This window comes from Euprymna scolopes, chromosome 1 (genome assembly GCF_053919585.1).
Source record: "Euprymna scolopes isolate OS-2025 chromosome 1, ASM5391958v1, whole genome shotgun sequence".
NCBI lineage: Eukaryota > Metazoa > Mollusca > Cephalopoda > Sepiida > Sepiolidae > Euprymna > Euprymna scolopes.
In genome coordinates this window covers 16,881,468-16,953,556 of record NC_136482.1, presented here as the reverse complement: position 1 = coordinate 16,953,556, position 72,089 = coordinate 16,881,468, and positions in this window count along the sequence as shown.

Here is a 72,089-nt window from a genome sequence, read left to right as displayed (position 1 = left end):
AATTTAACTTAAAATAACCACCCACTTTCTAGCCAGCTGAGAGAGGGTGGGACTTTTCCCATGTTTATTGGCTAAACAGCTTTCGCTTATGCTCGCGCGTAGCATAAACGAAGGCTACAGCTGTGAAATGGAAAATAGTCCCAGAGTTCAGGGGTTATTACCATGCAAAAGAAATCAAACAAAAACCTTTTTAGCCAAGAAACACACAGAAAAATGCCCCTCTCTCAGGTGGTCAGAATGTGCGTGCTCATTCTAAATTAAATTTACATTGAAAAGTGATCACCCACTCTTCGAAAAAGTAATTTCTTCATATCATGAAAACTTTCTTTTTGCGACGGAAACGGTTTGCAGATTCGTTTTTAGTACCCCGAAATCTACAATAAAATATTTCGTTATATATGAACATGAATAGTAATGTAAAGTAATACCCGATTTTTGTAGCAGATTTGTCATTTAGTTGTACAAATATCCTCAAACCAGGTAATCACTAAAAGGGACTCTTAAAAGTCGTCACCTGTATCGAGCAAAAGTTTAAAACTACTGATTATATGTCAGCCTTCGTCACAGTAACATATATTGAGTGAGTTCCTAACAGTATTTTGTGTTGTTTTTAGTTTAAACTCATTTTCCCAAAATATCCCCAAACTTAATGTGGCTGATACAGTCTGCCGCCATTTGTATTTTTCAAATACACCGATAAACATTGCATGTTTTGGTACCGATTAAACATTATACATTACATAAAAGTAATCTTATTTAGTTAGGTAGAACATTTACTTTTCTTGCCTTTGATAACATTTATTTGTTATATATTTATTTTTTGACAACTTCTTTGTATCTGTGTTTAGCAATACAAACCCTTTTCATTCAATGTAACGTTTAGTCGGCTCGAAAAACTGTTTATCGGTGTATTTGAAAGATACAAATGGTGGCAGACACTGTGGGTTACGTTAAGTTTGAGAAAGTGAGTTAAAACTAAAATATATACAAAATACTGTTACAAACCCACCGATTATGTCAGCCTATGTCATGGTAACATATATGCGGTGGGTTTTTGACACTGTATTGTATAGTTTTAAGTTTTCAACTTACTTTCCCAAACTTAACTTAATCAACAGAGTCTGCAACTATTTCTGTTTTTCGAGCCGATTAAACATTTTACATTACATTAAAACACTAAACAATTATCCAGTTAAGTAGAAATATAAATTACCTTACCTTTGCTTTCATTCATTTGTTTTTGGACAACTTTTTCGAATCAGTGTATAGTAAACCCCTCCCCCCAATCACTCAAATATCAATTACTAACTCACATTTTTGTATACAGAAAAAAAAAAACATTTAGCGTTTCAACATTTTTGCTACGTTCAGTTTTATCCACTGATTGTTGGTCGAGCCCAAGCCATTATTGACGGTAATCCCGAGGATCAGGATCCATTTCTGCAAGAGTAACATTTTTTTTTTTCATTTTCGCCTTTTTTTTTTTTAAACTTTTTGGAGTGGATTGCTGTACTAAGAATATAAGAAACATGCATTTTCTCTTTTTATTAGAATTTATCATTACATCAAATTGAGCCACAGCCACGCGTGGCAGGGTACAGCTAGTATATATATATATATATATATATATATATATATATATATATATATATATATATATATATATATGTATATATATACGAGAGTCGTTCTAAAAATAAAGCATCAAATGAAACATTTATTTGCAAATTAGTGCAAAGAATTATAGAAATATTAGCGGCACTCTTCAGAGTATGATTTTTCAAATTAGAAATTGTAAAACTGCCTTAGATATGTATTTTCAACGAAGTATACATTTTTATTAAGAAAGAAAAGGCCAATAATAATATTTCTCAACACATACTCTTAAGAAACTTTTTAGTATTAACAGATTAACTCACACCATACATTGGCTACAAGTAGACAGACCCTATGAAAGACATCCAATTAAGGGATTTGCTATCTTTATTGTGCCAATTGTATGCAGGATAATTACAATCTAACGCTGTATAATTTAGTACCGAGCATTTAATACTGAAATATAATTCTTACGAAATCTGTATACAAATAAATCGCGTATAGGATAAGGTTTTATTTAGAATTTAATCTTTCTGCCAAAATTCGCCTGAGAACCGCATCAACTCATGTCACAACGATGGTTTTCATCTTTTCTCCCTAATAATTCAGCATTTTTCTATCATCATAAAATATCACTTATATATTGTGAGGACTAAAGGTAGAAAATAAAGCGACAACCTCACAAGTTTCACCCCATTTCCTTATTTATTTAAAGTAAGAATTATATTGAAGCATTAAATTTTAGCTATAAGAAAATTCATTTTGAATCACCTTATATATGTGTTTATGCAGAAACATCTTATCCGCTGTACGTGGCTCCTTGCTGAGCGTTCACACTGTTGATTAAATAACACATTCGAATGCCGACTGATGATAGATAAGCTAACGACTGTACCAATTAATCATATACTCATACAGTCATAGAAATGAAAAAATAAAATTATTATTTGGATTATTCGAATTTCTACATTCATACTCTATTGTTACATGAAAAGGGCTGTCCCCTTTCTATGTAAATAAGAACATTAGATAAGTGAAAATGGGATAAGGATAAGCCGAGACTCGAACCTTGTAAGCAAACTTAATAAATAGAATGTTAGAAATCGGAATGTTAAAAAAGTTTATTGTAAAATTCTATTGGAAATAGTTAGATATTGTTTATATTGTAAAAAGAATTGATTGTTCATTCTTTTACAAAACTGAATGTTAAAAATGCTAGCTAAAAAGAATGAACAATACAAATTAAAAATATATTGTTAAAAAATAGGTTAGGTTAAAATAGGTTAGGAGAGGAGTCTTTGTTTGGAGTAGCGTGTTTGGACAAAACGTGTGCATAGCCACGTGAATTGCTCACGTTTGGGAAACACACCTGACGTCATAGGTAAAGGACGATTCCCCATATAGTTCTTTGGGTTCAAATTTCAGAGTTCGTCTGCTAGTCAGCCAGGGAGAGTTGAGAGTCAGTCAGTTGGCAGGGAGTGGTCAGCTGACCCTTTGGTAGCGAAAGGAAGAACAGTAAACTATGTAGATCCCGAATTTTAATTCCTGACATCATTATTTGACCAGTTTAATGAATAAATAACCATCTTGTGTTTTTGTAAAACTGTCGTCATCTATCATCTTTCAACACCCACAAGGTAAAGTGTTAAACATCTTATTATGAACATTGCGTAACCCTTCCAAGAATATGTTTCTCTCCTCCGCTCTATATGTGTTATAAGAAATATAAGAACTGTATATGTATATAAATTTCCCTGTCTCCCTCATCATCACTATAGTTATATCCGTTATATGTATTTTCTCAATATGAATATCCCGTCATATTTCCTTAAAAATGTGCCCCGCTATTCAAAACTATTATATGCAAACTTTTCAGGCCAATATAACCCTCGACTATTTATGTATATCTTGTCGAACTCTGGAATCTCTCAAGGTTCTTTCTGTTGAATTCTGAAACTTTCACAAAATTCGAACGGACCAGCGAAGAGTATAACGTACTTGGTAAGAATCATTTGTAAATTATTTTTTGGAAAAATTACGATGTATAATTCAAGGCGTGCAATACTAAAAATGTAAATTAATTAGAAGTTCTACCCGACGGAAGAAAGGTATGCTACTCCATGGATTAAATAAAGGATTCCATTAGAGATTTCCGTGCTAATTTCCGATTTCTACAAAAAGATTACCGAAGTCTAGAATATTACATGCAGAAGGTCAGTGGTCACATTAAACGAAGCGTTGTCCGAATCACACTTACGGTGAAAAGCGTATTCTAAGCGAACCGAATTATCTATCGTTAACTCAAAAATTAGAAAAATAAACAAAATTGTTTATTTTTAAAGCCATTTATTCACGTCTTCCTCTTGCTATGCGTCACTTAAGCTGCTACTAATAGTACCTATTTATGTACTTTCATTTTTATGCCAGTCGTAATACACGTTCTCTAGCACAGCTGCTACTACTATTTTATTTTTTTTCTTATTTTTATTTGTTATTTTAGATATTCACGCCATATCCAGATCCTCCTATAATGCTACTATTGCGCATGGCATCCGTCTTATCTTCAGAGATGTAAAGGTGCCAGTGTGTGCGATTGTGAAACAAGCGTTGCGCAATCCTTAAGTACACCCCTCCTGAGTCGGCACTGATTTATTGCAATCGCAAGGAGTCCAGAAGGACTGCAAGCAATGTTGAGATAAGAACATACAGCATCCATTTAGTAATTGCAAGATTAAACGTTTCTTAACGTCTGTGATTTAATGAGTATTAGTGTATCAGCGTGGCGATGCCTTGGCTACTACAATCTTAATTCAGAGTTTGCATTCCGCCATGTTATATATATATCTACTCTCAGCATTTTCGGTCTCATTTAGCCGAATTTCCAATAAAACATCCCAAATGCAAACAAGCTAGCAATAAAAATCTATTACATATAAATGACTATTTATCGGTCTGTCTTTCGACCTGTCTGTTTCTATAATTTCAAACTCTATCTCCTCCAAAACTAAAAGTCGCAAGGACCTACAATAATTTGATTTTTACGGGACGTTCTTTTATGGGACTTTAGCAGGTTAAAATGTTTTTTAAAGAGGTCCAAAATGGGTCAAAATTAACAAAAATGTTATATATTTTGTACATTCATGTTAGTTTTATTTAATCGGTGTATATGCGCATCATGTTGTTACATTCGCAACATCACAAACATTCGATTCTAGCTGATGGCACCTGAATCTTTAACAATATATATGAAATCTGGACGAATTAAAATGTTATGTTTAAGCGTAGTTTACGCCCGGGCAAAATATAACGCCTCACACCCCGCTAGTATAATATAGAATTAAACACTAGCAAAAATTGCATTCTGTGTAAAAAAATGAAAACCTTTGATATACTTATGTATTCTTGAAAAACGTATCTTCATTAACAAAAAGGAAAAATGATCAAGTATAATCCCGACCTGCATATAAAACAACAATTTGTCTGTGCGTAAATACAGTCCATATAGACTACAAAACGAAAGCATGACGATCTTTTGTAATTTCATATACATGTACTTCATGTGCCGGTGAGCGCTCTTAGATAAATACTTCTGATGAGTATCAAACGTCGATAATCGAAAAAAATCGATTAAGGAAGAAACAGTCTAATTTCAACCAAAGTTATGACCTTTTAAAGGCTTACATTATAAGTACATTCAAGCAGTGATAAAACTCGCTGTACAAAATCGACAGTACGTTCTTTTATATTGCAACGGCGCTTTTTAAATAAATGTGTCTGTTTAGAGCATAATTGAACTTGACTTTTGCATTTTTTATTTCAAGACATTATATAAGCATTTTATAAAATCAACAGTAGGTTCTCCACATTGTAATGTAGATTCCAATGGATAGCTCACTGCAGGATGTGAACAATCTCTTCGGTATCCTGCGGTGGATTCCCGTATAGAGTAGGTAATCAATAGATTTGATTGAAAAATGGCCGAAAAATAACAATTAAAAATGGCGAATATCTGTTGATCTTCATTCAATAACGAACAGCGTTAACTAATTACAAATAAAATTAGTTTTCACATTCCTCCTTATTCGACATTCATTATTGCTTACTTAAATCGTAGATTGACTTCTCTCTCCATAATTGACTAGAATTCCACTATCGACAAAATAAGATTAGACTGATTTTTAGTTTTAATTAAAATGTTACGAAATGTCTTTTTTTTGTTGTTGCAGTTTTTCGTGTAGCTGTCACCTTTTGCCTAGTACGTCACCTGTGTAATAACTACAAGTTTTATTCATGCCAAATACTACATAAGCACTATATATATTTACAAATACATTTTGGCAATTGTTAAAGGCCAGAGCAGCATAAATGAAATAATTCTGTAAATGCATTGAAATAATTTTACCATGTTGCTTTTCTTACATATGATTAAACAGGAAAAAATTCTGGTTTAAAATCCGTTTAGAATTTACGCAAGTAAACTTGAGAAAAACACCATTGAAAAGTGCCAACATTATTGGAATAAGAGGAATTACAAGATATCTAAATGTCAAACGGATCATTTGCCTGAATGATTTTCACAAAGAGCTTAACTGTATTGCATAGTTGTGTTCTAATTCTGTTTCCGCTGCTAAATGAATTCAGATTTTCGTTTCTTTGCCATGGTGAGCGAATTAAGATTTTATTCGGAAGCTGACTGCTAGTTCAGCTGTTAAAGTTCTTACTCTATGTTACCTAAATACACCAACTTCACGTGTAATATACTTACATCTTTTTATTTAGGTTCCTAATTACTTGCTTGCCCACGAGCTCAGAGTTATACACAAGGTCGGTTTTAAATATGAGGAAAATCCAGCTCTTTAAAAAGAGGCACTGGATCGGAAGCAAAATTAAAATTGTCTCGGTCCAGAAGGATTTCTTCTCCACTCATCGCGGAAAGAAAAGGTGAGGTGTAGCATCAGCACAGATACTACACTTTGTTCCTAGCCAAAAGGCAAATAAATGAATTTTCATTACTCTCTTCTCATCTATAACTGTTTTACAATACTAATACATCCGTATTTTCACATTTTTTTCTTGACGACTTTTATTTACGGCATATTCTTACTTTTATTTACGATATATTCTTACTTTTATTTACGGCATATTTTTACTTTTATTTACGGCATATTCTTACTTTTTTCTGACACTATTTTCTTGCATCACAACCTAACTCGTATTCTTCTCCTTTAACCATTCTCCTCACATACGTCCTTCCTTTTACTAAAACATTCAATCTGCTAATAAAAAGACGGGTTAAACATTACATACATATAATACAAAGCATTAAACATTTTAACCCATTAAAAACAGACAAAATCCGTTTATTTCGAATGAATGATTAATGCAAAATACATTAATTCAATATGTTTAACGTCTTGCTCTGTTTTGCATTAACTAATACTCTTTATTAATCTCTATTAGCTGTTATTAAAAACAGATATCATAAAACTTTGTTCGCTTCACCATACCATAACAAAATCAATACAAATTTTCAGTTAGATCGGCACAGTAGTTTATGAGAAAAAAGTGGAACTTGAATGCTTACTTTTATTCCCCTCTAACTGTTTGTTACACGGATACTATAATGCTGCGGCCGTACACAAAGCAACGTTTGTGTAATATTTCAGACAGATCCAACCAGTACTTTCCAAATAAAATTCTAGAGTGAATGTATTATTTAGGTGACTAATACTGAATAGTTACTATGTGTGCATTGAACGTATACCATAATACATAAAAAGTCAATGCAAAATTACAGCTAGATCAGACTGATAGTTCTAACAGAAATTGGAACGAACAGACAGTCTATCGTAATAATTCTAAAACCATGAAAACATGTGTGTTTTAAAATGTTATCAGATGTAGGTCTAATTGCGTAGTTATTAGAATATCAGATCCTGTCGGATGTTTTAGCAACGCTGTTCTATTGTCTAACTTTCATTTATCGACATTAACTGGTCATAATTAGAAACAACGCTAATCAACAATAATAGCGATTCCGCCTACAGAATTTAGACGACATTAGATTGAATAGACTACGGTGATCATTTTAGATAGTAAGCCAAATCTTATGTGGAGTCTACTATTGAAATCGGTTCAAATTGTTTTTCTCCCGCGTTTTGTAGCGATAAAAAAATAAATGAGGTTTACTTCTACGCCTATTCATCATGAAGTAATCAAGCTACTGAAACTGTTAAAAAGAAAATAAGTGATGTCGCTGGAATTAAGTCAAAATAAACACTCATCAAGATTTTAAACATTTACTTCATAGATTTTATTTATATACAGGGTAAGACTTTTAAAAAGCCAGCTTAAAAAAAACAATACTGCAGCTTGATTTTAAAATTTTTATTGAGAAAACCATTTTAAATAACTTGATTATGTAGTAGAGCTGACGTCTATTCAATCTAGACGGATTCAGCTTTAATCTCCCGCTGGATACGAGTCAGGAAGTGGGAACATGCCTGGTCAACAAGCGCCGGTGGTAGGTCGATGGATGGCGGTGATCAAGCAAGCATTAATGTTGTGGGAGGTCCTGTTGGTGATGGGCTCAACGTATGAGCAAAAGAAGTAGTTCAACGGGTTCAAGCTGGGGGAGGAAGGGGTCAGTGAGAGACAGGTACAAGGTTATAGCAATCCTTCTGAAGCCAAGCTTGAGACTGTGGAATTGCTGGCCGGCGCCGAGTCATGCTTCCATACCACGGCTCTGTAAGTGACCACGAGGGGATAACCACACTGTTATTGACTTTCACGCCGACTGCAAATATGTGAGGTTTCATTATGTTGCTATCACTTGAAACCACACCAAAGACCATAGCCGAAGCCGGGAATTCGTTCAGCTGTATCCCCCAGTGCTCAACCGTCGAGATTTGCATTTTCAGAGTGTAAGCAATGGTTCTGTGGTCATAACTTCAATCAGTCGAGGGCATGAGTTGTACAGCGACGCATATCCAATCCAGCTAGTTGAATATTATGTCACTTTCAGACATGATAGAAGGATTCTCTTGTTCCTGAGATTTGCATAAAACTAGCCATGGTCTGCAATAAAAAAAGAAAAAAATAACTTTTATAAAAAGGAAATGGTATAATGTCGTCTTTTCTATTGCGACAATTTTCTCGTTCGACACTGTACTAGATTATGGTTAGATTCCAACTGTAAACCTTTAATACCACATATTATAAACTGAGACATGGCGATGAGAAAAAACATATCTTTCTCTTCCAATATTTTTGGTCTACGGTGAGTGTATGCCCCAATATATTTGGGCGCTTCTATTTATAACCATGTGCAATAAAATAAACTACTCAAATTTCAGAATTTCCAACAATGAACGAATCCAATAAATAAAGGAACTTTAATATTTGAAACATATCGTATATATATAAATATATATATATATGAGTATATATATATATATATATATATATATATATATATATATATATATACAAACGTTTTGTGTGTGTATTCATATTAAAAATTAAATACCTCTTTTTCTTTTATATAAAAACAAAAAAACTTTGTTATACATGGGTCGTGGAATTGCATTCATCTGCAAAAGATCTAGGAACCTTGCATATTTTTTTAAACATTCATTTTAATTAATTTCCTATTAATTTGTTTTATTTTGGTTTGTTTATGGAATGATCATTTTTGGTTAAAATCGTGCAGAAGTGTGAAAGAAAAATATATGAAATTTGCCAGGTGAAAGTCGGAAGACGGCATTACGAATATGCACGCGTTATGTAATAGATATTGGTTCATGTTTTAACATTTTCCTTGCAGCAAACATGTCTTCATAGCTCCGGCATAATCGCCTAAAAAAAGTAACGCGTAAGCTAAACGTTTTGGTTGCGATTCTCGTGATGGCGAACGAGTCATTTTTTTAAACTTTAAAATCATTATTATATATTTTGTCTAACATGATCTATATATCTATAAAAGTGAAAATGTCTTTATGGGTGTTTCTGTGTGTGTGTGTGTGTGTGTGTGTGTGTGTGTGTGTGTGTGTGTGTGTGCATTTCCCTACACAATAACTCTATCAATTTTCCGTTTAGGGACTCAAGATTTGACATAAGGGGTATTGAGATTTGGGAAAAGCTTTTGATTGGATCTTGGCCGAAAATTTGTTTGTTAACGGGCAACCATTCAACACTTTTACCTTTGAAAACTCTACAAAACTCCTTCGCCAATTTGGAGTCTAGACACTTGAAATTTTAAATATCGGTTCCTCTAATATGGATCAAACTTTATATTTTAATTTGAGTCCAAAACAATAAATGCTAATGGGGTCAAAATTGGGGTCAAATTAAAAGAAATTGGCCTCTGCGGTCTCTACCAAATTATTCAGCCAATTTTTGGTCTAAATATTTAATCTTTTACATAAAGTTTATTCAGATAGAGGACAAATTTTTAAATCGGTTTTTGGCCAAGAATTTGGCTGCTATGTGGTCAAAATTTAAATGAGTTTAAATTTATCGTCTCCAGCAAACTATTAAGCTAATTTTGTCAGTTTTTCCGCGAATGTTTCGCTGCCAAGATGTCAAGGTTGAAACAGTTGCTCTTTAGATTCTACCACACACCCCGCCAATTTTGGGTCGAAACACTTTAATTTATTTATGTAGGCTACTTGGACATGGGTCAAACATTTAAACCTGATTTAAGCCCTAAACAATAAATGGTAAAGGGGTCAAAACTTGGGTCAAAGTTAACAAAATTGACGTCTGCGATCCTTACCAACTTTTCTCTATGGTAGTAAAAGAAACCTATTACATAGAAATGTTACAAATTAGGAGAAAGCCATTTCATGAAAGTTAAAAATAAAAAAGAATTAGTTAAATGAAAATGATATCAGATAAAGCAAGGATTGAACCCTGTAGATAAGTTTTAAAGAACAATAGGTTTAAAAGGAATGTCCAGTTAAATTGCTGATTCTGTTAAAATATTTAATAAATACAATTTGGATGGAAAAACTATTCACAATTCTTAGAAAGAATGCAAAATAAAATATAGGTTAAAGAATTAGACAAGTAGGTTAAATTCCTTTGTAAATCAACGAAGAAAATGCGGAATTTCCTGGTCGTCAGAAATGGTTTCAAAATGTGCAAATTGCGCATGTTGGAAACACGTGAGTTGTGGTCACGTTGATCAGACATACGTGTGACGTCAGGGCAGAAATGATTTCTAAATATAGGGGGGTTCGAAGTTAGTTAGGGGAGAAGAGAGAAGAGAGAAGAGAATCAGATCAGTCAGTCAGTCGGGGAGAAAAGAGAGAGAGAGAGAGAGAGAGCTGACATTGAACCTTAGAAGCGAGGTTAGAAGAAGAATCATGTAAGACTGTAATTCCTGGATGCAAAGCCATTGGCCGGTCATATGGAATAATAAACGAACATCTTCATCTTTTTGTATCTGCGTCTTCGTATTGTTATTCAACAGAAAAGGTATTTATGTTATAAGAACTTCGTGGAAATCATCATCACAAAACAAAGGTAAAGTGAAATTGTATTAATATGAAATTGGTGTTTATAAAAATGTGCAACTGTCAACTTAAATTTCAAACGTACTATCTCTCAGTCTATCAAGATATTCAAAAATCTCTTCTAGTTGAATTACAGGCTGTATGCTCCAGTAGAAATCTGTACCCTGTCTGTCTCGTTATATATAAGAAATGTCAATCTCATGTCTCCATCTCTCAACAATATGCACACTCAAAATGAATATATAAACTATCTAACATCCAACAACATGATCACACACATGAACACACTAAGACTCTTCCTAATACGAACAGTCAACACCAAAGAATGATACATACGTCATCTTTATACCACCCATTACGTAACAGAAAGGCATTACCGTACATAAACTTATGAACAGTACATAGGTCTCAAGCAAAGCCGGTCGAACTGCTAGTATAATAATACATACGAAAGCTGCATTAATCAAATTCTATTCAAGCGTATTTTAGGACCAGGTAATACCGGGCGGCCTACTAGTACACACACACACACACACACACACACACACATATATATATATATATATATATATATATATATATATATATATATATATATATATAGTCATCCACATACAGTACTGTTTCGCAGTTTCACAGGTCATCAGTGCGGCTAGACAAGCAACTACTTCAAGCCAGGATAGGTAAAACAATGGAAATAGTATTCCGACAAAATAAAGAAATAAAAAGGAACAAACCGAGTTATGTGTCCATCTATGTTTCGTCTTTATTTCCAGAGGAATTCTCAAAATAAAGACGAGACGTTGCTGAACACATAACTCGGTTTGTTCCTTTTTATTTCTCTCTCTCTCTCTTTCTCTCTCTCTCTCTCTCTATATATATATATATATATATAATATGTATATATGTGTGTGTGTGTTAGTGTGTGGGTAGGAGTTTGTGTGTGGGTAGGGGTTTGTGTGTTAGTGTGTGGGTAGGGGTTTGTGTGACAGGTTACGAATCTTAAACTTTAATGCGTTCAGGAAATCATGTCAAATAACACCAAAGCAGCACACAATATTCATACTAGAAAATACGTGCATACGTCTTGTTGCATCCACAACCAACAATTTCCCCATCCCTTTATCAGTTGCGAAAAATAAACGCATATTCAATAAACCAAGTTTCTTCTCTAAAATTACCTGCCTTTGAAACTTCATACTCAGCTTACAACAACAATGTTGTTTTACAGTTCACTCTTACCAATTTCTTGTTGAGCCGCTCTCTTAAATGATAAAATTCCATCAAATAATCTCTAATACTGATACTTTCGATGTTGTCTAACCGGTTTCTTGACATTAATTAACCGTAATCTTTCAGTGTACTTCGGGCCTTGATAAGCAGTGCCTTCTTCGTAAAGATAAAAAATGTAACGCTTACACGAGTGAAGCTAGGTGATTAGAACATATTTAATTTTTTACATATTACATTCAATTTTTGACGATTAATTCTGCAATTTTTATATAATTAACTAATTTGCTATAAAAGAATGTATTTAAAACTTTGTTTGTGCGCTTTTTATTATGTTTCCACGACATTTAATAGTTTTTTATTATGTTTCCACATTTAATAGCTTTTTATTATGTTTCCACATTTAATAGCTTTTTATTATGTTTCCACATTTAATAGCTTTTTATTATGTTTCCACATTTAATAGCTTTTTATTATGTTTCCACATTTAATAGCTTTTTATTATGTTTCCACATTTAATAGCTTTTTATTATGTTTCCACATTTAATAGCTTTTTATTATGTTTCCACATTTAATAGCTTTTTATTATGTTTCCACATTTAATAGCTTTTTATTATGTTTCCACATTTAATAGCTTTTTATTATGTTTCCACATTTAATAGCTTTTTATTATGTTTCCACATTTAATAGCTTTTTATTATGTTTCCACATTTAATAGCTTTTTATTATGTTTCCACATTTAATAGCTTTTTATTATGTTTCCACATTTAATAGCTTTTTATTATGTTTCCACATTTAATAGCTTTTTATTATGTTTCCACATTTAATAGCTTTTTATTATGTTTCCACATTTAATAGCTTTTTATTATGTTTCCACATTTAATAGCTTTTTATTATGTTTCCACATTTAATAGCTTTTTATTATGTTTCCACATTTAATAGCTTTTTATTATGTTTCCACATTTAATAGCTTTTTATTATGTTTCCACATTTAATAGCTTTTTATTATGTTTCCACATTTAATAGCTTTTTATTATGTTTCCACATTTAATAGCTTTTTATTATGTTTCCACATTTAATAGCTTTTTATTATGTTTCCACATTTAATAGCTTTTTATTATGTTTCCACATTTAATAGCTTTTTATTATGTTTCCACATTTAATAGATTTTTATTATGTTTCCACATTTAATAGCTTTTTATTATGTTTCCACATTTAATAGCTTTTTATTATGTTTCCACATTTAATAGATTTTTATTATGTTTCCACATTTAATAGCTTTTTATTATGTTTCCACATTTAATAGCTTTTTATTATGTTTCCACATTTAATAGCTTTTTACATTGTTCCCGTTTTCGAGTATGCTATTCAAGCAAAGCATCTTTGTCTAAAATATCTACAAATACGTATCAGACTGTTGAAGTGTGATTAACGGTCGACATTCTCGATGTTGACGAGTATCGTCACGAAGAGCGGCTCTAAATTTAAATTTGAACAACAGATGATTCGGAGAAACTTAATTATTAAGCATAACATTGAAACATTTCGAATCGCTTTTCTTTCAGCTTAGCGCCAAGTCTCAGTGTTCAGTGTTTACTCCAAACATGTACAACAGTCGATTTCAGCTCAACAAAAGAAAAGGAGCACACTATATCTGGGTTTTTGCTTAGTAGAAAAAGATTGCATACGAGGTTGGCCAAGATCAAAGTGTAGCATCTGTTCTTCAGATGCGGAACTTCCATTTCTCGTTCATTTTCAGTGGAGGAGAAATCCTTCACAACTGAGACAATTTTTATTTTTGTACCTTTTCTCCACGTTAAAAAAACGACCCTGGTGTATATCTCTGTCCCGTGGGGAGGCATTGTAAATAGGTACAATGACTACTATATTCTGGTTTAAAGCAGCTTTGGATTTTTTTATTTACATGTGTTATGAGTAAGTGTGGTGTAGATATTTACTCTCTTGAGTAGCACACAGTGATCCAGATTTGTACTTGAAAGAACGCAGACTAATTGGAACTCTTGGTGAATTAAAGTAAACGAATGGTGACGATGCCTTATCATATTACCTTGTAAAATACTGCTATCGTGAATTAAAAAAAATGCCGATAATCTGTTGAAATAGATCCCAGACCTGGCCACTTCCTTCTGTCGTTGATGGGGCATACAGTAATCAAATTAAAGTTGCAATTTTTGAACAGCGACGCGCGACTATTTGCCAAATAACCTAAGGCGTCAGGATTAGTACAACGCCGGGGGAAACCATAATTCATGACTATATGCATATGCATAAAGGGCCTGTCATATTGATTCCCAGGTTTCTGCCTTTCAAAGCTAAAAGACATCGTTCTTGCAGATGAATTTGGAGAGATGCCAAGAAGATGAGTTAGTATTTTTATAAAAAGTGATTACTAGGGCTATGACAACAGAATATTCTTTTCATTGTTTTTACTCTCGAGTGTATATCAGACATAGGTAGACTCAGTTAATCAACTATATAACTCTATCGAAAAGCATAAAAGGTGTCAACGGACACACTCGAAAGTCAAAGCAATGAAAAGAATATGCTGTTGGCCTAGCTCTACTGATTACACAGAAGGAAATCAAAATTATCAAGAAAATGAGGTTAAGTTTTCATAGTGGAAGCACTTGAATTTACGACCTCAACAGAAGCCAAGGGGGCAGCTTTCCCTGGCAGTACTGATATTTTATTACAGATTTCTTGCCAAAGGGTATTGTGATTGCACTTACAGGAGTCTATCATGCTTTAGCTTTAAGGAAATTAGAAAATATCAAATAAAGAGGCGTTGTAAGATTAGGGAAGTTAGCCTCTTCCTGGATGACAACACACCTATCTAGAACGCACATGTCGAAAACTCGTGTACCTATGAAATTTACTCCCATTCCCCTTTTTTTCTCCTTCCGTCATTTCCCCATTTTTGTTTCTCAGGCATAACGATGAGTTTGAAAGGAAAGCGTTTCCCAAATGATGAAGCCTTAATTCTCGAGTTAACAGTATGATTGAAGGAGTACCCATCGTTGTTCAATCAAATACGGCTTTCAGAACTACCTTGAAGTATGCGAGAAACGCACAATTTTACGTAGTGCATATGTAGCAAAATACTATTAACTACACTAATTGTCATTGCTTTAGTATTATGAATAGTTAGTCAAGGACATTACTTAGTAAATACACCTCATAAAGTTCTCTGTTTCATCCTCAGGTTTTCAGGACAACAATAAAACTCACCTTTCATTAGCATATTGCTATTTTTTCTAAATGTTGTGATTTATAGCATAGTATACACTGCATTAATAATGCATTAATACTAAATGCTTTGATTTAGTGTATCAATATGATAAAAAACCGACAACGATTAGCATTAACTGAGCAACAGGCGAAAGTATAAAACCAGCTGTGTGTTTTTACTTTCTTTTTAATGAGTCTAAAAATTATTACATTTAAAGCACGTCCCAAAGAAATACAAACATTTCTAAGGACCTGAATACATATAGTACATATGTGTCCTTAATAAAATTATATAAATGAATATATACTAGTTATTATTTCCTTTTCATATTGGCGGCTTCGATATACTTCCTATGTTCTTGCCTTCCTCGAGGGAAGGGATACTAAAGTGCAGCTTTACATGTGAGAGTAATTCAATCTAGCTACAAAGCGGAACTTTGAATTGTAACAGAAATAAAACGTTTCTTAGTCTAGAGTGATTTTTTCTTCCCCATAGCGAGATTACATAGTATTACCAAGACTGGTACTACAGTTGTTCCTAGGCAAAGAGATAAGGAAGCTTTAATGCTATTTCATGACAATTATGTCAGGAACTATATAAAATCAAGTTCGATGGTAAATTAATAAATTAATATCTACATTTCATTTTATATTTCACTAAAGGCCGCTCGGCGTTGCCCGTTCGCAAAATACGCTTAAATAGTTTATTGAAATACATTCAGATTGTGTGTTTACTACTATAGAGCTAATTATTTTATCGATTATTATATAGTACCTAAGATAGATTTGTCATCTCAAATGTTATACACATATGCCAAATTAAAAAAAATAACGTTGTTTAACATAAAATTGTATATTTTTTTCAGTACCTCCATTTATTCTCGAAAGGCAATAGATACTCCGAGAAAGAGTGGCTGAGCGTGTAATTATGAAGTAAGGGTTGCGTAATACCCAAATCCACTTTTTCTGAGTCGGGGTTGCCTGATATCATGGCTGGAAGTAGTTTATTGTTATAAACTATAATAAAATGGTTAAATGTATATTTGCACATGCGTAAAAGAACAGTTAAGTTTAATTGCGCCTGACGACTTTAAATAATTTTAAATATTATTCCCTTAACATTTATTTATCCTGACGAAAAATCAAATCGAATTAGATCCACATGTCCAAATCTCCTATATATTACATTTCTAGTTCCTAGATAAAAAAAAAATGAACAGGAATTTAGTTGAGACTGTTTTTTCACCGTTCCTCAACCAAACATTATAAAGATAGATATAATAATTTAAAACAATGTATTGATTGGGCATATATATATATATATATATATATATATATATATATATATATATATATATATATATATATATATATATATACACATGTGTGTGTATGTATTATTTCCGCAATGTTGTATCAAGTTGTTCATGGCCGGATGAAGGAAGGAAGGCAAACATATTGAAGATGCTTATTAACTCTGAGATTATTGCATTAAATTGGGAGAAGTCAAAAAAGGAAGTCGAAATCGATGGTCGTTTCTGTCATTAGATTGGAACTAATCATCCGAATCCAATCATCAAACTACCGTCATTACAGGAACAAAAATCTGAAGAGAAATCATCGCGTTTCCGGCACGTTTCAACGGAGGCCAACTCCTGATGACTCCGTAATTGACTGCCCGATCACATGATCGCACACCTCGCACAGAATGCCGCCAATTACGCAACGCTGTAAGCAGCAACGTCGGCCGCCACCGCTACCGTTGAGCTAGAGCGTCTTCTTTTGCGTCTCAACATGTTTAGATTCTCTACTGCTTTCACCATTGTTTCTTGTGCTATTGAATAAACCTTTTCCTTGCAAACACATTGTTTATTGTTCCTCTGCAAGGGATGCATTCATTTCGCGACGAGATTTAGGTGATTGTATTCTTTTATTTATTTATTTACTTACAAGTCCCAAGGCTTATTCCTCGTCAATCGATAAGAAACGATTCATTTTGTTGTTTCGGAAATTTCCCGCGCAACAAAGAAAGGAAATGGATAATCGCAAACATATTTGAAAGTATTCGAAAAATATACACATTGACTTTACACGAATAATGCTGTAAGAATGTGTTTACATTTACAAACATGTCTCTGCGATGAATACTGTAAAGTTTATACGTTTGTATTATTTATCATTTCTCCAGAGGTTAAAGAAAATGTCTAGTGGAACGAACTGGATTTCAGCTTGGTATATCAGATATTTAGTTCCTGTCATTAACGATTTAGACACCGTTTTTATATTTGAGGGAGATAGTATATGTATTCTGTATATAGACTTTGACAAAGCGTTGGATAATGCAGAGTATGTTTTGTTAATTGTAGAAGTATAGTATTGTATGGAAATCGCAACAGACAATCCGTGAATCCATTTGATGTAATGAGCTAATAGGAGCAAAAATGATTATCTCAAAGATATTAGATGCATATTGACTTTAGGCTTCAAAGCACATGTCTAAGAGAAAAACAGTCAGCGGCATGAGAGTTCCACAAGGTTACGGGATTGAAAAGAAACTACTGGAACAACGCATCAAGCCAACGAATTGTTGAAGATCACTAGACTAGCGAGTCAAACTAGTTTGAACAAAGAAAGCAGGAGTTAATATCAGACAATTCTGAAGAACTCATGCTATAATCGTGTCTACAAAATGACGGAGACTAACAATACTACGTCTGTGAGAAAAAGGTTGTGGAGAATATAAAAGTGCGAGGGGCAATCACATTGCAGATACGTTTCTACTCTTCATCAAGAACGGTGTAATTAGGCAGAGTTTTACCATCCCAAATATGTGTACTGTACTCCATATATGATCTAATAATAGATTTGTAGAAATACGGAATGTCATCAAGCGTCAGAGAGTATATACTACATATTGGTAAATATTTTCTTCACGTGCTGGAATAATTTGATATAAAAGTTTCTTGTTGCGTTTTCACATACCACGCGTGTATAAAACATTATGTCGCCACCAGAAAGCAAACTCCTTAATTGTCTGTAGATACAAAATCTTTCGATAATCGATTTGATTTATAAACAATTATATGGTAAATATTAGATACAGCCTAGAACGAAAATGGTCGCTAACTCTGTAGAATATGCCACCCAAGTCTTGCAAATGATGATTATGACAATGATTTCATGTAAATTCAAACAATAACAATATTTGAACTTGTAAGAAAATTGGCTGAAGATTTTAAAATAATTCAATTAATAGCTTAACGTCGGTTAAAGGCCAATCCTTGGGCGTAAATCTGTAATTTACAATGCGTATTGAACCAGGATGTGCAGGCAGTTGATGACTTGAGATGGAAATCTTTAAAAGAAGGATTTTGTCGTTCACTATGAAAAATAACTCATTTGAAGCAAAGCAAACTTTTCTTTCAAACAATTATCTTTTAAAACTATCTTTAAAATGTACTTTTAAAATGTATCTTTAAAATGTATCTTCGAAATGTATCTTTAAAAATGTATCTTCAAAATGTATCTTCAAAGTGTATCTTTAAAATGTATCCGTAGAGTATGGATTTTATTCAGTTTCAGTTTTTACATAAAACTCAAACTCAACGGCCATTTACTTTTTAAGCCATTGTGTCTACATATTGTTCGATTTATTTAAAACTAAACAGCAGAAGAATCTCATAAAAAATAATCAGCCAATGGATTACATTTGTACGCGCGCCTGAGAGTTAAAGACAATGAGGAAAGAAAGAAAGATACATAAATAGACAAATTGTGCATCTCGAACTCCAAGGCACATTGTGAGCGTATGTAAAACAGCGTCATAGACACGTCTTGGCCGTTAGCGACGTTGCCAGAAAAGAGATAATATTATAACAGGGACGTTTCGCACTTACCGGGAATGGTTATAGCAGCGTATGTAAAAGAACTATCCTCTCTCTGATCCTTTCTGTTTTTTTTTTGTTTTTTGTTTTTTTTACATGGAAGTCACCGCTTATGAAGGCACAGAGGCCACTCGGGGATAAGGGTTATTGCGTATACAGTAATCAATGGGATAATATCGTAGTAATCGTTAGTAATAGAGATTTGATTAAGTGCCTTATTTAAGGGGACGGTTTATCAGGAATTTGTTTATGTTGGACTTGAAGTTCCACAGGCGTGCACTTCTAAGAAAGAAGCTTTGTTCATGGAATCTACCTTTTGATTTAGGCACAGATTATTGACACTTGTTTCAGCTAGACGGGTGTTTTTCGTGAAAGATTGGCGATGGGGGACCAGTGATTGGAGCTCAGACGAGCACTTGCCATGAAAATAACGATAAGACAACCGAAAGATTTGAAGCGTTATATAAACATTCTAGTTGTGTTCAATGCCGCTGAATTTAAAGTTTGGTATAAGATACGCGCAGTCGGTCTCTTCACAAGTAGTTTTTACACAAATTACACGTGTGTAAAAATCATTTACCTTGCCAGCTTGGTAACTTTACAAGGAACGATTGCTTTTAAACAACGGCCCCATTGCTTTGCAAGCCTTACACATCTTCCGCACTTTCTCGTCGATACGATTTCGGATAATAGTTAATCTCCATTAGATATCACGTGATTTCATCGACTTTTGTTTGGCGGTCACTACAAATCGAATAATCTATCCAATATATATTATCAATCCTCATCTAAAAATACCGAAGTATAATCAAATCTACCACACAATGCATTGGGGGAAATATGCTAAACATGCTTGAAATAGATATAAGATTAAGCATTAGTATGAACTGGATTGATTAAAAAAACACAGTGAAAAATAAATAACAGCGATATTGTTTATAAATGATTATTTGGGAAAATGCCATCAATATGAAATCTATATTCTGTTTCACTTAGCCAGTATGTCGGCCCGCACTATATTTTCTTGGAAAATACTGAGCCGATCTGATTGAAAGTGTGTATGGGTCTTAGTCATAATCTCTAGGGAAGAAAGTATTATTGTATCAGCGATGCACAGGTATAGATTAATAGGGACTGTTATTGTTATTGGTAATAGTCACAACAATACTATCTTTACACTATAAATTCTCATGGGAAAACCCATGAAAAGTAATAGTCAGTTCGGCCAAGTAGGCTCAGAGAAAAAGTGAGAGCAAATATTGTAATGCATGAGATTAATAATTCCTATTAATCCCATACTGTGCATCGAATCGTTAATCTAATACGTTTCGCTGACTAATCAAACAAATGCTTATACAAAATTTCAGTCAGATTGGACAAGTAATTTCCGAGGAAAATAGTGAGTGTAGATATGGTATTATTGCGAATATTCCATATTAATCGGTATAAATTCATATACTGTAATAATCCATAGAAATACAGGAATTTGCATTAAACGGATATAAAAATGTTTAGTTCAATGCAACAGCTTAATAACATTGCGAAAATCCATATAAAATAATCAGCTCCGTAGCTTTCAAGAGAAAGGTCAATAGATGGACGCTTGTATATATATATATATATATATATATATATATATATATATATATATATATATATATATATATGTACGTTTTATTTTTTATTACCGTATCTTTCTGTAAAGTTACATTATTGTTTCAGCTACACGGCCGTTTTTTTTTTTTGGCCGTCTTTAGCTTCCTCAGGTTTCTGTAAAAGTCTGAGGAAGCTACAGACGGCCAAAAAACACGGCCGGGTAGCTGAAACAATAATGTAACTTAACAGAAAGATACGGTAATAAAAAATAAAACGCATATTTGCTCTACAACAGTATTGAGCACTTTCTTCAGTTTTTATTAATTACCATTTTTACTATATATATATATATATATGTATATATATATACATATGTATATATATATATAATTCATGTCTGTCTCTGCTTTAGTGTTATTTTCATAGCAAGTGCTCGTTTGAGCTCCAATCTTTGGTTGCCATTTGACCCGACTTTTACGAAACCACTATCAATCATTTTCCCCACTGTTTACCTGTGTCTAAACCAAAACTAAAATTCACCGAACAAAGCTTCTTTTTACGAATTGAACGCCTGTGAAATTCTATTCCGTTTTCCTGCTTTCCAACTGATTAAAATATGGTCGTTTTCAAGTTCAAAGTAAACAAGTTGTTGTATTGACCATTCCATTAAAAGAACAATTTACCAAATTTCAACTACTACGACGTTTTCTCATTGGCTACTATACACAAACTAACCCTTATCCTGGAGTAGACTTCAGGTCTTGATCAGTAGTTATTCATTTGTAAAAAAAAAAACAAAAAAAAACATGTCGCTAAGGTTTTGTAGACGCCTTTTGATTTTTTTTCATTTGAATAAATGTTAAAACAGTGTATCTCCTTAGAATAAGCTGTGTGTTCCAGAACGCACTTTTATAAATCTAAAGCATCCGTTTAGCATAGAGCAGATTAATAAAGTATTGCATTACTAAGGCATAGAAGTCTAGTCTTCTCTTGTGTTTTATTACGTAGATTCAGCTTTAATCAATACATTACTCACAGGAAAATGTGCTCAAGGATTCAGCGGAACTTCTATTCTCGCTTGAATTATTAATTCATATGAATGTACAACTACGTATTTGCCGGTGCTTTCACAAACGGTTGGTTTATTTATGCAATCGGAATTGTACTTGCCGCCGACGTACGTTATTCTTTTAGTGTTGTCTTGAGGAAGGGATGCTATCGATTACTGCTATCTTGAATAACGGAAATCCGACTGATTTTCATCTTCCTGACTATCACATCTATGGATTATTGAAATGCTTTCTTCGGTTACCTAACAATACTCGATTCTTTACTCGTCCTCAAGGTACATTGTAAAATCCGATATTTTTGTATACACACGAAAAACAAATACACACCCACCGACCAACCCACACACACACACACACACACGCACACACATATATATATATATGTGTATGTGTGTGTGGGTGTGTACTACTTTTTAACAACGAAGTTTCAGTAACATTAATTTGAATGCACACACATATGTATGCATATATATATATATATATATATATAAAGAGAGAGAAAGAAAGAAAGAGGGGAAATAGGATGCAATGCATACACACACACGCATACACACACACACACACACACATATATATATATATATATATATATATATATATATATATATATATATATATATATATATATATATATATATATCCATACTTGGAATGACAATAGAAGTATAAATTTTATATATCCTTTTATCAATGAAATAAAATTTCTATGTAAAATAGTTCATTGCATTTCATTTCCAGTGCAGGGATCTCTCTGTTCGTATATATATATATATATATATATATATATATGATTAGTTTTTTTTGGAAAAAGAATTCCAGCAGAGTGCTCAATTAAAAGGAAAATCCAAATTTTAAGAGCGTACTTATATTTTGTGTACAGAAAGTTGTTAGTTGAGACAGGTCATTGGTACCGTCGGTTTCAAGCCCGATAATAAGGCCCGTTTAAGGTATCCTTATCAAGCTCTCTTCATATATATCATCTTATATATATATATATATATATATATATATACATATATATATATATACGTCTATCTATCTATCTATCTATTTATCTGTCTAGAGAGTAAGAGAGATATTGAAAGAAAGAGAGAAAGATAGATAGATATATAGATCGATAGATAGATATAAATACATATTTCTGTCTGTTTCTTTGTTTCCTTGTTCACGATTTGATTAATATACTAAAAGTCTATTACTCCCTATTCCGTTTATTTCTATATGTAATAAGATTCTTATAAAATATACGAATAAGAAATAACCTCCTTTGCATATTACATTAAGAAAAAAATTGACTAAATAGCTTTATGTTAGTTACTGTTTATAGTGAGAGAATTCTTTTAAGTGCCCTTTTAAGATTGCTATTTTAATTTGATTTATATTGATTATAAATTTAATTAAATTTTCGAATTATTACTACCGACATCGAGTTTTTAGAGACCGGAAATCTCAAAAGTCGCTTTGTATGTTTATTATTACCGACGTCGAGTTTGTTTAGAAACTGGAGATCTCATATGTTGTTTTCGTGTTTGTGTGTGTTCGTATATCCGAAAAAAAAAAAAAAACTTTAGTCAGCTGCATCGAACCTGATCGAAAGTGATACCATCTAAAAGAGAAATTTCTTCTGTTGTTTTTAACTCGACAATTTATTGCAAGGGAGGACACTTTCTGCAACGCCAATTATTGCAAGTCACGTACGCGTTTATGTTTATAAATATTTTTTTCATGGCCACGCTACTTATATTGTTTTCGATCGCACGGGCACTCACTGCTATTTTTATTTAAATAAAAATTGGTTTGATTCATTTTTTTCGGAGGTGGGTTCATGGTTGCCACCAATTTCTTCCGTTTTTTTTCGGCTCAATATTTTTTATAAAGCCGTTCTGTCCAACCCGGATTACGTCGGGTATCCATACTAGTTTATATATACATACATACACACACACATACACCCCCCCACACACACACATATATATATATATATATATATATATATATATATATATATATATATATATATATTGATAGATAGATAGGTATGTGTGTGTTTACCAATGTCGTTCTTAAAGCAAAACCTCTTATTTTGTAAACTCCAAAAGTTTAAGAGCTACGGCGAAGAGTATGATAACATTGCAACGAGCGCCCCTTTGCGTTCCAGAAGTTTTTTATACATGGTCACCACGGTATTCCGTCACTTCAGTCATCGATGAATGGCTGCTATACATAGGCGTCCGGAACGCACTTTCTCATATGAACGTCTTTTCTAAACTAAAACTTCCTATTATATTTAACTCAGAAATTTAAAGAGCTACGAGAATGTGAGTAGTAACATTAAGACCAACTTTCGTGCCTCAGAATTTATTTTCCTACGTAGTCACTTCTATTCTCAATGCACTTTTGCCTAGAATCCAATGACACATATCTGTTTCTGACACACGCCAATGACAGGGGTTGTGTTAATATCTGCAATATATATATATATATATATATATATATATATATATATATATATATATATATATATATATATATATATATATATATATATATACTAGCGGGGGGGTACCCGGCGTTGCCCGGGTGTTTTTAGGTGTGTGTATGCGAGAGATAATAATAACCCTGAAACGATGATAAAAAAATCGGAACCCCCCCAAAAAAAACAACAGCGAAAAAAATAACTGTGTATTTAGGGGGGAAGTAAACTAAAGAATAAGCGAAGTAAAAAAAATAAAGAAACGTTGGCCGCGTGTCTAAAGATGTAAAAGAAAAAAAAACGTTTTGATCATGAGGCTGGATTGAACCCGAAACGCGGAGGTACAACTAACTCCAACCACTTAACTGTCTAGGCCAAGAGTAAGAGGACGTGATTATAGTGTTAAAATAAGGGTTATAAAGCGAGTGAAAGATGTTTGATTGACAGATAGCCACTAAATGTGGTCATCGCGGGAGCGTTACGAGATGACGTAGCGGTATTTTATTTTTTATTAAATTACTTATTTCGTTTCCTGTCTAGACATATCTCTCTATCTGTCTGTCTGTCTGTCTGTCTGTCTCTCTCTCTCTCTCTGTTTGCGTTTGTGTATGTCTCTCTCTCTCACTTCGTCTTCCTTACTCTAAAGACTGTTACTAAAAAAGAAAAAAGCGTCTGGCTGTTTTTTGTAAAACATTTTTGGCTTGTTATTTTTCGTTTAACAATCGTATCTAACTATTTTGAGTGTGCTAATAACTTTGGTAACGTTGGCATAGCGAAGAAGTTCATAGTTTAGCCTTTTTGTAGGTTTTTTACCGAAAACAACATGTTAATTCAGACTGCCATTAGAGCGTGCTGACGTCAAGATCACGTAACATGACTCAGCGGGTTTTAAATACAAGTTGAGCAAAAATAAACGGCCCCGTGTATAGTTTATGTAGAAGAGTTTGCGCCCGTATTTTTGGGGGCAGTTATGAATCGATTTAAAAATATGTAATGTTTAACATAAAAATGTCACTTTTTTGTCCCCCTCCCTGCAGAAAATCGATCAGTTGACGCACTCTGATGGTCTTTTTGGGCTAATTTTTCGATATTTGTCGTCCGGAAGGTGGGGCTTTAATATGATACCAAGTTTCTGAATTTTTGCTCCGTCGGTTAAAAGGTTTTTGCAGACACGCAAACATACATATATACATACATACATACATTTTCGGTTTTATATATATAGATGAAAATTTCAAGGCATAAGTGCGGCCATCATAACGATACTATGTTTCATCTACTCTGATTGTTACAGGACAAAGGGCTGTCCCCTTTTTATGCAAGTAAGAAGAGCTTTAGATAAGTGGAAAATGAGATTAGGATAGACCGAGACTCGAACTTTGTAAGCAATGTTCAGAGATAGATACAGAAAATAGAATGTAAGAATTTTGCTATTGTTAAATCTATATAATACTAAAAGTCTATTGATCTTGTATGATTGCAATCAGATTTCCGGTTTTCAACATCCGGTTGCGCATGCGTAAATTGCAACGTCTTCAATCCGTTATTCCAATTCCGGAATTTTTATATCGCTTTTACTACAAACAATTTCATTTAATTTGATCAAATAGTTTTTTGTTTTTTTTTAACGGCTAAAAACATTCAACTTCGTAAAGTCTGTCGCAGTTTCAAAAAAACTTCTCCCTTTTAAAAAACAACACTCATTAATAGAAACAGCGGCGGTGAAAGAAAACACCTCTCACTTTCCCTCTAATAGATTTCAACACTCCTACTCCCTCTGTTTTCGTTACGTACGCGAGAAATCTTTAATTCATGTCATTATAAATAAATAATTTTATAAAATCAACCGTAGTTTTTTTTTTTTTTTTTTTTTTTTAACGGCTAAAAACATTCGGTTATCTTTCAGATGCAAGGTTCATTGTTTACTTGCGGTTTTAACGATGTAAGATTCCGTTGTACGGAAGACCAAATCGGCCAAAATGTCTATGATGTTTTTATTGGCGCTTTTCTTCGTATTTTTAATAACATTTTTTTGCACTATTTAAAGTTCTTTTTACAAATAATTTTTTTAATACTGTAATAGTAAAATAAAGATACATTTATTAATTATACGGAAAAAGTATCTCGTAATGTTTTCACACGAGATTTTTTTCCTGTTGATTTCTCTTTTTTTTTTAATATTAAAATTGATTTAAAGTAATTTTCAAGCCTTTAACATGACGGAGTTTATAATGAAAACCAAATTACCGTTAAAATTAAAATAATCTTTATTAGAAATTTGTAACAAAATAACAAAATTATAAAACTATTAGATTAAAATTGAGAACTTTTAATTAAACAACGTGAACATTTTATAATGAGTGTTTTCATGAAATGTATTTTTAATAATAAAAAAAGTGAACTTTTTTTACTTAAACTTCATAAAAAAAACGTATCCAATATAGAATTTTACTAAAATAATTTTACTATTACAGTATTAAAAAAATTATTTGTAAAAAAAAACTTGTAAATGGTGCAAAAAAATGTTATTAAAAAATACGAAGAAAAGCGCCAATAAAAACATTGTAGACGTATATTATCATTTAAACAGTATATCAATTTAAATATTTAAATTCAGTAAATAAATTTAAATATTTAAATTATGGCCGAATTGGTCTTCCGTACAACGGAATCTTACATCGTTACAATCGCAAGTAAACAAGGAATCTTGCATCTGAAAGATAACCAAACATTCAACTTCGTAAAGTCTGTCGCAGTTTCAAAAAAACTTCTCCCTTTTAAAAAACAACACTCATTATTAATAGAAACAGCGGCGGTGAAAGAAAACACCTCTCACTTTCACTCTCATAGATTTCAACACTCCTACTCCCTCTGTTTTCGTTACGTACGCGAGAAATAGTTACGTGTATGTGTGAGAGAGAGAAAAAGGGAGCGATGTAAAACTGGATAGTTAAGCGAAAGGAAAACATAAAAGTTTTTTTAAAACACTCAAATTGTACAAAAAATGTTGTAAATAGAAAAGTATTGTCTTAGTTTTAGTGACCTTATTATTAGCATATGAATACAATATTTATTTTCTGTACAATAAGTGCTTAAGCACCCGTGCTTTTCAGCGATACATATTCAATAAAATAAATTGATTAATATAATTAATCTGGATATAAGAGAGTTAGAACCTGATAAGAAGTCTCAATTAAGCAAAAGGATAACAAAAGTTTCTTTAAAAAAAATTAATTGTACAAAAAATGTAAATAGAAAAGAATTGTCTTAATTTTATTGACCTTATTATTAACATACAAATTAAATATTTTACACAATGGGTACTGAATGTTTGCTTAAATTAAATGAAAAAAGTTACATTTTATTTTCATTTTCTATTTAAAAAGCCATTATTAACATGTGGAGAGTGTTTTTTTTATTATTCTGTACTTTCAACTAACAATTTCATTTAAAAGATGATATATCAAAATTTGAATTTAACTATAATAAGGATTATGATACCTGTTCAGTGCATATTTACCTATAAGTATGACCAACCACTTATAATTCAGTAACTGTAATTTAAAAAAAAAATAACAATTGTAATAAACAGAACGACTCATAGAAATCTATCTATATTCTTTTTTCATTTTAATATACTTTCATAGAAATGCTTCTGTTATGTGAAAAAAAACTATTTTCTTTATGCCACAAGTGTCACGCTCATACATGAATTCCATAGCTAATATAACGTACTGACCCAACGGGTCACGGGTGGTCTAGTTTCATATAAAATAGTTTAGATATTGTTTGTTTGTAGAAAGAATTTAATTGTCAATTTTTTTATGGAATTTGAATTCAAAAGGTCAGCTAAAAAATAATGAACAATACAATTTTAAAATTATTGAAAAATAGATTAGGTTGAAAAATATGTTAGTGAGAATTCTTCGTCTGCACAAGTGTGTTTTGGAAACGTATGTTTAAGCCACGTGAGTCGATCACGTTTTGAACCACACGTCAGACGTCATAGTAGAAAGTTAGATTCTCAATCATAGAAGCTAGTATTAGCAGATGAGTTAGTAAGACAGAGACAGTCGGGCAGACAAATTCGAGCAGTCAGCAAACGCAGTCAGCAAAAGCAGTCAGAGAAGGGTCCCTTTAGAAGCGAAGGGAGAACATTTAACCATATAGAACAAATGGGAATTCCTGAGGTAATTATCATTTCGACGGGTCAAATGGAAATAAAGAACATTACCGATTTTTGTAACCGTTTGTCTTCGTGTCGTCAGTCATTCAACACCAAAAGGTAATGTGTAATTTAATGTACAAATCCCCTTCCAAGTAATGTGTCCCCCTCTCCATAATAAGCAATGAGTGTACCCCCCCTGTGTTAAAAGAACTGATCACCCACTCTCAGTCGTTAATATATGTTATAAGAATCCACACAACCGTAAAATGTTATAAATATCTCTCATCATCGTCAATCCTGTATTACATGTACCCGTTACATTTCCATGTCATCACTAGATATATGATCCCCAATATTTCCCGACGATACAACTCTAGGCGTAATAAAAAGATAGGAAGCATTACTTTTGTGAACACTCATCCTATATATAATGAAAAATGAAAAAATAAATAATAATATAGTCAGCAATATAACCTCTTTGTTCATCCCGAAGGCGTCTTGAAATAAAAAGGAAACGTTGATGCATATATATAATATTTTCCCTTCTCATTTTTTTCATATACATATATACTAATATATATATATATATATATATATATATATATATATATATATATATATATATATATATATATATATACCCGCGCCTGACGTAGAAATTTCCAAACTGGTGTCGAAGGTGAGTTGAATCCACTTGGAGAGATGAACGCTCAGTGTTCGTTAAGATATTCCTCTAGGAGAATGGACCCTTCTGACGTAAAAAGGTCTAAGTGATCTGTCTTGTGCTCGCTGTAGCATCCGATGAAGTTAGCAGTTGTAAAAAAATAGGCTTCGTTCTGCACAAAGCCTTTACCATTATAAAAAAAAAATATGCGTAGATTTTCAAACAACTTAGTTGTTGTGACGGAACTCATATATCGAACTCGACGGAAGAGTCTATCATATATATATATATATATATATATATATATATATATATATATATATATATATATATATATATATATATATGTGTGTGTGTGTGTGTGTGTGTGTGTGTGTGTGTGTGTGTGTGTGTATGTGTATATATATATCGGAAAAAATCACTCTGTCGTGTTCAATCAAACGTGCTGCAATAAATATATATATATATATACATATATATATATATATATGTGTGTGCGTGCGTGTGTGTGTGATTTCTTCATTTAATCACATAAATTAATATGCGAAGATAAGATTTTATGCGTAAATTTGTCAGTATTTACTTCAACAGTACTCAATAGATAGGTAAAGGTAGGTAGTGAGTTATGAAAATATGGCAAATAAGCTATACAAAATATTCCACGTTTCATTTTTGTGAGAATTCGTCAGCCTTATACGAACAGTTGTGGTTGTCATGCGTTTATATATACGCACATGCTATTTAGTTCGCCAATCAGCTTTTATTTGCTATCCCACAAAGAGAAAGGAGTGAACTGCAAGCACTTGTGCCCCCACGACGTGAGGACCCTCGACAGACCCGACAAGCTGCAAAATCCCACCCCCACACTGTAGAGATCCCTAGATGTAAAAGATCGTTCTACTCCAGTAGTTTCTTCCCCAGAACTGCTAGACTTTGGAATTCCATTCCAGGTCACTGCTTCCCCAACTGTACTGACATGCATAAGTTCAAGTGCAACGTGAACCAACATCTCGCTGCCCTAATCCCTACATAGTGCCCCAGTAGATGTTTCCCCTGATAGTAGCCCCCTACACCAAAGTGGCAATGTGCCTTGTTTGGGGTGAAAATATAATTTAAAAAAAAAAAAACTGTGCCTTTGTCCTGTAAGTGCCTGCCCCTTGACCTGTTTGGATGGGTGCGGTGACAACTAAGAAAGCGGATTGGCGAACAAAAAACTCAATAGCATGTGGGTATATATAAATGCGCGACAGCTGCAACTTTTCGCATAAGCCTGACGATTTCTCACAAGAATGAAACGTAGAATATTCTGTGTAGCTTAATCGCCATATATATTTTCATAACTTACTTTATTTATATATATATTAAATATATTATCTTATATTATTTAATACTATATAACGCACATATATTAAACAAAATAAATACTGCTCTATACATAGGTTCCACATTCACCGATTGAATGAAAATTTGGGGTTCAATCTTCGGATGTACGAAATATTCAAAAATAGTCCGTTAGGCCTCCGTTCTTAAACACCCAGGATTACATGTTAAGAATCGTATGCGCATTATACCGGAAGGGGCGTCCCTTGCTTCTTGGTGTACTAACTTATTAAAATTGCGCTATCTAGTTGCCCTAGACTATTGTAAACTATCTTACTTTACGCTAATCAGTAACACGTAAAGGCATTTTAGTATAGGTTTTCCGATTAAAAAATGTTTAATTGAGTGTATTTAGTTTACAAAAACAGAAATACACCAGTTGATCATAATAATGACTAAAGGTTAGCAAATTGTTTGTTGACTTGCGTCACCCTACCACGTTGCGATTTACTCATTTTTATACTTTTTTTAGTCGTCCTTCTTTACCAGTAAAACTAATGAATAAAGTAAGCTCATTAACGCTCATAGTATTAGACAATAAATTAAACGGGGTGTTCCGTATTACATATATTAGTGTTTTCTTTTCTTTTACATGCAACATATAATTGCATGTTTGGTGTCTTGTCGCTATCAGCTATAAAATGCAACTGTTAACTGTTTCACGACTAAGGCGTTTTTTACAAACCCAGGTATCAATGGGAGCTTTTGCATCGGAGCTTGATAATAAAAAAAAAACGCGTTTGTTCATGATTTAGGATTCATAATACTTTAATGAAACATTTTACCTTTGGTATTTATCACACGAAACGATTATTAAGAAACCAAGGTTATTTGTATATTTATTTCATAAACGTATTATTACAATGCACAGTTATAAACATCATGATTGCACGAAGGAAAAACATCTTCAACTATTTTTTTTTCAAAATACCATAAACTATTAACAACACATTTAATTGAGACAGATAATAGTGCCTAAGAATTGGTGAATTTAATGAAATAAAAATCTATGCGAAATAACTAAAAAGGGAATCGTAAAATACTCCGCGGTTGATCGCGTGTGAAACAAAATTGGTGCGTGATTCGCGAAGATATGTTTCTTGATGTTGTTAATTAGCCTTTTCTATGCCGAATTTGCGCACGTTCTCGTGCCATGTTTTCCGCTCGCTCGATGACAGTATCGACAACATTGACAATCTGAATCAAACGTCGGTGCAAGTCGTAAAATCTTAGCGTGAGTAAGCTGTTTATGTCTCGACGAGCACGTGTCGTCGCGCGATTGTCTCTTTTTACCACCTGTCCTCTTTTTATCTTGGACATTGATTTCAATCTTCTGCTGGTGATGTTTGTAAAAAAAAAAAGAAAAGAAAAAAAAACACATCACATCGCCGTGTTGAAATTCTTTCATCCAATTCCCAATTTGTTTCTGTTCTACTGCCTGATTTAAATATAACTTTAATTGTCCGTCATCATCGTTGATGCCCACAATCATTACTGGTGATGCTGTGCATTGCGGATGATATATTTGTGGCATGAGTTTCGCAATCCCCAATCACACCTGAGTCGATATTGTTTAATTCCAGTGGCAACTATAAGTTCAGGACAACTGGAAACAATGCCGAGATAAGCAGAGAGCACATAAAGTGCCTGTTCAAATCATCCCCCATGTGATACTGGTACGCCTCACTATTGCTCAACGTCAGTGATCTAACGAGAACCGGTGTGTCAGCACAGTTATGTTGTATTACTCTTTTTTTACTTGCAAGGATTTTTCCTATCTTCGTCTATTTCATGAACAGAGTTGCTTTCGAAGAACTCCCAATCTGTAGAACACGTTTTCACAAGATTATTTATCTGGAAACTACAACATAGCTATCATCAAATATAAAATCAATAAATATTAATTCTACACAAGAAATTAAATTGCACTTATTTCTATTCATTAGTTTCAGTGATGTCATAATCTGTATCACCTTTCACCTGTTAACCTCATAAGGAGTTATTTCCGAGGGACTTCCAAAATTAATAACTGATGATAAATTATTTAAAAAAAAATAAAATAAAAGTAAATAGTAAATTCGGCAAGTATTCCTGCATCAAATTTATTTATTAAAGCGTTTCAATGATAAGCTTACTATTAAGCATATCTTCAGGAGTAAAATTCATAATAAAATAAAAAATTAGAGATAAAATCACATGGAAAATTGTCATCAAGGCAATGGTATTATTTCCGTCATAATTATGTGTAAGAAAATTAAACAAAAAATAATTTCGCGAACAAGTTAATGCAAAGAAGTTTGTCAAGCGAATAAAGCCTTTTTAGGCAGCTTTTAATTCATATAAAAAATATTTTACCTCTAATATTAAGCATTAAGATTAGTACCTTATATAGGAAAAGTAGAGTCGAGTTAACACCTCAGTAACGTAACAAAAGAAACTTGCATCCTGGTGACGATGAAGTCGCTGAAGGCGTTTTTAAAAACGCTTAGGGTTTTGAAGTATTTCTCATGCAGAAAGTTATCGCGATGCATGTAAAAGTAGTAGTCAGTAGGTGAGAGATCTGGAGAACATGACGGATGATGCAGAGTTTTGTAGCGTAATTACTTCAACTTCTACAGGGTTGGTTTAGCAACGCGCGGTCGGCTATTGTCGTGGAAAAGAATTGCGCTTTTTTGTAGACTAATGCTGGGTGTTGTTGTGGAAGTTTCTGATGCATTTTATGTATTTGTTGACAATACGTAACGTTATGTACGACGACTGTTGCGAAAGTTCAAATTGACACATAATGCGTATTTTAAGGAATTGGAGATGATAGAAATTTGCATAAATAATTTACGAACTTTATCTGAAGTAACTCGGGAATCTTCCTGTTGAAGTTAGGAATCTGCACAGAATTTAATTTCTATTATTTAATAAATGGCTGTAACATGTTCTCGTTCCATCGGCGGTTGTTGTGTAGTAATCTTATATATAAAAGGCATAATGTGTGTGTTTGCATGTCTCGCAAAACCTTCCGACAGACGCGTCGGAACGTGACGAAATCGATATCATTTTAAAGCACCGTCTCCTGGACGACAAATATAGAATATTTGCCCAAAAGCATCAATTCCTTCATCATCAACTTGTCCACAAGGGGGGTGTCGCTTTTTTCGTCGACATTTTTGCAAGTCATCGTCTCCTTTCGATTGACTACCCTTTCTTCCAACGCTAGCGAATTCCGGTTTCCCGATGAACACATCAGGTAAGTTTATTTTTCTACTTGTTTTCCTCCTTCACGTTACGGGTGCGAAGCTACCTACTACTTTTTTTTTTAAACACCTCTCTTCACTTGGGCTGCCTACTGTCGTTCTGACTCCCTCAATCTCTCCACACACAGGCTACAATATTTTTCACACCTCTCCCCACCCGAAGTTCCTTATTACACCACTTCTCCACACCCGGGCAACTAATTCATAAAATTTCCGCAAATAGATTTTCTTTAGACGATGGATTACTGAATAGAACTGAGGTTCAAGATACAGATTCTAACATGTTTAACTTATGAGATTTCTACTCTGTTATTGTTAATGGAAGTTGCCTTATGTTGTATCAACAGATTAAATAAAAGATTTGGTTCGAAAATCCGCACAAAGTACCAAAATTTCCGAGTTAGAGCTGACGAGGGTTGAAGCTTTCTCCTGCAGAAACCTTGTAAGAATAACAGGTGTCCGAATAATGCAAAAATACAAACTACATATATACCAAATATATATATATATACCCCATAGATGTAACATGAGACAATAACAATTTATATGCTGTAACAACCAACCAATCCTACGTCTTATACATCTCTCTATGTCCTTTTATTTCATATGTATTTAATCATAGAAGATTTTTACCTCGTTAAATATAACAAACACCCCCTCTCTCTTTCTCTGTTTCTCTCCTCTCTCTCCATTACAAGTCATTGGCAGCAGCCCCGACATCAAGAGTCGCAGCAGCAGCAGCAGCAGCAGCAAGAAAAACCGCAGCAAGAGCAGCAGCAACGATTTCCTGTATTTTGCAAGATATTTTTATTTCATTCAAGATTCTCTATCTCTTTTCGCCTACATGTATCGATTATACGAAATGGATGATACACTGGCATTCCGCGGAACTGCCAAACACGACAGGAACGCTCTGAGGCTGTCAGTACGAATCAGCCGTTTCGTGGTGATTGGAGCGCGAACTGATTTTCTTTTTCTTTTTTTTTTTTTTTTTTTTTTAAGTTGCAACCCCGTTCCTCTCACATCCACACTGAAAACACAGACCCTCGCCATCGATGAAGAGACGACGCAACAGCTGATTTGATCAACTTATAAAGACATTTAAAATATACACAATAAACATATATAGATTTATATACAAATCCGAACATTTGTGTATATGTGTACGTGTCTTTATGTCTTGTTTATGTGTATGTGGTCGAAAGGCGTAATACAAAACAGTGTATTACTATATAAGTAATACACTGTTTTGATTAGAACTGATATTTTCGAGCGGATAGAAAACACTTTTACTTATGTCCAATCCGAAAAATCGAGACATGTTAGCAGTTGTCAATAGAAAGGATCTCATGGTCTCATAATATTGACTGCCAGCACTTGTTTTTATGCTAATATATATATATATATATATATATATATATATATATATATATATATATATATATATATATATATATATATTAAAGTTTAGTGGTTAAAGAAGGAATTTCATACAACTTGGGCAGTCCATTTTCGGAAGGAGTATGATATCTTCCGGAGTATTATTGTCATTATTATGATATGAGCCATTATTCAAACCCATGGATTAAGGAAATAAACATAACTCCCCTCTATATATTCCTTGTGTCAAACAATAAATTCTTTCGAATATATGTTTTTCTATTTTGATTTTCAGAAGTATACTTCAACCATTAAACTTATATATTGCTCTATTTTTAAATATTGAGCTTTACCTTTTTGACTACGATCACCCTGAAAGTATTACTTCAAAGTAATATCTATCAGGATATTTCATCTGATATTTTATTTTTGTCTTATCTCGCTTACATATATATATATATATATATATATATATATATATATATATATATATATATATATAGAGAGAGAGAGAGAGAGAGAGAGAGAGAGAGAAAGAAAATACTCATCTGTTAAGCAACATTTTGTCTTTAATTCAACACTGGCTCGTAATAATTACGTTGAAGAAATTATTTAAAAGTACATTATAAAATTTATTTGTTGTGTGTATCTAATGTGAAATTGATAATTTACTTTCTTTTTTTTTCGAAAAAAAATAGCCCTCGGCACCCAAAATATTTATATCATTTATAGCTTGAAGTGAATGATTTTTAACGACATAGAGTCAGTAGAATCGAAACGATATAATGTAGTTTTTGTTCTCCGTTTGGAATGAATATAGTTGTGAAGACTCCAAATGTTAGATGCGTATGTTCTAAATGACGTGCGCGTTTTTTTTTATCTATTAATTTGTATTTTATTTTATTATCAATAATGTTAACTGTATTGGAAGTTAGTTAACCTGTACCTGGACGTAAGTATGTTAATTTGAAATGTATTTACGGATTAAAGAAGATGAATTGTAGAATTCACTACGTTATTGCTATAGCCCCGTTTAGAGGGTTACATGAGAAACATGGCACGGGAAGAAAAGTAGCAAACTCTATTAACAAAAACATACAAAATATGAGCGGTTCGTCTTGTCGACAAATAATCTCGGTTTGTCTACCGGATATCAACTACCAACTTCCGGTATTTATTGCGTATGGATCAGTCTATTCGTAGATAACGCATGTACTTCCGCTAAAACATTTGTTTAATTGTGTTTAAGTGTGTAATATGTGCTGATTAAATAAGTCTTCGCTAAAGTTTATTTAAAATTAATTTATACATTTTTGCTTGTTAAATGCTAAAAGGTTAACCATGTGTTAATTAATGACAAAATACTGCATTCAAACACAGAACTTGAATACCTACTAGACACTATCCACGAGTGTCTAAGTTCTCTCTGTACAGGGGTTAGTCAGAACAACTTAGCATGAGAATACTTTTCCCTAGAAGTAAAATCGGATTAAATATTCAAAATGACATATTATTTTCAGCTCAAGTAAGATCTCCTTTCTATGGCTAACCTGCATTAGCTTTTACGAGAAATGGTGTACCTTCTCCAAGTGATGTTACCTCAAGTAATAGCGCGAAGCTGGCTACTCCATCGCACTAAATAAATTCTTATCCTGGAATCCAATAATACCAGGAGACCAAAATATAATATATACTATAACATATGAAAATGAGAAATTGGGAAAAGAAAACATATCTTATTAAATTTTTTACCGACTCAGTGTTTGAAAGATGAATAACTTTAATGAAACATTCGAATATCTATGTTTCTTATAAATGTTAAAGTATTAGCGCAAGATAGTTGGCCTCTTGATTTCTAAGAACTTTGACTGAAGTAAAATAAAAAAAGGAATAAAAATGTTGGCAGATCTCGTTTACCTTCACTTAGCATTTTACTTAGCCCCACTTGTGCTTCGGTAAAGTATATTATGATAATTATGGTATGAGAATTTATAAATACCTGTGTTTAATATGGGGTTTTAGTCGAAAATGTTTTGTTTTGTTTAATTTTTTTTTAGTTTCTGATGTAGTTTGTATAAGTGAAATCGTGGTGTTGAGAAATCTATATAATGTAGCAATATTGAAGTGGCAGTTGATATAGATGCTAAGATTTTATCCTTTTTATTGTTTTGAGGTTTTGGAAAGTATGCTTCTTTTCATACGTTAGTGTTAATGTATTCATCTTTGGTTGCTAGTTGTGTGGACATTTTCTTTAAATACGCACTTTTCTTCATAATTACTATACCGTCACATTTACTCCTGGTTATATGATAGAGTGTTTTATTTGTAAAATGTTATGAAGTATATATACATCTATTAGTAAAACTGAATCATTAAGACCGTTGAAATTCTTTCTTTGTATAAAAGTATTGTTTTTAATTCTGTGTCTAAACGGTTATAATTATTAATAGTGTTGATGATATTTGGATATGAACCAGTTATGGATTTAAATCAAAAACTGGGAGCTACAATGTGTTTATCTGAGGGTATTTTGGCTGTGTTTGGAGGTGTGTGTTGAGCAAAATAAAAAGAAGCGGTCAATTTTTTTTTAAATTTGACCTCTATAATCACCCCTTAACATTTATTGTTTGTGGCTCAAATCAAGTTATTAAATTAGATACATGTCCAAGGAACCTATATCTAAAATTTCAAATGTTTAGACCCAAAATTGGTTGAGGAGATTGATAGAGTTTTCAAAGGGGAAATTGTTGACCTTTGATCCCTTAAGAGCCAAATTACTGACTGAAAATGGATTGCAAAGATTTTCCCAAATATCAGTGCCCGGAATATCAAATTTCGAATCTGTAGACTTAAAACTGATAGAGTTATGCGTAGGAAAATGTACACACACATATACACAGATACGCAAATACACAGACACGTACACTTATATATATATATATATATATATATATATATATATATATATATATATATATAGCTACTTAATTTACTCACATAAAATTAATATACGAAAGTATAAATTTATGCGTAAATTTTAAGTATTTCCTTCAAAAGTGTCCAATACGTAGGTAGAGCTAGTTAGTAAGTTATAAAATATATATGGCGACTAAGCTACACTGAATATTCCGCGTTTCATTCACTCATTCCATATCTTCAGGCTTATGCGCGAATTTTGTGGTTGCTTGTCGTTTTTATATACACATCTTCTATTGAGATTTTAGTTAGCCAATCAGCTTTCTAATATCCACCGCGCCCTTCCTATCAGCATATGCTCATATATATATATATATATATATATATATATATATATATATATATATATATATATATATATATATAAAATATCATAAATTTGTATAAATATTCTGTAAACCTAAACTTATGTAGCTTGAACAGAGACATTTATAGAGCAAATAAAATATAAAATATAATAATACCTTCTCAAATATAAATTTTCATTAAAACAAAATATATTTTCAAATATAAATTAATTTATTGACATCAAATTTATTTTCGTAAGTGTACATATTTATTTCTTGTCAAGCCCAACAAAAATAAACACATGATTCATATAAAGTATCCAAATAATAAAGAAACATATAAAAATGAGGTTTTCTCCGTTTATTATGAGTGCATTATTCTTAATATATATATATATATATATATATAGAGAGAGAGAGAGAGAGAGAGAGATAGAGATGCATGTATATGTACAGACATATGAATATAATACCAAACGTTTATAGAACAAATCTAAACATTTGAACCAAGAAAGATTAAAAGCTCAATATTTTTAATAGAGCAGGGAAGAAACAAAGAAAATTTTAAAATATAAAGATAAACGTATTCATAATAGATTCAAAACAAAGAACTAATGAGTTGATCATTTATTTAAATGCGTTTTGTTATGTTATTCTATTAATATGATTTTCGCTTTAAATATGCTTTTCATATCAATACCTATATATATATATATATATATATATATATATATATATTACTACACTTGGGCAGGCTTTTTCCTATAGTGCATGTTTCATTGAAGAGCAGAGATAATTCTTGCTTGTTTATTTTGTAGTCCATTTTGTGGGGGGCGGGATAATGTTCGAACCTTCTATTCGAGGTATTATAAGTTGGTTAGTGAATTTATTGAAAAGACGATTAAAATTGTTTAAAATTATTATATTGGGCCTGGTTGATAGTTGCATTTTTTTTATACGGATGATATAGCACATAACAGCCTCAGGCTAAACTTCTGACTGACAAACAATATGGATTGAGACAAGCCCGTTCCACAGCAGACATCCTCACGTATATACCATTCACTGGACAAAGCGGGGGAGGGCAGAGCAGTAGCTCTAGATATATCTAAGGCTTATCTATGGCATGAGGATCTCTTCAGGAAAAATTTGATCACACGGTATCACTGGTAGAATACTTAACATAATAAAATCCTTCTTAGATAAGAGAAAAATCAAGGTTGGCCTCGACGGTCGTACATCTAAACAATATGATATAAATGCGGGAGTGCCTCAGGGGTCCATCCTTGGACCTCTATTGTTCCTAATATTTATTAATGACCTCCCCGGCAAAACTGCCTCTGAGATGGGTATATATGCTGATGACACCACACTCTATAACATGCATGGCAGGAAAACAAATGAACACATAACTAAAGAAATGGCAAAAACACTAGAGGATGGCCTCCAATCTGTAGTGGAATGGGGGCAAAAATGGATGGTCACATTCAATGCTGCCAAGGCTAAATTGGTGTCCTACAATAATTACAAGGAACCTTCTCTCCCAACAATAGCAATGACCAGTGACTCCTTATCTGAGAGTACATTTTTCAAACTGCTTGGCCTAACGTTCACAGGAAACATGAGCTGGAACAATTACATTGAAAACATTGCCAGGACCGCTGAGAAGAAGGAAGGCTCTCTCTACCATGCTAGAAAACTACTGACACCTGAAAGTATCCTGTACCTCTATAAGGCCACCATTCGCCCATGCATGGAGTATTGCTATCACATTTGGGCTGGTGCATCGGCTACTAGTCTCTCGCTCCTAGACAAGGTTCAAAAGAGAGTCGCTAATCTGATAGGCCCTGAACTGGCATTTAATCTTCAGCCTTTGTCCCATCGACGAAGCCTTGCATCCCTCTGCCTGTTCTACAAGTATTTTAATGGTGAATGCTCTGCCCTACTAATTCGTATGAAGTATGATGATAATTCTAAATGATGTTGGAAACTTTGACATAATGATAAAAATTAAAATTTTTAATTAAAATTTAGAATAATAATTTTAATTTTATGCAAAAACTAAATTGTAATGAAAATTATAATTGGTATTTAAAATTGTAAATGAAAATGACAATATATATTAGCATTATTGATTTTAAATTATAGTGAACGCCTATACTATATTTCTTTTTCTCCGTCTCTCTCACTGACTATTCTATCTCCTCTCTCAGCCTATTTTCCAATTTTGTTGAGATTTTATATGGTACTTTGTTAGGTTAAAGTCCAACGTAGTAACGTTTATGATATTCGTTTGATCCAGTTACGAATTGACAATCATTAAAACTGTATGCAACAAAGAACACACATTTAACCGTATCCAAATCTCCGTCTTGTATAAAACACTCATTACAATTCAACGGTGTATAACTTTTGCTAGTTTTTAACAAGCTAAAAGTCTAGTGATTCTAAAGTTATTGAAAAACTATATATTATTTCAAAAATCTGAATAATGAGGATAATTTTATCAGAAAAGTCAGGATTACACAAAATTGCATTTTTTTTCACACTTTAAATGTTAATTTTATTTTTGTTGTCTTATAAACAATGTCAAATTACATCGTAAGAATACTTCTTTTTATTAAAACAAATCAAAGAGAAAATACTGATACACTTAATATGTTGTTTGTGAAGTAAAAATAAATTACAGCATAAACCTGGAATACGGTTAGCGAAGGATATTTTTTTCAGGTAACGATATCGAATACGATGTTTTCTTTGCCTCTGTTTATGGTAATTGTTCTGCTTTAAGGTGTTTTTTATAATGTGTGTATTTATTATGCACATGTACAGTATTTTGTTACTAATATTTAATTCCGCATCGCGGCGTTCTACTGTATAATAACAAGAATATACGCATGCGCATTTCGAATTAACCTGAGTATCCGGCATTCACGATTCGCCGGCATTTTTAATTGATATAAAAGAGCAAAACCTCTCTTCTGTCTAATATATGTATCGAGGGAATGCGACAAAGAATCGTTAACAGCAAACATGCTCTGATCTTGGAAGGTTTTACTAACATTAAACGTTGAAAATCGATGAAACATTCAAACGTTTGGTGTCTTAATTAACATCTTATCAGACAATAGAGCAGATTAATCGTGGAATTTTTAGTTGACTTTCTATAATAAGACTCGACATACAGAAAGATAAATAATCTTTTGATGTTAGCATCAAAAATATAAAAAAAATAAGCCGGCATTTGTTGAATATCACAAAACCGAGAGAACATGTCAGTAAATTGTAAAATGTTTTATATACAGAAAGAACTTGTTAACATCCCTGCCGGATGCATCTTCCCTTTTCCTCACTAGAGTTGAGTGTGCATCGATGATTCTAATTGTATAACAATTATCTTAGTTCATTAAATAAAAAAAAAAAGTTTTATGTGTTTTATTATGTATAGTTGCAAACAATTGGATCAAAGCGAGAAGCAAATTAAGAGAAAGATTTTATGTAATAAAACTGTTCAAACATATTTTAAAATGTATTTATAAAATGAATTTACGTGCATCAGTATTAAGTAAAAATAATTACTAGATGTTTTTTTAGCGGAAAAAGACGTGAACAGCTTATATCTTTCGATATCGTGTTTTTGGCTTATTGCTTTTCTCTGTTCAAATACGCATATGTTTACATTTGAAATTGATATTTTCTGTATAGTTATTGTACGGCAATAGATTCGATTAAGAGAAATGTATGAGGTGCTTTTGAGTAAGCTTTCACTGTTTTAAAATGGCTGTTTGGATAAAGACCATATATTCTATTAATTTGATGAGATTGCGTAATTCCTGTAGATATTTTCATTAGTAGACTGTATTAGTACAGACAGTTTCTTAGCAAGCACTTGAGGCACAATCTGTACATATTTTCTACTTCCATGTCAGGAAAATATATAATGTTAATTAACCTTAAATTGCATTTCTACTGGTAAAAATTATTCAATATACTCCTTTTAACTCTTTAAACCAGTCGTTCTACCCGGCCACTACAATTTCCGTCTCTGAAACATTTTGTATAATTAATATGGAAACATAAAACCGGAAATGATTGAACAACCATAATCTGTTCTGTTGGAGTTGCGGTCACTTTAATTTGACAGAAAGTAGAATAAAGATTTAGTAAACATATTTTATTTGGTATATTCTGTCGTGATGCTTGGAAATAAGGACACATTATTGCCACCTTACACAGTATGAAATGTTGCATGCGGGGCAACTTGTTATTTGACGTGATAATTGTTTGTAGGCAGTAGAAAATAGTATTATAACTGTTACTTCAGTTATTTCACTGTGAAGCGTGTAAAACGAACTGTTTCCAATGAAACGTTATGTTGATGTATAATATGTGTTATAATAATGCCTAGTGTCGGAGGATACGCATGGTTGTGGTGCCGAACTTAAAGGGCACAAGGAACCCTTCTCTTTCTTATCACGACTGGAACAATATGTCTGTTGGCGTTATGTAAAACGTTATGCACACTTAGCAGTCAAGATGACGTTTAAGCCGCTCTTTATTTGTTTTAATTGAATTTCTTTTTAATATACTAATTGTGTTCCAAAGGTAATGTTCCTATTTTATACTAGATCTGAATTGATCAGGGAGGGGATGCAAATAACATTGTTAAGGTTATTGAACGTATGCTTTCATGGCCTCAAAGTGACATCTCTCTGTTGCAAATATTAACAGTGTTAGACTCTATGAAAGAAACCCCTGGCATAAACGTACGTAAAAAGCAGAGACACGTAATTAAATTTCTGAGAAACGTGCATTGAGCATGGTAGTGACTATACAGACAATAAATTCCGGAAGAGCAAATGCCACGCGTTTTAATGGTAACATTATCCGCCTTCGAAGCTCGTATGACAAAGCCTGCTCTGGAAGCTAACATACACTCACCATTAATCGTTTACATAACTCCATGGATAATGCTGGTTACTATGTAGAAAAATAAATTCTGGAGCACAAAATGAAGCTGTTTTATGCTACGTCTCGGGTTTTCGTAGCCCTTTAACAGTTGGAGCAGAAATCATACGAGGTTTTACTTTTGAATAAATAGAAACTCATTATGTTTATATTTCATGTGAATACATTCAAAATGGTTATAATTCTGTCTACCGTATGAAATCTGTCCTGATGAGAAGTAGAGATATTATTTTACTTTCCGTTTATTGAAATCATCACAAATATCATTTTAGATTCTTAGCAGTAAAATATGTGCTGACCAGTTTTATTATATATGTTTATTATTATATGCGTTGTATATTACTATATATACTTAACGTCTCTCTATTCTATGTTCTGTGTATTTGGGATTGGTTTACTCTTTTATTCATATTGAATTAACCTATTCGTAACAACCATCATCGTCGTCATCATAAATGCTCCTTCATATATATTCTACATGTATGTGTGCGTGTGTGAATATGTGCATGTTGTCATATGTGTTTGTTCTTGCGTATGTATGTTTGCATGCATCTGTTTGTATGCATGCTTGTATGTGTACGTATATATCTTTATTTCGATATATGTGTGGGGTGGAGAGGACTCCCAAAAGGCCTGTTAAGGCAACTCCTCTGAGTGAAGCAAATCTCTGATTACAAAAAAAAACATAAAGCGGGAGACCCGTACCCGCATTAAGCTGGTCTGCAGTTTGATTTGTTACTGGCTATCTTGCTCATGCTTGTTGCTGGATCTCAACATTTTGAACCGAGGGAGAGAGAGAGAGAGACTTAGCTGTCGTACAAAGCTAAAACTCCGTAACATCATCTTTGTATAGATACTTCCTCAGGCATTTGTCTATAAAAATTGTCCGTGGCGATGGAAAAAGTGTCACGTGTGTAGCCCTGAAATGCTGGAAGCATGTATTAATTGATCTGTCATCATTCTATATAAGCATATGTGTGTGTATGTGTATGTATGCCTATTTGTATACGTATGTATATATGTATGTGTATATATCTTCATTTATTTTTTGTGCATATATGTTTATGTGTATTTGTATGTATATACGTATATATATGTATGTGTGTATAGGTATATGTATGTATGCGTATAGGTGCATATACATGTATGTGTAGGTATATGTAGGTAACTTTGTGCATGTATGTATATGTGCATACATGTGTACGTATATGTATGTATTTGTGTGTATGTATTTGTATATAATTGTATATATGTGTATGCATATGTATGTATATGTGTGTATGTATATGTTTGTGTTATATGTATTGTGTATGGATGTATGGATGTGTGTATGTTTATGGGTATGTATGTGTATGTATGGGTGTATATGCCAAGGACCGTCGTCAATGTCATGTCTGCTTGAGCGTGTGAATTCGCTGGCAGGAATAAAAAAAAAGGTTATCTTCGGGCTCATGGACTTTAAGTGACTGAGGAAGTAGCACTCGTCTGACAAGACGTTGCAATCATCATACTAAACGTACTAAAAGCAGAATGTCTAACTTGATGGCCCCCTAATGTTTATGTAGCTCTCATGAAATAGATGGGAAATAGATTTAACTTCTATCGAAAACTTTAAAAAATGGGGAGAAAATTTATTACAATGATAAAAATAGAGATTAAATCAGGAGCTATTATATTCATAAAACTATAATTTTTATATAATACTGAAGTTATTCAAACAGGTATACTCATTCCGTTTGTCATTTTCATAGCTTATTGGTTGATGTCCTTAACGGCCTTTTTTTAAGTAAATCGCTGCGAACTTGACAGAGATTTTCGATTTCTGGAATCAACAAATATTTTGAACTGAACCCTTTATGTATCCCAGTAATAATGCAAGGTTGAATACTCTGGTCTATTTTTTTTAATTACATTTTCACCCCAAACAAGATACATTGTCACTTTGGTGTAGGGGGCTACTATCAGGGGCAACAACTACTGGGGTACTATGTAGGGATTTGGGCAGCAAGATGTCGGTTCACGTTATACTTGAACGTCTGCATGTCAGTAAAGTTGGGGAAGCAGGGACCTGGAATGGAATTCAAGAGTCTAGCGATTCTGGGGAAGAAACTACTGGAGTAAAAAGATAGTTTACATCTAGGAATCTCTACAGTGTGGGGGCGGGATTTAGCTGCCTGTCGGGTTTTTCGAGGGTGTCTACGTCGTGGGGACACAAGTGTCTGCAGTTCGCCAGAGCATTCACCATTGAAATACTTGTAGAACAAGCAGAGGGATGCAACATTTCGTCGATGGGACAGAGGCTGAAGCTTAGATGCCAGTTCAGGGCCTATCAGATTGGCGACTCTCTTTTGAACCTTGTCTAGGAGTGAGAGACTAGTAGCAGATGCACCAGCCCAAATGTGACAACAATACTCAATACATGGGCGAATTATGGCCTTATAGAGGTACAGGATACTTTCGGGCGTTAATAATTTTCTAGCACGGTAGAGAGAGCTTACCTTCAATGCTTTCAATGTAATTGTTCCAACGCATGTTTACTGTGAACGTTAGGCCAAGGAGTTTGAAAGATGTACTGGCCATTGCTATTGGTGGCAGAGAAGGTTTCTTGTAATTATTGAAGGAAACCAGTTTAGTCTTGGCAGCATTGAATGTGACCATCCATTTTTGTCTGTATTCCACTACAGATTCGAGGTCATCCTCTAGTGTTTTTGCCATTTCTTTAGATACGTGTTCATTTGTTTTCCTGTTGTGTCTGTTATAGAGTGTGATGTCGTCAGCATATATACCCATTTCAGAGGCAATTTTGTCCAGGAGGTTATTCATGAATATTGGGAACAATAGAGGTTTAATTGAGGCAGTCCCGCATTTATAGCATATTGGTTAGATGTACGACCGTCGAGGATAACCTGGATTTTTCTCTTATCTAAGAAGGATTTTATTATGTTAAGTATTCGACCAGTTGATGGTAGTTTTGAGATTTAAGTTTCAATTCTTTACTACGGGAGAAAAATAACTAATAATAGCAAACAAATAAATTGACATTTCTACACAATCATGGCGGACAAAACGAGAACAGCTTTTATCCATGGATTTAAATAATTAAAAAAAAATGGTTTTACATCGATTATATATTCTTTAATTCACCGTAAATATTTAAAAATTTGAAAACATACATCTAGTAGAATTAGATGTTACATTATCGGAAAAAATAAAAACTTAGATGCGAAAAGTAATTATGGTGAAGCAAGGGTTGCCTAGTAATTAACGAAGATAATGTATTTATGTATTAATCTGGAAATCATAATGATCCATATCCTAAAAATTATTTCAATTTTCTTAAAATTATGGTAGCATTTGTGGGAAGAGAAATTATTTCGTATATGTTGTACAATACCTGTCGAGCGTATGTTAAATTGTTTCATATATGTATTTAAATTACCCGTCCGAGGGTAGGTAAACTTATCTTAACTAGGTGTTGTACATTATCCGTCCCCGCGAAGGTAATATTATTTCGTATACATGCTGTTAATTCCCTATCCTTGGGAAGGTACAATTATTCCATACATGTCTAATACTAGTCCTAAGGTAGGTAAAAGTCTATTTTGCACGAAATAGAAGATGTTACATACACATTAAAAATTCCTCTATCCTAAGAATAACTTAATTTTAAATACATTATATTGTAATTTTGAAATAATACGTAAAATAACAAAAAGTCATTGTGTTTGTTATCGGTGATTTGGATAAAAGATTCGATCAGCAAAAATGACTGTCTTTACTAATTTGTAAATAATAAGGTTTCCGGTCGATGGAAATAAGCTTGGATAAAATGTGAGTGTATTATCAAAATCGACGATGATTTTGTGCTTCCATCAGCCATATTACAGTAAAATAATAATAAAAAAAGAAAAGTAACTGAGGAAAAATTGCTAAAAAATTAAAACGATTATCCAATGCGGAATTCTAAATCTTTGTTGGATAATTATTTTTTATGTTTTTTTTATCGTAAACTTTAAAATTAAATATTTTTTTAGAAACATATTTAAGGAAAAGATAAACAGGAAAACATGATGTTTTCTGAATCATAGACATTTAGAAATTATTGAAAGACACTCTTTATCTCCGCACCATGTTTTTATGTGCTAAATTACTTAATATATTTTTTGTAAAATCTAATTATATATAAATACATTAATCTTGCGTTTTTTTTCTATTATATTTAAACATCTTGCACAGAACGTTGAAAATAAACTTCATTTTCAAATAAAAAAAGAAAATGAGTATTGTATTTTTTCATAAAATTTTCCAATTTTTATCATGGAAAATGAAATTTTAATTACGGTCAAAAAACTTTTTGTCCAACAACAAAAATCTAAATTAATCTTACGATCTGAATTCATTTTACCGAGAAAACCACTTTTGCCAACCATCATGTAGAAATAAAAGAGGAACAGAAATGCCCTTTATATTCCTTTTTATTTTCGGGTCAATAATATTTGTGTTCAAACCTAAGCCTAATTTGTAAAGTAGTTACAAATTAAAAAAAAAATCTTACGTATTAAAAATTTGATATTTTTTCGTAATTATACCGCAATAGGAAAACTGAAATATTGAATTTCACGTAAAATGCATGTAATCTACATAACTGACTTATCGCAGTAATTAAGATATCCAGAAATTACGAAAAACGATGAGGGTACAAATTAATTATTGAAAAATAGTTTTCAAAGATAGTTGCATGTTTCGCCCACATAATAAACTTAATAGCGCATACTTAATGCATACACCTGGCAAACTCTGGCCAATCTGGAAGAAATGTGTTATTTCCTTTGTGCTTACGTTACGCGTTACAAGCAAACATGACGAAGATATATTCTTGCTGAATAATTGAAATACTTATTTTATGTGATATCTCAGTGAAACTAATTATTAATTGCGACATGATAATAAAGTAAACAACATTGCTTTTTGTCAGATTTTATATTATAATAAAGTAGTCTTTTCAACTGCCGTATTTCGCTATTAAAACGAAGAAAAACCAATACTGTAAAACGCTCTTATTGTATGTAATTGCTTCATACAGAAGTATATGGGTTAAAAATGAATATTAGTGTTGCTCCTTACTTCGATAGTGCACAAAGATTGTCATTTATTTTAGAACTGTACATGAAGTCGGGCCATGAAATTATTTAAAGCTTTGAAATATATAAGTTATAATAAAGCAATTAGGGAATGGAACATTTTACAGAGTTGAACGATGAAATTATCACACTAGAAAAGACGACATGATTCCATTTTCGTTTGACGAAAACCGTTTTTTATTGTTTCAGATAATCTACTAGTTAGCCTGTGGTGTAAAAATCACAAAAGCGACACGAACAATATATGATGTCTGAAAGTGACACAATGTTTAATGAGCGAAAGCGGAGATGCACCGCTGTACAACTCATGCTCCCTACCGATCACAGTTTCTACAACACGACCATTTCCAGCACTCTCAAAATACATCGTTGGATTGAGGCGATATATAAGGGCATGTCCAAGGTGATGAAACCATAGTTACCCGCCAGTTTTTGTCTTTTGTGTGGTTTCAAGTGAGGGCTAAATCATGCCACTTTACATCTTGGAAGTTGGCTTGAAAATCAACAGCAAAGTTTACCGGGATGTGCTGAAAAGAGTGGTGTTCTCCTGCTGCAATTAGACGGCCTTTCGCAGATCCTGGGTGTAGCAGCAGGCCTCGGCGCCGGCACATAATTCAAATAAACCCTGGTTTGGCTTCAGGAGTGCTATGACTTTGTACCTTTTACTCACTGACCTTCTTCCTCCTTGATCTGAATACGCTGGGCTACCGCGTTTGGTCATACTTAGAGAACATCACTAACATGACTTTCCACCAGCCTGATCTGCTGAGTATTCACTGACATTTCGCCGGCGATTGTTGAAACACTATGCTCCAAATTCCAAACCTGTATTGAGGCGGTGATATAGGGTAAAAGCGGCTACATTGATTAACTGGCTAGGTATACTTCATAATTAGTACCTGAATTGATATTTCTAATAAAGTTTTTAAATAAAGCTGCAATGCAGGGGGACACAGTTATCGTTTTGCCCTGTATATGGCGTCCCTAATCTCAATAAAGCGAGTATATGGAACCAATTATATGAAGCGAAGTACGTATGAGTGTTACAAGAAAAAGTCTCCTTTTCTTGTAAGTAAGAAAAACATTAGATAAGTAAAAATGAGATAGGATGGACGAGATTCAAACCTCGTAAGTAAGAAATAGAGTCAGAAATGGAGTTTACCCATTGTTTAGTTTTCACATACAATAGTTTAGATATGATGTTTGAAAAGGAATGTATTTATTCAATTCTTTTTATGAAAACGGAATTAAAATAAGGTCATATAGAAAGCGAACAATAGAAAATTAGAAACATATGAAAAAATAAGTTAGGTCAAAAAATAGGTTAGTAAGAATTCTTGTCTGCAGACATGTGAAAATCACGAATGTTCAGGCAACGTGAGTTCTCCACGTGAGTTCGATTACGGTTTTGAACATGCGTATGACGTCATAGAGCAAAGAATTCTCAATATTGTTGGCCAGTTTTAGACAGCCAGAAAGTCGGGTTGAGACAGGGTCAAGAGTCGAGTTAGAGAGAGAGAGAGATTAAATCGTCAGAGAAGGCAGTCCCCCTCTTGGAAGCGAAAGGTTAGAAAGTTTTAATCATGTAGTCGACTTTTGAAATCCTGGATGTCATCATATTTTCAACCGCCCGAATTTAATAAAAGAAACATCATATTTTGTAATTGTGTCTTCGGGTTGTGTAATTCTCAACAACTAAAGGTAATGTGAATCATTTCTACGAACATCGTCTCCCTCATTTATAATGAACTTGTGTATAAACCCCACCATCTTAAGTAATGTGTGTCTCCACCTAAGAAATGTGTCCCCTCTCCTCCCGTGTTATAAGAACTGTGTATTCCCCGGTCTCCTCCTCCTATCTGATACATGTGATAAAAGAACGGATTATCCTTATCTCTAAATATTCAAGAAACATTCACAGAAGAGTATAAATGTCTCTCTCTTCTATCTCCCCTCATCAAATTGTATATGTACCCACTGTCTCTTAATATAACGGCGCCTATGTAACATGATTACATATATGTATACATATATATATATATATATATATATATATATATATATATATATATATATATGTATGTATGTAATATACTGAGTTCGTGTAATTCAGTAAATATCCATATACCAATAAGTTTTAAGCCAAAAAAGGTTGACTTAAGGATTAAGCTACAAAATGATCACATTTCATAATTGAGCATTATATATATATATATATATATATATATATATATATATATATATATATATATGTATATATATATAATTTTCTATATATACATATCAATACACTGATGGACTTTTTCGCTGTATTACGTCTCTTATCTGCGCATTGACTATCACACCACCAATTCAGAAGCGGAGCTACCAACATCAAGTTCAGAATTGACAGTTCTTCCTCTAAGCTCCGTTATCTGCACTCGAAAATTACATCTACAATGTCTTTCTATAAACATTGACTGGCACCTTTAATGTCTACAATTTTTTTTATTTACAAACAACGAACTCCGTACTCTGCTAAGTAAGTAGCAGACAATATAAATTAACGAACGTCCTCTACCCAAGCAGTGGGCTTATATAGTTATATATAAATAGATAATTTCCGTGTATTACTGCATTTCAGAGATACATTGAAGACAGAGAAAGACAGACAGGCGGGCATAAAAAACGGAAATATATATATATATATATATATATATATATATATATATATATATACGGTCTCATATTTCGGATTTTCCTTTTAATTGAGCACTCTGCTGGATATCTCTTGAAAAAAAACTAATCATATATATATATATATATGTATATATATATATATATGATTAGTTTCTCTCTCTCTCTATATATATATATATATACACAGAGAGAGAGAGAGAGAGAGAGAGAAAGAGAGAGATAGAGAGAGAAGAGGAGGAGGAGGAGGAGTAGGAGGAGAAATAGATAGGGAGAAATTTATGTAGTGTGAGAGATTATGTACATGATAATATATATGTGCATATTGTACTTATACATTTTTGGAATTTTCTTTCCCCTTCAATAATGAACAGTGTTCTGCCTTGAGCAATTTACATGTGTCGGTAGTGTTTCAGACCTGTTAAGGTTGGTACAAATTGCTCTATTGTTCCACTTGCTATTCAAAATCACGATCGAATGTTGTGAGAATCGCCGCAGGTCTCGTCATTAAAAAAGTCACCCCTTCTTATCATAGGAATTTACTTAAACCCTAATTGAAACGAGAATGCTCAGCTAAGCAGCATATTCATTAGGAAGACATTTCAATAAGTTTAGTTTTTAGTAACAAAATTCAGGAAGGAGTTGAGACAAAAATAATTTAACAAAGAGTAGAAATTGGTGAAGTGAGCTTTTAGGTGCCAACTTGATCTATGAAAATTATATTATTCCCATATGTCGAACTATTATTATTTAAAAGATATTCGACTAAACCAATCATCTGCCAATTCATGAGAGACGGTGATAAAGAACTGTTTTGGGGGGATCTCTTGTGATATTAATATTTACTAGCTTTCCAAACAGGGGAGCTTGTTTCCGCGTCCAGGACAATATAACTGTTCCAGAAACATATTAACTCGGACACACGAAGGTAGTGCACCTACAAACAAGCAGGTTGTACATTTACCTGGCATGCACACGCAAGAAACCCCGTCAATTGATAGAAAAATATAAAACTTCCGAGGACTAAGGATCGTCAATTCTTATTCATAAAAAAAAACCTTTCGAAAGAAATAAATGTCCGACCTAAAATAAATGTCTTAGGAAAGTAACTAAATTTATACTAAATGCAAATAGCAGAATAAGTTTGTATATGTCAAAACGTAGGTGCTACACACTAATATAAAATTAACCCGATATTGAAAAGCTGACGATCGTGTTCGGGGAAACATCTCTATCAATTCATATGCGTATCCCATTTCTCGCTCATCACACATGTTCACTATACTCTCCATACATAATAAAATGACTACAGAAATTCACCTCTCTACCGTAGGTTTACAGAAACAGATGCCACATACAGATCTAATGTATCGTATGGATCGATGCAAACGAGCTAGCAACTAGTGTTGCACTGGAAATATACGGAGCGGTATAAGAGAACGTTTTTTAGTTGCGACCTGAGAATGATGTGCATCATTTAATATGTCCGAACACTTAAAGAACTGGTAAAAGAAATGCAAGTTCTGAATGCACTGTTTGCGCCAATTCAAATCATGGTCGACCAACAGACGCGCATGTAACATCGGTAGGTGAATACAGGAAAAACGACAAGAGAGTTCCTAATCAATGCAGGGCATCATTTCCATTCACAGAAACAGTCGACACCTGGGAGGTACCACTTATTTCGCTAGAAGAGTTCGCCCTGCGACGAGGAAAGCAGTAATCACGTTGGTTATACGAACGTGCGAATATAGGTTACTCAGTGACAGTCCACTGGGAGAAAGAAAAATGAGAGATGACAGTGATTCCTAACGGTTGTATTACCATTTCCTAACTATTTCAGATTGTGGCCCATCACGGTTTTCAGGGTGAAGACAGTTTACACAGCACGACCTGGCAAACGTAACTCCTGAAATTGAAGCAGTTTTTTGTGAACGCAACCCACCGCATGAGTAATGACACAACCTGCTGTGGCAAGGAATTCAGGGCATTCGAAAAATATTGGTTGTGGACGTGAAATTTCGTTGCATATATATCTCGACCAAGAATGATATATCCGAGCTGTGCCACTTTACTATGATACGAACTGCAGCTAGGATGAACTGTTCCATACCAGAGGATGTTTACTGATACAATGTGACTCCAGAAGACAGTGACTTCTACTTGTCCGTACCAATCAATACCATTTACACTTAAAAGATCCAAGTGACGTAAGTTGTTTCGCTCTTGAGCACAGTATCTCCATGGTTTGAGACTGTGCACGACGAAATTTGGCAATAGTTAATAACCAAGATAACGTCCACATTCCGTTCTAGTGGATAAGAATCACAACACGTAAAAGACCTCCGCCCCCACTATAGTGCTTTCTCGTAAAAAGATTCTGACAGCATAAGATCTTGTGAGAGAGGCAGGGACTGTAGTATATGATGATAAAAGGCAGCCTAACGATATTCTCGAGGCGATAGTGGGAAGCACATGCTCCCCAGGAAACCCGAAGTTCTCATAAGGTCCAGTTCTACGAAGAGATACCTGACAAAAATGACTACCACCGGATTGTCGTCTATGTTATCATGAGATTATTGAGCGTCACGACAATAAGCTCTCATGGTGGTTGTGTGCTTACTGTATAAAATCATTAACACTCGAACCTACTCCCGTCAGATACAAAAAACAAAACAAAAACAATGCTGAGATGAATGCAAATTAAATCGTTGTCGTTGTTCGAGGTAACAACATAAAAGGATATGTGGTCTTGTTTTTGGTCTTGTTGTTGTTGTTGTTGTTGTTGTTGTTGTTGTTGTTGGTCTTGTTGTTGGAGTGGGACGATATTTCGTTCACGTGAGTAGAAAAGAAAACGAAAGGAAAATACGATTGCTGCTTGGGCGATGAAGCGAGAGGAAAATATATGTACAACGGTGAAAGTTAAATATACGCTTTCGACACCTTCGATCCTCTGTGATATACTAATATAAATCTGTTGGTATTCAATGCAGAACAATTTATATAAAACACTGAAGATTTTATACGATTTCCAAGCAAAAATATAAAATGTTCAAAAGAATTGTATTTTATTTATTAAAAAAAAAACTCGGACACTGGTTGTTTTTCTATTTAAAAATGATTATTGCAAACACGGTAAAATATTCTTATACACAGATTTAATAACAATATAGGCGACATATAACCAGTACAGGGTTGTAGTATTCATAACGCGGCCTTCCTTATTCGTATTTACATGTGAGGCGCCGAGTTATATATCTTTTATTACATATCTTGTATCAGTCATTACTTTGAAGTTCTTCCAACAATGATCGAAATATTTCCACACAAAAATATTAAAAATAAAAATAATTACAATTAAGGGCTCTTTTTAAATGTTTTCAAGTGGTCTTAAATTTTTTATCAGGAGTGTATTATATTTATATAATTTTTGTTTTGTTTAATTCATTTATTATGTCATTAAATTACTTACTAGTTACTTTGCAATTTTATTTTTCGAATTGACCTGAGTGAATTAAAGTTAGAGAACCTATTCTATCATAATTATATCTTTCTACCTTCACATCCCTCCCGTTTTTACTATATATATATTTTTTAAACGGTGGCCCCCAATTATCAAGGCCCGGAAGTCACTCAGGGATAAGGGGTATTGCAAGTACAGTACGTTAGTGTGGAGATTTGATGAAGTGTTTACTTAAGCGGGGCGGTTCATTAGGAATTTGTTAACGCTGGACTTGAAGACATCCAAGTTGTAGTTCGGTGGGAAGCAGGCAGACGGAATAGAATTCCACAGGCGTGCAGTTCTAAGAAAGAAGTTTTTTCATGGAATCTACGTTTTGATTTAGGCACAGATAAAGAGTGGAAGAAATTTTTAACAGTGGATTCAGCTAGACGGGTGTTTTTCGTGAAAGATTGGCGAAGGGGGGACCAGAGATTGGAGTTCAGACGAGCACCTGCCATGGAAATAACGATAGAACAAGGATAGGCTCGCAACGTCTCTTCTGTGGGAGAGAGGTTACAGGGTAGAGAAAAGGGCATCCCCCACTAAGCCACGAAGTTTATTTTCTACTCTGTCAAGGCAGGATAGGATGTTTTTAGCAGCTCCTTCCCAGATATGGCAGCAATATTTCATCCTTGGACGTACTTGGCTTTTATATAGATAGATAATTGCATCAGTAGTGAGATATCTTCTGGAGCGGTAGAAGGATCCCACCATCTTTCCAGCAACCTTGACAACAGACTTGATGTACATGTTCCATTTCAAATCAGGAGTAAAAGACAAACCCAGAAGCTTGTCAAAACAAGGGCCTTCTCCTAGACGAGAGCCATCAATTTCAATTGATGCCAGATGGGGATCAGAGCGTTGATGATGTAAAGATAGGAGTTTGGTTTTAGATGCATTAACGGTAACCAGCCACGACTTCCCCCACTGGACCACGCGCTCGAGATCAGAGGAGAGAGAATCAGAGAGAACTTTGTCATTTACAGCCTTTGATGTGTTGCCGTAGATGGTCCTGTCATCAGCATAGATATCAACGAATGATTTAAGTATGTGTTTATGGAGGTCATTGATGTAGATCAGGATGATTGACCCTTGAGGGACCCCAGCATTAATACTGCAGGCCTCCAATTTTTGTCCATCGACCACTACTCTTATGAGCCTATCGGAGAGAAATGATTTAATGATTGAGAAAACATTTCCAGTTATACCGTAGCTGGAAATCTTGTGAAGTATGCCTTTATGCCATACCTTGTCGAAGGCCTTTGATATGTCAAGAGCAATTGCCCTAGAAAGGAAGCTTTTTCAAGTGATTCACAAATCCTATTTTGAATATGGATTCCAGCAACTTACTCATAACACACATGAGTCTGTACTGAGAGGGAGATGACTTATCACCTGAATTCTTAAATACAGGGCATACTGATTAGGTTTTCCAGAGAGTACGAAATCACTTCTCCTTAAGGCAACGCTTAAACAGTTTCGTAGTAGCAAGTTCTGGTTGAAGCTTTTTAACACTATAATTGGGATGCCGTCAGGGCCAGTTGCTTTACTGGAATCAAGGTTCTTGATTAGCTTGGCGACCTCATGCACAGATATTTGTATGTTACCTAGCGTGTTCTGTGTTATAGGAGGAAATCTGGGGAGTTGATGGCCTTCGTCGTATAGGGTAGTATTAGCTGCAAAGTTCTTGGCAAATAGTTTGGCCTTGTCTGATGCTGACGAGATGACCTCTGGTCCATTGATAATGGTTGGGATAGAACGCACACTTCTGTTCAGGGTCCTATTTGTTATTTGCCAAAACTCGTGGGAACCAAGCCGCTGATCAGCTACTTTGGATTAAACAGACTGGGCATATAGCTCTCTTGCATATATATATATATATATATATATATATATATATATATACATGTGTGCGTTTGAGTGTGTGTGTGCATATATATATGTATATAATATACATATATATATGTATATATATATATCTATGTATGTATGTGTGTGTATATATATATATATATATATATATATATATATATATATATATATATATATATATACAGGGTGTCCGTAAAGTTACTATACAGTTTTAAACGTTACTATACAAACACCCTGTAATATATTAACAGTACAATAAATTTGCGCTCTTCCAAAGTTAGCTTGCGTGGCAGGCTTGATTAAATAAACCTGTAAAAAAATAAATATTAACTATTAATACAAATATAATACAATGAAACAATAAGACTGTATAGTAACTTTACGGACACCCTGTATATTGGGTGTAGCAACGCCTAAAAATACACTTTCTAGTATACGGATATGTTACAATGTAAAATATAATGTTCTTGCAAATAGCTTATCGGAAATATATAAAAACAATGACTTTCACTATAGATAATGCAGCAGAAAAATATTAGGAATATAAATATATTCATCCTGGAGCGGGTATTCCCCTATCAACAATATAATAATGATTCACTTAGAAATGACTGATTTAAAGGTGTATATGAAAGATTCAATAATTCTTCTTTACATGCAGTATCGTGTATAACTAAACTCAACTTTTAAAGAAAAAAAATAAAGATTTTAGGGGCATAACTTGAATATCCGGTGTTCATTAAATAATCTAACAAAAACAACAGAAGAGGAAAAAAGAAATATAACTTTTGCAAAGGGTCTGTGGGTATGGGGTCTTTATGTGAAATGTCATAAAAATGTTTAAATAAAGTAAAATTTAAAAACAGAGGCGGCGATGAATGTCATGTTCAAGCAAAGACTCGGTATCGGGCAAAGAAAGGTAGTTATCTCCCTTGTAAAAAAAAATGTCTGATTGAGATAAGAGCGGATGCGACGCGGTGGGGAAGCACAAGATGAAAGCTTTGTAAAAACAAAGAATTATATTTGTCTCTCCGTGATCAAACGAAAAAAAAGGAGTGAAAAGAATGGATTTTTCTGAGTTTGCAGTTGATAACGTAATGAAGATTTTCTATTATTTTTTTCTGCTTTTCATTATGACCTTGGTATTCATGTCATTCTGAATACTTTAAAGTACTTACCGCACCCTCTTACAAACAAATAAGCGATAATAAAGAGAGAAAGAACGTTACTGTTTTTTATTTCCTAAAAGGAATAGATTCATAGAAAAGGTTTTTCTTTGTATGAAATCAGTATGCAAAAGAAGTCCTACTGTGTTATGATGGTTAGAAAAGGAGCAGCGTTCGTATTGAGGTCGAAGCTCACTAGGTGTTTTTATTAATCTGGAAGCTTAGGCAATTAATCGTGTTTACTGTTCCTGATGAAGACGGAATCATAGGTTTAAGGAAACGGAAAAAGACATTTAGTTACATTTTCGTCAACAGGATTATTTACAAATGTTTTTGTCAGACACAGTTTCTATTGTTTCAGATTATTATATGGAGCCTTGATAGTAAGCATAATGATATTACGTATCTCAATCAGAATAGTTTAATCGACAAGTGTTTTAATCTTACGTAGACATCGCATACTATGGGTATAGAGTAAATTACAGAAGTGCATACATAGATATAAATCTACATATATATAGGTTTATATATAAGACGGTAAAGAAGTGTATATTTTCTCTAGGAAAGCAAACACGTTTATAATTACGATCGGATTACATTAGAACTACTTTTACTCTAAGGGGAAAAATGTGTGGGGGAGGCGTGTGCCTGTATATGTATAACATTTTGCCCTCAACGAAAACTTGTCTCTAACCCAATGGTATATATATATATATATATATATATATATATATATATAATATATATATATATATATAATATATATATAGAGAGATAGATAGATAGATAGATAGATAGACAGATGACCTTTGGGGAATTTTGAATTTGTTCCTTTACACTATAAATTATACATTTCGTATTATTGGTATAAGTAAAAAGTAATTTAAAAATCATGTAAGATAAGCGGTTTCACTCTCTCTTTCCAAATAACAGGTATCTAGCGATTTTTTATACGGAATCGTTTATATATTTATATATATATATATATATGAAATAAATGAAGGTGAAACGACCTGAATACTCAACGTTTCGCCCGATTTATGCGGGCTTTTTCAAGAGGAATGGTCATTGACGAGATAGTCGGAAGTTTTGAGGCTATGTATAATGATGGGCGAGCTCAGCGTGTTTCCTTATGTAAATTAGATGTCTATGTACATAGATACATTTTATGAGAGAAAATTAATTAGAGTTAACTAGCGTAGTGGATTACGTCCTAAAAGTTAAAAGATCGTAAAAATTTAATAGATGTCTTCTGGAAATATAACCGTGGTTTAAAAATTAGAAGTTTTATCACCTCCTATTCTTATATTTCCAGATGCAATCTTGAAAAAACGCACATAAATCGGGCGAAACGTTGAGTATGCAGGTCCTTTCACCTCTAGTTTATTTCATGTCGTCAGATTTATTCCAGCTCAACAATCATATATATATATATATACTATATATATATATATATATATATATATATATATATATATATATATAGAGAGAGAGAGAGAGAGAGAGAGGGGGAGAGGATAGATAGATAGATAGATAGATATATATGCATATATATATATATATATATATATATCTTATATATATATATAGATAGATAGATATATCTTTTCATACATATATAATATCTTTATATATATAGATAGATAGATATAGATATATATATATATATATATATCTTATATATATATAATATATATATCTGTATATGTATATATATCTTTATATATATATATATATATATATATATATATATATATATATATATATAAGTATGTGTACCGAATTCAGCTTGCAAAGCAACCCGTCCAATTCCAGCGCATGCGTCTGTTTTAATCAGTAATCTGGCACTCGTTCACCACCACCAACAATACATCGATTTATTTCTTTTTTGTGTATCAGTGTGTCGTCATGTATTTAAGCGCATCACAAAAACACTACCATTAATACTTATTTTATACTATTAGTGCTACTACCTCTACAACTACAGGATATATTATTTATTTTCGTGAAATTTATGCTACACCTTTATTTTAAGCCGCGATACCGAGAATTAATCGAAACGTAAGCAGACGACAAAGAATATGGCACAAGTTTGCAAATAAAATATTTCTATAGCTGTATGATTCAGAAGCCTTATCCCGTATATAAAGAAAATGAAATACTACATTGTAAGTCAATTATATGTAGCTATTGTGATGAACTCTGACAGTAAAAAGCAACAAAAACAAAGCAATTACTTAAGCATGTAGAGTGTGAGATCATTTATTTATTTCATGTTTTAAAAACATAAGACCCGTTTGAACTATTAAAACGCCAAGAAACCATTTCGAAAACATGACGGAGTGATAAGTTGTTTATACAGAAATAACAAATGTGATGTTATAATATGTTAACTAGAGGCATTTCTTTCGTAAACACTGTGATTCAATGTTTGAATGGATAGCAAATGATAAACACTGAATCAAAGTTGCAAGACAATAACACAAAATATCCAACAACAAGCTACGTAAAGTTGATTTCTAAGAAATCAAGAATATGGTCACGATAAGCCTCAAAATAAAAAATGCTTTTATCTAATAATGCTTTCTCGTCTGAAATTGGATAATTTCACGTTAAACATATATATGAAATTGATCTCAAATAGTAAACTCCATATTTTCGTATCAATATTTTACCACTAATATTTAAAGAAACATTCCGATATGAAACCTATCCAAGAACACTTCCACCTACATAAAATAGGTTTGTAATATTGTTATTTTTAATCAATCTAGATATTTCGGAGCCCATGGGAAACGAACTTGCATGCACACACACACACACACTAACATACACACACATACACACACATACACATAAGCACAGAGTGCATGGTTTGTATAAGTAGAGATATGGATAATTGTTCCAGCAAAGATCAAAACTATTGATTGATTGGTCTTGTATAAAAATACGTATAAATAGATATTAAAACACATTGCAAATATTTTTGTTTATAAAGTAAATGTCAGACATTAAAACAATATTGGAAAGCTTTCTGGAATATTAATAAAAAAAAATCTTAACAGGTGTTGTACGGTACGGTTTTGCATCGCCAAGAAAACATATTTATTTTATATTGAAATTCTATTTTATGCATCGTATTTAGAAGAATATTGAAATGTATTTATTTAAATTTGTTTTGTACATAGTTCGTATTGATTGCATAACATGTTATCTAGCCGTATTATATAATAATATTGTCGGATTTTTATTGGTCCGTTTTGAAAAAAAAAATTCAATGGCGTTATATGAAGCAAGGAATTCAAAGTAAAATATGATTTTATTAAACAAATTTACAGCAAGCGTAATATCTTTAATAATTATTATAAACTGATCAGTACAACATATTTTTTATAACAAATATAAGATTAGCGTTTAAATAAGCAATATGCGCATGATTTATGACATTACGTTAAGAAATATATTTGGGGAGTACTTTCATTCTGCTATACACTAAAAGAGGAAATGTATTTGTTGGGGTTGCGGTTTCAGTTGATACGTAGAGAACCAAATCTTAAAAAAGAGTAGAATCTCAAGTTTCATTTGAGCCAAACTGAAAAGATATATTGTGCTGACCCGTATATTAAAGGCAACTTGGTGAGAAAACTGATGAAATTAGTGTCAGAATTATACCCTTTATCATCCAATTCCGACCTATTAATTATTTTTATAATTCTTACAATTGATATTGAAATGAAGACTGATGCACTCACAACATTTTATCTGCCTTATTTTACGCCATCTGTGGATTTGTTTTGAAGATGGTAATCATTATGAAATTTCGAACTTCTTCGAGTTACAACAGTAGAACTTCGACTGTTATTCTCTGTTCGTTGTGTTATTTTTCCATTTACTTTTTTTTATTGTTTAATTGCTTTTGGAATCAAAACAGAATATATAATTAAGATGTGTTGCTATACTTGCGCGGTGCTAATCGTCGGAATCCATTCGACCATATACCTTTGATGTCTGCAGACTTTTCAAAGCTTAATACCAGAATAACTAGCAGGATTTAGAATCCAAACGAGTACTGATTTACAAAACAAACGAAGTTTCTGATTACTTAAATACCGCCTTTTTCAGGGTGATTGCATTTTATTAGTAGATCAGATGGGCAATGAGAAGAAAGAATGAGATTAGAAACAGTGTTGTGTACAGAGCAAAGTAAATGATATATAACAACATAAATATGTTGATATTTTTATTTTACGTGAAGAAAATATGCATCACATGAAGACGCGTAATTTGGTCGCTGCATTAAACAGTGACATAATAGGAAGTAACGCATAGATAAAAAAACAATATTCATTTCCGCTCATGCAATTTATTATTTTGAATCATTTCAAAGTGCATTCTTTAATCCTTTATATGCTCGAGTGATTCGTTATTTCACAGAGTTTGGTTTTGTTTCTTTTAAAAGATCTACATGTGTCGTCCTGAAATTAAAGCATCTTTATTTTTAATTAATTAAAAGTTTAAAGGCTACTAAGACGGGGGGGTATTGTTAAAATGAGTGCTCTTTTATGCTCTAGAATCTATTTGTCTACATAATAACCATCGTACTCAATGTACATTTGTCGGCAATGAACGACGGCTGTGTTCGGGCATCAGGGGCGAGCTTTGTCATACTAGTGTAGTTTTAAAAGTAAAACCTCCTATTTTCTTTTAACTCACGAATTTTAAAAGTTACGAAGGCAAGAATAATACCATTTAAATATGCGACGTTTTGTTTTACAATTTTTTTTTTTTTTTTTTTTTGGATAGTCACCACCATTCTCAAAGCACTTCTAGCAGGAATTCAATGACAACTCTTGTTCTGACGCACGTGCATGACAGGAGTTGCTTTCATAAAGTCTTACAACGTGAATATTGCAACAGAGGGATAAATTCTTCAGATCATGAATACAGAATTTCAGTCCTTATAATAATACAATTTGCAATTCATTTCTGATCTACTCGGGCGGAATAAAAAATAAAAGGCAATACATTGGGAACGCCCCTTGTATTCACTGTCTCTCTCTATCTCCCACACACTTTTTTATATACACATATGTATCACTTACATTTGTTTGTTTCATTTATTTGCGCCAATGTGAACAAAATAGTTTCTTTTTTGTTTGAGATTTTATAAAATAAACAGCATTTAGTATTTTAAGCATATTGCTACGGATGTGGATCAAAGAGCGGCAACTTCAAAGATTGAAAACACGATTTATAAATGATGCAGAACGAAAGGAAGATGAAAAAGAGAAGAAATGATAGAGGAAGAGTTAGTAGCAGAAACATTGTAAGGAGAATAAAAAAGAAGCAGTATAAAGTAAAATAGTATAAATAGAAAAGAAAAGGCGAGAAGTAAAAGCATTGAAGAAGTTAAAGTATTTCAAAAAGCAATTAAAAAAGTTAAACGCAAGGAAATAAGAATAAAACACTTTTTTGTTCGACGGCATTTAGTTTCGTATTTTAGTTTCGTACTTTTTCGATTACTTAAAACCTAATCCAGCCATTTTAGTAATTTTTTTAAGATTCAATTTTTTTCATATCTAAAATAATTTAATCAGAGTGTTTAGTTTGGTTGTTTTATTTTACAGCTGTTCAACCCATTTCGATAAATGTTATTTAATGCTTCTAGTTAATTGTGTCTTTAAATATTTACTCACAGTGTTTGGTTTGGTCGTTTTGTTTTACAGCGCGAAAACCCTTTTCGTGTTAATAACTGTTAAATTCGGTCATTTTAGCAAAAGTTCCTTTACGCTTCAAGTTCGTTATGTCTTTCTTAATTGATTCATAATGTTTGAGTTAGTTGTTTTATTTTACAGCATATAAAAAATTTCGAATTATTTAATGCCGATTGCGGTAATATTGCTAACAGATTTTATGCTTCAAGTTTTTATGTATTCCAATGCAAGTTTGCCAAAAATTCAATGACGCATCTCTGCTTTTGACGCACGTCCAAGACACGAGTTGCTTTCATAAAGTCTCACACTGTAAATATCTGCTAAAGAAAGATTAAACTTTCAGGTTTTGAATGCATATCTTTATTCATCATATCAATGCAATTTGCAATTGCTTCTCGTGCATTCGGACGAAATAAAAATAGCATTACGTTTGTAACCTCGTACAATTAATTAACTGCTAACGATAATTAAGTAGAATACGATATTGCATTATATTCGAATGAAGGTTTTCTTATGAAAGAATATTTTATCTGGAAGAAATATAACTAGATAAAGATACTGGTTTTAAATCAATGTGTAAGAGAAATATTGATGAGTCAGTATGTTAAATCAGGTCATCTAAGTCATTTTATATAATGTTGAAAACATAAATATTTTTCATGGAAATCGCTCCAGACAATGAAAGAAGCCACTTGGTGTAATGAATGAAAGCATACTACTTAAAAGTCAAATACTAGCCAACAATAAGTGTTAGATAAGTATATTAAAAACCAGAAAACAGCAATTTTCCTCCTTTTTATCAGAAACATCGGTTATTGAATATGAATACGACAAGACAAAACAAGGAAAGCGAAAATAAACTGAATGTCAACATTCGACTCTTCTTAATTTTAAGGCGCCCTGATGATATCATTGCAGAAATCTTGTATCAGAATAGTTTATATATTACGAAGAGATTAGTGTCTTTAACATTGTTTGTAGAATATTATTATTTGATTAGGTGCAGTAAATTAGTTAAGATAAAGATAGACAAAGTGAATATGAGAGACGCTCTAAAATAATTCCTTCTATTTTCATTCCGCAAGAATACATCAGACGGGGAAGAAAATTGCGTTTTTATGATAACTGAACATGTATTCATGACCTGACGATATGTATGGTGTTTGACTCTTATGGGCGTGTGTCAGAAGCGGACATGGGTCACCAGCGCCTGTTAAACGGTTAAGATGCAATTGATGTCGATACAGTTAGAAGATGAGTTTGTCGATTTCAGAGTTGTGGCATAGATGTGAGTGACAAAAATCTGAATGAAAAGGCGCGTTCAGGATTTTACGAGTTGGGCATCGAAATAGGCTGGCAAAACTGTAATTAAAATCAGAAATGTACAATTTATCATTGAGAGGATAACAGGATGTGCTTTAATATATATATATATATATATATATATATGGTGTGTGTGTTCGTTCCTTATGGACTCGGAAAACGCTCGGCCGATAGTTTTAAATATTTACAGGAAAGTATTTGCTATGTCTGAGAATAGTCGAACACACGTTTTATATCAAAATGCTTCCGGTAAGTATCGAAAATTAATAATCGAAAAAATTCAATTAAAGAAGGAATTCGATTTAGACCTAAGTTAACACTTTTATACAACCTTACATCAGAAGTCAATTTGAGAAGTTTTATCAACACACAATCGACTGTAGATTTTTAATACGTCAGGGACTCGTTCGAATGTTATTTCGCGCGTTCAAATGTTACCTTTTAGAGTAAAATCGAACCATGAAGTTGGATCTTGTATTTTAAATTTTAAGTTAAGGCATTATTTACATATAACTTTATATAATTAATAGGAAATTCTTTAGAATGCAATCTAGAATACAGTACTTCGTAGATTGCCACTGTGTGAAAACAGGTGGAGCTTCCCCTTATTGAACTGTAGTTCCCTAACTAGAGCAGGCAATCAATCGATTAATTTGAAAAATGGGTGATTTCTCTAATTTCGATGACAATAAAAATCTGAGAGGGTGGAAAATTATGATCCTCATTTTATCCCGCCAAACATCCGCTCTCTTCTGCTAGTATAATACTTATATATAGATTGTTATTTAATATACTGACTTCGTGTAATCCAGTAAATTGTAATATACCAATAAGTTTTAAGCCAAAAAGTGATGACTTAAAAAGTAAGCTACAAAATTATCATATTTAATAATTGAGCATTAATATACTGTGTAAGTAAAGTCAAGATTTCAAAAAAGGTGTTGATAGCAACAAAAAGTGTATTTCATTTTACGTTACAATTGTTTCCAGACCCGGTCGACAATTTCAAATATTATATAGTTTGAAAATTTTCAAAAAACAGCATTTCTTCAGACTTTATGAATAAAAACACTATTGACAATGGAACATTGTTTAAAGAAAAAGAAAAGAAAGAAACATTCTGCTAACGGAAAAAGAAGCATGTGAGAAACATTTACCCTTGGGGTAACTTCCGTGGAAAGCCCATTTAAATAGTAATGTATCACCTAATTTTCGTATCCTTATTTAAGAACAAAGTCATAAGAATTTTCCACAAAAAACACTTAGCCATTTTAAAAATGTTTATATATCCCATTCGTTGAGATCACCTTGCATTAAACTTATGGTTAATTTTAGATCCGTATTTGCTCATTAGTGGCAAGTAATGTTTACAATTTATCGGTTGTTTTAATACTTAGATTTAAGACCATTTTAGGTTTAATGTTGTATTCAAGTGCTTTCATAACGTTTGATAACATTTTTGATATAAATTCAAGTACTTTCATAACGTTTGATAACATTGTTAATATAAATTAAAGAAACAATACCATTTATTGCTAATACAGCAAATATTATTTTGATATATTTAACTGTTCATTTTCTTATAAGAATAATGTTTATCAGGAAGGTTGAAAATTTAATTTAATTTTGTTTTAGGTTTTAAAATTATAAAGAAATAATTTTTACATGAGAGTAATTGTCAAAATGTTTTTTTTAATAATAAAAAAAACCTTTCATTGAGAATGTCCAAAAAAAGTTCTATATTTTTTCTAAAGCCGGTTTGTTTTTTGCGACGATGCCTACATTTGAACACGTGTATAACCTTACAATTTAAATTATACAGGGTGTTATTTCATTTGTATTCTTAGCCTGTTTTTTATTATGTTGGATTTTCTTCAAACATCTATAATAATATTTTTCTTAGTCTCTCCATCTCTTTCACTATTTCGGAAACTACCCTATTGATCTGTTGGGATTTTTGTATTCGCTTTTGTTATGATGTGTTCTTCGTGAAAATTGATGTTTGAATATGGTTAAAGTTGTATCATTTTCGTTTAAATATTGATCCCTATTAATCTCTTACTCTGCATCAACCAGATGACATAATAGATAGTTTGCTTCACCTGATAACAATATATATTAGGCTAACAAACACACAGATAGACAGACAGACTGAGAGAAATACACATATATATATATGTGGGGGGTTGTGTGTGTCTGTGTGTGTGTTAATTTAAGTTATCATTTTAGAGAAAACCAATATAATTGCAGTTGAGTATGCAATGTTCTTTTTAAAAATGAAGTCTTAAATAAGTTTTACAAATGTTTTGAAAAAAAATTAAACCAGTCTTTCCGGACATTAAGTGCATAAGGAATGTCAGAGCAAAACACAGGATATCATATTTTCCTTTGCATAGAAACATTATAATTAGATTAAACTAACTTTGCGATTATTCTTTTTGCCATTAGAAAAAAAGTGAAATAAAAAAAAACCGCTGATCTGCCATCTTGGATTCCTGTTTGTAATTCGTTTAGTGGAACACGTGATCTCATACTGTTTCAGCATTGACAGACCAGAATCTTACAAAGCGTTTTGTCAACTTTCGTTAACGAGAACCTGCAATAAATAGAATCACAAATATTTTTTGCAATCTCTCCGAATGAATAAAAAAAATATTTGTTCATGATTTAAATTTTCTTTTATTAAAAAAAAATTAATTTCAGGAATACAGCACGAAGATGTCGCATACATGAAGAGTACCACTGATTTTTTTTTCAATTAAACTGGTACAATAGATTTCGTTCTTTATATGATTCAAACATCAACTTTTTCATGGTTATAGAATATTCGTGTTTAACTATGGCATATTTTGATATTTGTAGAAAATATAGTTTGTAACATTCCAAATGAAAAATACGTACGGGTGTTCATACGTCGATCCTTTTTTCCATTTTTCCTATAGTCATTTCATCTCCTCCTCGCCGTTTTGTCTACAGATAGCAGAGGAATAAGCTTCTTTCATGAAAAAAGGCACAAGTACACAAGTAGACGTTCGCTGCGTTGTATTTAAGATTTTTGTTTGATTTAATTGACTATGGAGAAAAAGATTAATGTTATCTTAGCTTATTATCTACATTTTAACTGTCTGACTTACTTAAATGAATGACGCACATCTATGTATGTATATAGATATCGTCCCACTTGATTATTTTTACATTATTGACATTGTCTCATTCAGACAGCTTCCAGAGCGATAATGATTTGAAACACTTTTTTCTCTCCTTGAAAACGTGACGTCCTTCTTGATTGTTCAATTCTGTTTTGTATTCTGTTTAACTTGTTTTCCACTATGCAAACTTTATTAAACACTTTCAATGATTCATTATTTTAATCTGGGCTAAAATGAATTTACTTTCCGTAACGCTTGTTAAAATCAAACCTAGCTTACTTAATTCATAATGACGTAATGTAATACTATATAACACACGTATGGACTCATTACAAGAAAGAAAAGACGATAGATATCTGATACTGACAGGCATTAAAAGAATGTTATACCGGTAAAGGGAGCTTACCTTCAAGCCAGTATATTTGGTAACATCTTATAGAAAATATTAACAAATATTCTGGCTTGAAGGTAGGCTCTCTTTACCAGTCTAGAATGCTTATAATGGCTGCCATTATCAGATATATATATATATATATATATATATATATATATATATATATCGTCTTTTCTTTATTCTAGAAAGTCTACACTAATTTAGGCTTGAGAATGACTCCAAATAAAAATTAAGATTGGTAACGATCGTTGTAATTCGTTAGAAGCTGATAATTTAGATGTACTGCCCAATGCAAATTCATTCACATTGGACTTGAATATATAAGATTGTAGTCAACCGATAAGCAATTCAGAGGTACTATGTTCCATATACGAACTATTCTAGGTAAAACAAACGTAACTCTCTATGAAATAATCTGCTTATTTTAATCTTAAATAAAATAATAAATTGTTACGGTTATGTTCAGTGCAACACATTTTTTAACTAAATATAATACAAGCAGAAAGTCCCAACGTTACTTTAGATTAAATGAGAAACTTTTATATACATTTTCCCCACGTTTATAACATTATATAACTTTGTTTGTATAACACAGTCTTCCTGTTTCCCTCCAATATAGCCGAAAGAATCTGTCATATTAGCATTCTGGTTGAACTGATGTCTGTACCAAAAGATCACCACTCGAGGATAAATGTTAATGAAAAAGCCACTCGAGGATAAGGGTTAATAAGAGCCAGGTAGCTGATGAGACAACGCCCTGATAATCAGTAACAGTGGTACTTATGTAGGATTTATTTATTTAAAGGACGGCTCAAAAAAGGTTTTTAATTCGAACCTGAAAACAACCATGCTATAATCAGCTGGAAAGCAGCCCAGCGGTATTGTTTTCCACATACGGGTCGATGGAAATTATTGACAGTTGTTGTAACTAGACGATTAATGATGGCCAATGTTTTACAGGGGAGGGGCATAGATAGAAGACTAGTCAAACACCTGTCATAAATATAAAACGTAGAACAGAGATCGCAACCTTTATTCTGTGAGAAATAGGAAGTATGGGAAAAGATCATTAATGCTATTTTGTACACATCAAAGTAGACAATGGGTATATTTATCAGCGTGCCATGAATATTTCATCTTAGGACACATAAGCTGATTATGTCGCATACATGATTGTTTTCAAGTTCGAATTAAAATGGATGGTCACGTTCAATGCCGCCAATACTACACCAGTTTCATTCAATAATTACAAGAAACCTTCTCTACTACCTATAGCAATGGCGAACGACTCTTTATCTGAGAGTACATCTTTCAAACTCCTTGGCCTAACGTTCACAGGAAACATGAGTTGGAACAATTATATTGAAGGTATCATCAACGCCGCTGCAAGGAAGGTAGGCTCTCTCTACCGCGCTAGAAAACTACTAACACCCGAAAGTATCTTGTACCTCTATAAGGCCACCATTCGCCCATGTATGGAGTATTGCTGTCATATTTGGGCTGGTGCATCTGCTACTAGTCTCTCGCTCCTAGACAAGGTTCAAAAGAGAGTCGCAAATATGATAGACCCTGAACTGGCATCTAAGCTTCAGCCTCTGTCCCATCGACGAAACCTTGCATCCCTCTGCCTGTTTTACAAGTATTTTAATGGTGAATGCTCTGACGAACTGCAAGTACTTGTGCCCCCACGACGTGAACACCCTCGACAAACCTGACAGGCTGCTAAATCCCACCCCCACACTGTAGAGATCTCCAGTAGTTTCTTTCTCAGAACCGCTAGACTTTTGAATTCCATTCCAGGTCCCTGCTTCCCCAACTGTACTAACGTGAAGAAGTTCAAGTGCAACGTCAACTGACATCTCGCTGTCCAAATCCCTACATAGTACTCCAGTAGTTGTTGCCCCTGATAGTAGCTCGCCAAACCAAAGTGGCAATGTGCCTTGTTTGGGATGAAAATGTAATTAAAAAAAAGTATAGTTAAAATTTTATAATTAAAAAAAAATAGTCATATGAATCCTTTAGTAATTTGTTGTATCAAAATATCCAGTTAATAAAGGATAATCTAACTATCTGCAACAACTTTCATTTTCTTTTCCAAATAATGTTATAGATATTATATACATTGAAGCAAAACAGGTTATATTTTAGTTTACAGAGATGGTCTATACATATATCCTTCTTAGAGGTACATTGAGGAGTTTCGGAGATTCGGGAACACCTCTATTATACTTCATATTGAATTTTACATCAGTATTAGCTTTTAAATTTGATTTACGCGTATCGTTAAAGCGATAAGGCTTCTTACATTTTAACTCCAAAAATTTAAATGATACGAAGACGGAAGTGAGACCATTCAAACGAGCGATTTCTTGTATTCAGAAGTTATTCAGCATAGTCGCCATCATTCTTCATGCAACTTTGCTCTAACAGAGCGGGACCGCGGGTATGCAAATGCATACAATATGCGAAATGATGTGACTGTGAGGAAAAGTCTAAAAAATATACGGTCACATTAGAGACGTGAATGTCGTTCAACATCTTCTTAGACGGTCGGAAAGACAGCCACGTGAGAGATCTCATTTCTGTAGCAAGTAGTGACCTGTGGCGAGAGAATAAGGAAAGAAATATCGTTGTTACAACGAAAAAGCGCGACGAAATTATTTCCTAATCTTTGTCTACTTTGCGACTGTCGCTACAACATGTTGGATAACGTTTCATTACCAGCAATCAATGATTGCTGTGCAAGGGCGTTTGGAGCATGCTTTGTAATACGAGGTAATTTTAAGCGTAAAAACTATTCATTTACTCAAATAGTTGAAGAACTACGTAGGCCAGGAATAGTACCATTACAACGAACGAAATTCGGTTCTCCGAATTGTATTTTGCACCTTTGAAACACCATTTTACATAGATACAGTAGTCATAATAACGCAATTAGTGACCCCTTTCGATTCATCGGGCGAAATAGAAAAATAGGAGGCATTCCAACACCTCTCATAGATTTTCAAACATTTATTTTATGGGAAACCGACACACATCACACATATGCATACAAGTATTACGTGTTCAACTAACTGTTGTGAAGACGCCCATTAATTAGCATACCTGGGTAAAAAGATATAGATAAAGGTATACAAGTCAGCAAGATCAGGGAGCTGTGTGCGAACGCCCGATAGGCAAGACGCATGTGCTGGTTGCTCCATGAAAGACTTACCCACGCCCTCTGCCGGACAATCTTCCAACTGCAGTACAACTGCACCTTTGTAAATATGTATTATATTTTCGTCTTAATATATTTGTTTTACATTTACTTTCTGCGTTCGTGTTGTTATTGATACAGACACAAAACTAACATATACAAATTTTTGATTATAGAAACATCATGTCTAAACTTTTCAGTAATGGTGTAAATATTGTGTGACGTAATATAATGCCGGTTCTAAAATATTAAGAAGATAGATCTTA